The 72,089-nt window shown below is 46.5% G+C and overlaps 1 protein-coding gene across 1 annotated transcript; it reads left to right on the top strand.

Moving 5' to 3' along the window:
• The first annotated feature begins 29,301 nt into the window (after positions 1 to 29,301).
• On the top strand, positions 29,302 to 30,195 carry LOC137366519 (probable G-protein coupled receptor 139). The gene has a single exon (XM_068028315.1). The coding sequence runs from the start codon at positions 29,374 to 29,376 to the stop codon at positions 30,193 to 30,195; it is 822 nt and encodes a 273-aa protein (XP_067884416.1). The 5' UTR covers positions 29,302 to 29,373.
• The last annotated feature ends 41,894 nt before the right edge of the window (positions 30,196 to 72,089 follow it).

The following is a 72,089-nucleotide window of genomic DNA, read 5'->3' as shown; positions in this document are numbered from 1 at the left end:
TCGCACTCTCTGCTCCCGTATAAGCTGCTGCAATGAAAGGTAAGTTATTTTAAACGGCCCAAATATATACGCTTTTTAATTACCCAGAAGCCCTCTGTTCCATCGAAAACAAAATGAATTTAAGCTTCAGTTGAAACTGACCTTCCCAGCTGATCACTCGCTCGCATTCTCTGCTCCCGAATAAGCTGCTGCAATGAAAAACAAGTTATTTTAAACGGCCCAAATACATACGCTTTTTACTGACCCAGAAGCCCCTTGGTCCGACGAAAACAAAAGGAAATATAGTTTAAGTTGAAACAGACCTTCCCAGCTGATCGCTCACTCGCACTCTCTGCTCCCGAATAAGCTGCTGCAATGAAAGATACGTTATTGTAAACGGCCCAAATATATAGGCTTTTCACTTAGCCAGAAGCAACCTGGTCCCCCTAAAACAGAAGGAAATTAAGTTTAAGTTGAAACTGACCTTCCCAGCTGAACACTCGCTCGCACTATCTGCTCCCGAATAAGCTGCTGCAATGAAAGGTAAGTTATTTTAAACGGCCCAAATATATAGGCTTTTTACTTACCCAGAAGCCCCCGGTCTGCCGAAAGCAAAAGGAAATTAAGTTTAAGTTGAGGCTGACCTTCCCAGCCGATCACTCGCTCGCACTCTCTGCTCCCGAATAAGCTGCTGCAAGGAAAGGTAAGATATTTTAAACGGCCCAAATAAATAGGCTTTTTACAGACCCAGTAGCCCCCTGGGCCGCCGAACACAAAAGGAATTTATGTTTAAGTTGAAACTGACCTTCCGAGATGATCGCTCGCTCGCACTCTCAGCTCCCGAATAAGCTGCTGCAATGAAAGGTAAGTTATTTTAAACGGACCAAATAAATAGGCTTTTTACGGACCCAGAAGCCCCCTGGTCCGCCGAAAACAAAAGAAAATTAAGTTTCAGTTGAAACTGACATTCCCAGCTGATCGCTCGCTCGCACTCTCTGCACCCGAATAAGCTGCTGCAATGAAAGGTAAGTTATTTTACACGGACCAAATAAATAGGCTTTTTACGTACCCAGAAGCCCCCTGGTCCGCCGAAAACAAAAGGAATTTAATTTAAGTTGTAACTGACATTCCCAGCTGATCGCTCTCTCGCATTTTCTGCTCCTAAATAAGATGCTGCAAGGAAAGGTAAGTTACTTTAAACGGACCAAATATATAGGCATTTTACTTACCCAGAAGCACGCTGGTCCGCCTAAAACAAAAGGAATTTAAGTTTAAGTTGAATCTGTCCTTAAGAGCTGATCGCTCGCTCGCACTCTCTGCTCCCGAATAAGCTGCTGCAATGAAAGTAAAGGTATTTTAAACGGCCCAAATACATAGGCTTTTTACTTCCCCAGAAGCCCCCTGGTCGGCCGAAAACAAAAGGATATTAAGTTTAAGTTGAAACTGACCTTCCCAGCTGATCGCCCGCTCGCACTCTCTGCTCCCGAATAAGTTGCTGCGATGAAAGGTAGGTTATTTTAAACGGCTCAAATATATAGGCTTTTTACTTCCCCAGAAGCCACCTGGCCCGCCGAAAACAAAAGGATATTAAGTTTAAGTTGAAACTGACCTTCCCAGCTGATCGCCCGCTCGCACTCTCTGCTCCCGAATAAGCTGCTGCAATGAAAGGTAAGTTATTTTAAACGGGCCAAATCTATACCCTTTTTACTGACCCAGAAGCCCCCGGGTCCGCCGAATGCAAAAAGAAATTAAGTTTAAGTTGAAACTGACCTTCCCAGCTGATCACTCGCTCGCACTCTCTACTCCCGAATAAGCTGCTGCAATGAAAGGTAAGTTATTTTTAACGGACCACATATATAGGCTTTTCACTTACCCAAAAGTCCCCTGGTCCGCTGAAAGAAAAATAAATTTAACTTTAAGTTGAAACTGAACTTCCCAGCTGAACGCTTGCTCGCACTCTCGGCACCCAAATAAGCAGCTGCAAGGGAAGGTAAGTTACTTTAAACGTCCCAAATATATAGGCTTTTTACTTACCCAGAAGCCCACTGGTCCGTGAAAACAAAAGGAAATTATGTTTAAGTTGAAACTGACCTTCCCAGCTGATCGCTCGCTCGCACTCTCTGCTCCCGAATAAGCTGCTGCAATGAAAGGTAAGTTATTTTAAACGGACCAAATAAATAGGCTTTTTACGTAGCCAGAAGCCCCCTGGTCCGCCGAAAACAAAAGAAAATTACGTTTAAGTTGAAACTGACATTCCCAGCTGATCGCTCGCTCGCACTCTCTGCACCCGAATAAGCTGCTGCAATGAAAGGTAAGTTATTTTAAACGGATAAAATAAATAGGCTTTTTACGTACCCAGAAGCTCCCTGGTCCGCCAAAAACAAAAGGAATTTAATTTAAGTTGTAACTGACATTCCCAGCTGATCGCTCTCTCTCATTCTCTGCTCCGAAATAAGATGCTGCAAGGAAAGGTAAGTTACTTTAAACGGACCAAATATATAGGCATTTTACTTACCCAGAAGCACGCTGGTCCACCGAAAACAAAAGGAATTTAAGTTTAAGTTGAATCTGTCCTTAAGAGCTGATCGCTCGCTCGCACTCTCTGCTCCCGAATAAGCTGCTGCAATGAAAGTAAAGGTATTTTAAACGGCCCAAATACATAGGCTTTTTACTTCCCCAGAAGCCCCCTGGTCGGCCGAAAACAAAAGGAATTTAAATTTAAGTTGAAACTGACCTTCCAAGCTGATCACTCGCTCGCACTCTCGGCACCCGAATAAGCAGCTGCAAAGAAAGGTAAGTTACTTTAAACGTCCCAAATATATAGGCTTTTTACTTACCCAGAAGCCCACTGGTCCGCAAAAACAAAAGGAAATTAAGTTTAAGTTGAAACTGACCTTCCCAGCTGATCGCTCGCTCGCACTCTCTGCTCCCGAATAAGCTGCTGCAATGAAAGGTAAGTTATTTCTAATGGCGGAAATATATAGGCGTCTAACGTACCCAGAAGACCCCTGGTCCGCCAAAAGCAAAAGGAATTTAACTTTAAGTTGAAACTGACCTTCCCAGCTGATCGCTCGCTCGCACTCTCTGCTCCCGAATAAACTGCTGCAATGAAAGGTAAGTTATTTTAAACGGCCCAAATACATACGCTTTTTACTTACCAGGAAGCCTCCTGGTCCGCCGAAAGCAAAAGGAAATTAAGTTTAAGTTGAAACTGACCTTCCCAGCTGATTGCTCGCTCACAATCTCTGCTCCCGAATAAGCTGCTGCAATGAAAGGCAAGTTATTTTAAACGGCCCAAATGTATAGGCCTTTTACTTACCCAGAAACCCCCTGGTCCGCCGAAAACAAAAGGAAATTAAGTTAAGTTGAAACTGACCTTCCCAGCTGATCAGTCTCTCGTACTCTCTGCTCCCGAATCAGCTGCTGCAATGAAAGGTAAGTTATTTCAAACGGCCAAAATATGTAGGCTTTTTACTTACCCAGAAGCCCCTTGGTCAGCCGAAAACAAAAGGAAATTAAGTTTAAGTTGAAACTGACCTTCCCAGCTGATCACTCGCTCGCACTCTCTGCTCCCGAATAAGCTTCTGCAATGAAAGGTAAGATATTTTAAACGGCCCAAATACATACGCTTTTTACTTTCCCAGAAGCCCCCTGGTCCGACGAAAACAAAAGGAAATATAGTTTAAGTTGAAACTGACCTTCCCAGCTGATCACTCACTCGCACTCTCTGCTCCCGAATAAGCTGCTGCAATGAAAGATACGTTATTATAAACGGCCCAAATATTTAGGCTTTTCACTTACCCAGAAGCAACCTGGTCCGACTAAAACAGAAGGAAATTAAGTTTAAGTTGAAACTGACCTTCCCAGCTGAACACTCGCTCGCACTATCTGCTCCCGAATAAGCTGCTGCAATGAAAGGTAAGTTATTTTAAACGGCCCAAATATATAGGCTTTTTGCTTACCCAGAAGCCCCCTGGTCTGCCGAAAGCAAAAGGAAATTAAGTTTAAGTTGAGGCTGACCTTCCCAGCCGATCACTCGCTCGCACTCTCTGCTCCCGAATAAGCTGCTGCAAGGAAAGGTAAGTTATTTTAAACGGCCCAAATAAATAGGCTTTTTACAGACCCAGTAGCCCCCTGGGCCGCCGAAAACAAAAGGAATTAATGTTAAAGTTGAAACTGACCTTCCGAGCTGATCGCTCGCTCGCACTCTCTGCTCCCGAATAAGCGGCTGCAAGGAAAGGTAAGTTACTTTAAACGACCCAAATATATAGGCATTTACTTACCCAGAAGCCCCCTGGTCCGCCGAAAACAAATGGAATTTAATTTAAGTTGAAACTGACCTTCCCAGCTGATCGCTCGCTCGCACTCTCTGCTCCCGAATAAGCTGCTGCAAGGAAAGCTAAGTTATTTTAAACGGCCCAAATATATAGGCTTTTTACTTACCCGGAAGACCGCTGGTCCGCCGAAAACTAAAGGAATTTAAGTTTACGTTGAAATTGACCTTCTGAGCTGATCGCTCGCTCGCATTCTCTGCTCCCGAATAAGCTGCTGGAATGAAAGGTACGTTATTATAAGCAGCCCAAATATATAGGCTTTTTACTTCCCCAGAAGCCCCCTGGTCCGCCGAAAACAAAAGGTAATTAAGTTTAAGTTGAAACTGACCTTCCCAGCTGATCGCTCACTCACACTCTCTGCTCCCGAATATGCTGCTGCAAGGAGAGGTAAGATATTTTAAACGGTCCAAATAAATAGGCTTTTTACATACCCAGAAGCCCCCTGGGCCGCCGAAAACAAAAGGAATTTATGTTTAAGTAGAAACCGACCTTCCGAGCTGATCGCTCACTCGCACTCTCTGCTCCCGAATAAGCTGCTGCAAGGAAAGGTAAGTTACTTTAAACGGCCCAAATATATAGGGTTTTTACTTACCCGGAAGCCTGCTGGTCCGCCGAAAACAAAAGGAATTTAAGTTTAAGTTGAAACTGACCTTCCCAGCTGATCGCTCGCTCGCACTCTCTGCTCCCGAATAAGCTGCTGCAATGAAAGGTACGTTATATTAAAAGGCCCAAATTTATACGCTTTTTACATACCCAGAAGCCCCCTGGTCCGCTGAAAGCAAAAGGAAATTAAGTTTAAGTTGAAACAGACCTTCCCAGCTGATCACTCGCTTGCACACTCTGCTCCCGAATAAGCTGCTGCAATGAAAGTTAAGTTATTTTTAACGGCCCAAGTAAATAGGCATTTTATTTGCCCAGAAGCCCCCTGGTCCGCCGAAAACAAAAGGAATTTAAATTTAAGTTGAAACTGACCTTCCCAACTGATCGCTCGCTCGCACTCTCTGCTCCCGAATAAGCTGCTGCAATGGAAGGTACGTTATTCTAAACGGCCCAAATATATAGGCTTTTTACTTACCCAGAAGCCCCTTGGTGAGCCGAAAACAAATGGAAAGTAAGTTTAAGTTGAAACTGACCTTCCCAGCAGATCACTCGATCGCACTCTCTGCTCCCGAATAAGCTGCTGCATTGGAAGGTACGTTATTATAAACGGACCAAGAAAATAGGCATTTTACTTACACAGAAGCCCCCTGGTCCGCCGAAAACAAAAGGAAATTATGTTTAAGTTGAAACTGACCTTCCCAGCTGATCACTCGATCGCACTCCCTGCTCCCAAATAAGCTGCTGCAATGAAAGGTAAGTTATTTCAAGCGGCCCAAACATATAGGCTTTTTATTTACCCAGAAGCCCCCTGGCCCGCCGAAAACAAAAGGAAATTAAGTTTACGTTGAAGCTGACCTTCCCAGCAGATCACTCGCTCGCACTCTCTGCTCCCGAATAAGCTGCTGCAATGAAAGGTAAGTTACTATAAATGGCCCAAATATATAGGCTTTTTACTTACCCAGAAGCCCCCTGGCCCGCCGAAAACAAAAGGAAATTAAGTTTACGTTGAAGCTGACCTTCCCAGCTGATCACTCGCTCGCACTCTCTGCTCCTGAATAAGCTGCTGCAATGAAAGGTAAGTTACTTTAAACTGCACAAATATATAGGCTTTTTACTTACCCAGAAGCCCGCTGGTCCGCCGAAAACAAAAGGAAATTAAGTTTAAGTTGAAACTGACCTTCCCAAGTGATCACTCGATCGCACTCTCTGCTCCTGAATAAGCTGCTGCAATGAATGGTAAGTTATTTCAAGCGGACCAAATATATAGGCTTTTTACTTACCCAGAAGCACCCTGGTCCGCCGAAAACAAAAGGAAATTAAGTTTAAGTTGATGCTGACCTTCCCAGCTGATCATTCACTCGCCCTCTCTGCTCCCGAACAAGTTGCTGCACTGAAAGTTAAGTTATTTTAAACGGCCCAAATGTATAGGCTTTTTACTTAACCAGAAGCCCCCTGGTCCACCGAAAACAAAAGGAATTTAAATTTAAGTTGTAACTGACCTTCCCAGCAGATCACACGCTCGCACTCTCTGATCCCGAATAAGCTGCTGCACTGAAAGGTAAGTTATTTTAAACGGCCCAAGGAAATAGGCATTTTGCTTACCCAGAAGCCCCCTGGTCCGCCGAAAACAAAAGGAAATTAAGTTTAAGTTGAAGCTGACCTTCCCAGCTGATCACTCGCTCGCACACTCTGCTCTCGAATAAGCCTCTGCAATGAAAGTTACGTTATTTCAAATGGGCCAAATATACAGCCATTTCACTTACCCAGAAACTCCCTTGTCCGCACAAAACGAAAGGAAATTAAGTTTAAGTTGAAGCTGACCTCCCAGCTGATCACTCGCTCGGACTCTCTGCTCCCGAATAAGCTGCTGCAATGAAAGGTAAGTTATTTCAAGCGGCCCAGATATATAGGCTTCTTACTTACCCAGAAGCCCCCTGGTCCGCCGAAAACAAAAGGAAATTAAGTTTCAGTTGATTCTGACCTTCCCAGCTGATCACTCGCTCGCACTCTCTGCTCCCGAATAAGCTGCTGCAATGAAAGGTAAGTTACTTTAAACGGCCCAAATATATAGGCTTTTTACTTACCCGGAAGCCCGCTGGTCCACAGAAAACAAAAGGAAATTAGGTTTAGGTTGAAACTGACCTTCCCAGCTGATCGCTCAATCGCACTCTCTGCTCCCGAATAAGCTGCTGCAATGAAAGGTAAGTTATTTCAAGCGGCCCAGATATATAGGCTTCTTACTTACCCAGAAGCCCCCTGGTCCGCCGAAAACAAAAGGAAATTAAGTTTCAGTTGATTCTGACCTTCCCAGCTGATCACTCGCTTGCACTCTCTGCTCCCGAACAAGTTGCTGCACTGAAAGGTATTTATTTTAAACGGACCAAATCTATTGGCTTTTTACATAATCAGAAGTCCCCTGGTCCACCGAAAACAAAAGGAATTTAAATTTAAGTTGCAACTGACCTTCCCAGCTGATCATTTGCTCGCACTCTCTGCTCCCAAATAAGCTGCTGCAGTGAAAGCTAAGTTATTTTAAACGGCCCAAGTATACAGGCTTTTTACTTACCCAGAAGCCCCCTGGTCAGCCGAAAGCAAAAGGAAATTAAGTTTAAGTTGAAACTGACCTTCCCAGCTGATCGCTCGCTCGCACTCTCTGCTCCCGAATAAGCTGCTGCAATGGAAGGTACGTTATTATAAACGGCCCAAATATATAGGCTTTTTACTTACCCAGAAGCCCCTTGGTGACACGAAAACAAATGGAAAGTAAGTTTAAGTTGAAACTGACCTTCCCAGCTGATCACTCGCTCGCACTCTCTGCTCCCGAATAAGCTGCTGCAATGAAAGGTAAGTTACTTCAAACGGCCCAAATATACCACCTTTTTACTTACCCAGAAGCCCCCTGGTCCGTGGAAAACGAAAGGAAATTAAGTTTAAGTTGATGCTGACCTTCCCAGCTGATCACACCCTCGCACCCTCTGCTCCCGAATAAGCTGCTGCAATGAAAGGTAAGTTACATTAAACGGCCCAAATATATAGGCGTTTTACTTACCCGGAAGCGCGCTTGTCCGCCGAAAACAAAAGGAAATTAAGTTTAAGTTGAAGCTGACCTTCCCAGCTTATCACTCGCTCGCACTCTCTGCTCCCGAATAAGCTGCTGCAATGAAAGGAAAGTTATTTTAAAAGGCCCAAGGAATTAGGCACTTTACTTACACAGAAGCCCCCTGGTCCGCCGAAAACAAAAGGAAATTAAGTTTAAGTTGAAACTGACCTTCCCAGCTAATCACTCGATCGCACTCTCTGCTCCCGAATAAGCTGCTGCAATGAAAGGTAATTTATTTCAAGCGGCCCAAATATATAGGCTTTTTACTTACCCAGAAGCCCCCTGGCCCGCCGAAAACAAAAGGAAATTAAGTTTACGTTGAAGCTGACCTTCCCAGCTGATCACTCGCTCGCACTCTCTGCTCCCGAACAAGTTGCTGCACTGAAAGGTATTTATTTTAAACGGACCAAATCTATTGGCTTTTTACATAATCAGAACTCCCCTGGTCCACCGAAATCAAAAGGAATTTAAATTTAAGTTGTCACTGACCTTCCCAGCTGATCATTTGCTCGCACTCTCTGCTCCCAAATAAGCTGCTGCAGTGAAAGCTAAGTTATTTTAAACGGCCCAAGTATACAGGCTTTTTACTTACCCAGAAGCCCCCTAGTCAGCCGAAAGCAAAAGGAAATTAAGTTTAAGTTGAAACTGACTTTCCCAGCTGATCGCTCGCTCGCACTCTCTGCTCCCGAATAAGCTGCTGCAATGGAAGGTACGTTATTATAAACGGCCCAAATATATAGGCTTTTTACTTACCCAGAAGCCCCTTGGTGACACGAAAACAAATGGAAAGTAAGTTTAAGTTGAAACTAAACTTCCCAGCTGATCACTCGCTCGCACTCTCTGCTCCCGAATAAGCTGCTGCAATGAAAGGTAAGTTATTTCAAACGGCCCAAATATACCACCTTTTTACTTACCCAGAAGCCCCCTGGTCCGTGGAAAACGAAAGGAAATTAAGTTTAAGTTGATGCTGACCTTCCCAGCTGATCACACCCTCGCACCCTCTGCTCCCGAATAAGCTGCTGCAATGAAAGGTAAGTTACTTTAAACGGCCCAAATATATAGGCTTTTTACTTACCCGGAAGCGCGCTTGTCCGCCGAAAACAAAAGGAAATTAAGTTTAAGTTGAAGCTGACCTTCCCAGCTGATCACTCGCTCGCACTCTCTGCTCCCGAATAAGCTGCTGCAATTAAAGGTAAGTTATATTAAAAGGCCCAAATTTATACGCTTTTTACATACCCAGAAGCCCCCTGGTCCGCCGAAAACAAAAGGAAATTAAGTTTAAGTTGAAACTGACCTTCCCAGCTGATCACTCGCTTGCACACTCTGCTCCCGAATAAGCTGCTGCAATGAAAGTTAAGTTATTTTTAACGGCCCAAGTAAATAGGCATTTTATTTGCCCAGAAGCCCCCTGGTCCGCCGAAAACAAAAGGAATTTAAATTTAAGTTGAAACTGACCTTCCCAACTGATCGCTCGCTCGCACTCTCTGCTCCCGAATAAGCTGCTGCAATGGAAGGTACGTTATTCTAAACGGCCCAAATATATAGGCTTTTTACTTACCCAGAAGCCCCTTGGTGAGCCGAAAACAAATGGAAAGGAAGTTTAAGTTGAAACTGACCTTCCCAGCAGATCACTCGCTCGAACTCTCTGCTCCCGAATAAGCTGCTGCAATGAAAGGTAAGTTATTTCAAACGGCCCAAATATACAGTGTTTTTACTTACCCAGAAGCCCCCTGGTCCGCGGAAAACAAAAGGAAATTAAGTTTAAGTTGATGCTGACCTTCCCAGCTGATCACACCCTTGCACCCTCTGCTCCCGAATAAGCTGCTGCAATGAAAGGTAAGTTACTATAAACGGCCCAAATATATAGGCTTTTTACTTACCCAGAAGCCCCCTGGCCCGCCGGAAACAAAAGGAAATTAAGTTTAAGTTGAAACTGACCTTCCCAGCAGATCACTCGATCGCACTCTCTGCTCCCGAATAAGCTGCTGCAATGAAAGGTAAGTTATTTTAAAAGGCCCAAGGAATTAGGCACTTTACTTACACAGAAGCCCCCTGGTCTGCCGAAAACAAAAGGAAATTAGGTTTAGGTTGAAACTGACCTTCCCAGCTGATCGCTCAATCGCACTCTCTGCTCCCGAATAAGCTGCTGCAATGAAAGGTAAGTTATTTCAAGCGGCCCAGATATATAGGCTTCTTACTTACCCAGAAGCCCCCTGGTCCGCCGAAAACAAAAGGAAATTAAGTTTCAGTTGATTCTGACCTTCCCAGCTGATCACTCGCTCGCACTCTCTGCTCCCGAATAAGCTGCTGCAATGAAAGGTAAGTTACTTTAAACGGCCCAAATATATAGGCTTTTTACTTACCCTGAAGCCCGCTGGTCCGCGAGAACAAAAGGAAATTAGGTATAAGTTGAAACTGTCCTTCCCAGCTAATCACTCGATCGCAATCTCTGCTCCCGAATAAGGTGCTGCAATGAAAGGTAAGTTATTTAAAGCGGCCCAAATATATAAGCTATTTACTTACCCAGAAGCCCCCTGGTCCGCCGAAAACAAAAGGAAATTAAGTTTGAGTTGAAGCTGACCTTCCCAGCTGATCACTCGCTCAAACTTTCTGCTCCCGAACAAGTTGCTGCACTGAAAGGTATTTATTTTAAACGGACCAAATCTATTGGCTTTTTACATAATCAGAAGTCCCCTGGTCCACCGAAAACAAAAGGAATTTAAATTTAAGTTGCAACTGACCTTCCCAGCTGATCATTTGCTCGCACTCTCTGCTCCCGAATAAGCTGCTGCAGTGAAAGCTAAGTTATTTTAAACGGCCCAAGTATACAGGCTTTTTACTTACCCAGAAGCCCCCTGGTCAGCCGAAAGCAAAAGGAAATTAAGTTTAAGTTGAAACTGACCTTCCCAGCTGATCGCTCGCTCGCACTCTCTGCTCCCGAATAAGCTGCTGCAATGGAAGGTACGTTATTATAAATGGCCCAAATATATAGGCTTTTTACTTACCCAGAAGCCCCTTGGTGACACGAAAACAAATGGAAAGTAAGTTTAAGTTGAAACTGACCTTCCCAGCTGATCACTCGCTCGCACTCTCTGCTCCCGAATAAGCTGCTGCAATGAAAGGTAAGTTATTTCAAACGGCCCAAATATACCACCTTTTTACTTACCCAGCAGCCCCCTGGTCCGTGGAAAACGAAAGGAAATTAAGTTTAAGTTGATGCTGACCTTCCCAGCTGATCACACCCTCGCACCCTCTGCTCCCGAATAAGCTGCTGCAATGAAAGGTAAGTTACTTTAAACGGCCCAAATATATAGGCGTTTTACTTACCCGGAAGCGCGCTTGTCCGCCGAAAACAAAAGGAAATTAAGTTTAAGTTGAAGCTGACCTTCCCAGCTTATCACTCGCTCGCACTCTCTGCTCCCGAATAAGCTGCTGCAATGAAAGGTAAGTTATTTTAAAAGGCCCAAGGAATTAGGCACTTTACTTACACAGAAGCCCCCTGGTCCGCCGAAAACAAAAGGAAATTAAGTTTAAGTTGAAACTGACCTTCCCAGCTGATCACTCGATCGCACTCTCTGCTCCCGAATAAGCTGCTGCAATGAAAGGTAATTTATTTCAAGCGGCCCAAATATATAGGCTTTTTACTTACCCAGAAGCCCCCTGGCCCGCCGAAAACAAAAGGAAATTAAGTTTACGTTGAAGCTGACCTTCCCAGCTGATCACTCGCTCGCACTCTCTGCTCCCGAACAAGTTGCTGCACTGAAAGGTATTTATTTTAAACGGACCAAATCTATTGGCTTTTTACATAATCAGAACTCCCCTGGTCCACCGAAATCAAAAGGAATTTAAATTTAAGTTGTCACTGACCTTCCCAGCTGATCATTTGCTCGCACTCTCTGCTCCCAAATAAGCTGCTGCAGTGAAAGCTAAGTTATTTTAAACGGCCCAAGTATACAGGCTTTTTACTTACCCAGAAGCCCCCTAGTCAGCCGAAAGCAAAAGGAAATTAAGTTTAAGTTGAAACTGACTTTCCCAGCTGATCGCTCGCTCGCACTCTCTGCTCCCGAATAAGCTGCTGCAATGGAAGGTACGTTATTATAAACGGCCCAAATATATAGGCTTTTTAGTTACCCAGAAGCCCCTTGGTGACACGAAAACAAATGGAAAGTAAGTTTAAGTTGAAACTGACCTTCCCAGCTGATCACTCGCTCGCACTCTCTGCTCCCGAATAAGCTGCTGCAATGAAAGGTAAGTTATTTCAAACGGCCCAAATATACCACCTTTTTACTTACCCAGAAGCCCCCTGGTCCGTGGAAAACGAAAGGAAATTAAGTTTAAGTTGATGCTGACCTTCCCAGCTGATCACACCCTCGCACCCTCTGCTCACGAATAAGCTGCTGCAATGAAAGGTAAGTTACTTTAAACGGCCCAAATATATAGGCTTTTTACTTACCCGGAAGCGCGCTTGTCCGCCGAAAACAAAAGGAAATTAAGTTTAAGTTGAAGCTGACCTTCCCAGCTGATCACTCGCTCGCACTCTCTGCTCCCGAATAAGCTGCTGCAATGAAAGGTAAGTTATTATAAACGGCCCAAGGAATTAGGCACTTTACTTACACAGAAGCCCCCTGGTCCGCCGAAAACAAAAGGAAATTAAGTTTAAGTTGAAACTGACCTTCCCAGCTGATCACTCGATCGCACTCTCTGCTCCCGAATAAGCTGCTGCAATGAAAGGTAATTTATTTCAAGCGGCCCAAATATATAGGCTTTTTACTTACCCAGAAGCCCCCTGGCCCGCCGAAAACAAAAGGAAATTAAGTTTAAGTTGAAACTGACCTTCCCAGCTGATGACTCGCTCGCACTCTCTGCTCCCGAATAAGCTGCTGCAATGAAAGGTAAGTTACATTAAACGGCCCAAATGTATAGGCTTTCTACTTAACCAGAAGCCCCCGGTCCACCGAAAACAAAAGGTATTTAAATTTAAGTTGCAACTGACCTTCCCTTCTGATCGCTCGCTCGCACTCTCTGCTCCCGAATAAGCTGCTGCAATGAAAGGTAAGTTATTTCAAACGGCGCAAATATATAGGCTTTTTACTTTCCCAGAAAAACCCTGGCCCCCCGAAAGCAAAAGGAAATTAGGTATAAGTTGAAACTGTCCTTCCCAGCTAACCACTCGATCGCAATCTCTGCTCCTGAAAAAGGTGCTGCAATGAAAGGTAAGTTATTTCAAGCGGACCAAATATATAGGCTTTTCACTTACCCAGAAGCACCCTGGTTCGCCGAAAACAAAAGGAAATTAAGTTTAAGTTGAAACTGACCTTCCCAGCTGATCAGTCGCTCGCACTCTCTGATCCCGAATAAGCTGCTGCAATGAAAGCTAAGTTATTTTAAACGGCCCAAGTATACAGGCTTTTTACTTACCCAGAAGCCCCCTGGTCCGCCGAAAGCAAAAGGAAATTAAGTTGAAGTTGAAACTGACCTTCCCAGCTGATCGATCGCTCGCAATCTCTGCTCCCGAACATGTTGCTGCACGGAAAGTTATTTATTTTAAACGGACCAAATGTATTGGCTTTTTACATAATCAGAAATCCCCTGGTCCACCGAAAACAAAAGGAATTTAAATTTAAGTTGTAACTGACCTTCCCAGCTGATCACTCGCTCGCACTCTCTGCTCCCGAATAAGCTGCTGCAATGAAAGCTAAGTTATTATAAACGGCCCAAGGAATTAGGCACTTTACTGACACAGAAGCCCCCTGGTCCGCCGAAAACAAAAGGAAATTAAGTTTAAGTTGAAACTGACCTTCCCAGCTGATCACTCGATCGCACTCTCTGCTCCCGAATAAGCTGCTGCAATGGAAGGTACGTTATTATAAACGGCTCAAATATATAGGCTTTTTACTTACCCAGAAGCCCCTTGGTGACACGAAAACAAATGGAAAGTAAGTTTAAGTTGAAACTGACCTTCCCAGCTGATCACTCGCTCGCACCCTCTGCTCCCGAATAAGCTGCTGCAATGAAAGGTAAGTTATTTCAAACGGCCCAAATATACCGCCTTTTTACTTACTCAGAAGCCCCCTGGTCCGCGGAAAACGAAAGGAAATTAATTTTAAGTTGATGCTGACCTTCCCAGCTGATCACACCCTCGCACCCTCTGCTCCCGAATAAGCTGCTGCAATGAAAGGTAAGTTACTTTAAACGGCCCAATTATATAGGCTTTTTACTTACCCGGAAGCGCGCTTGTCCGCCGAAAACAAAAGGAAATTAAGTTTAAGTTGAAGCTGACCTTCCCAGCTGATCACTCGCTCGCACTCTCTGCTCCCGAATAAGCTGCTGCAATGAAAGGTAAGTTATTTTAAACGGCCCAAGGAAATAAGCATTTTACTTACACAGAAGCCCCCTGGTCCGCCGAAAACAAAAGGAAATTAAGTTTAAGTGAAAATGACCTTCCCAGCTGATCACTCGCTCGCAATCTCTGATCCCGAATAAGCTGCTGCAATGAAAGGTAAGTTCTTTTTAGCGGCCCAAGGAAATAGGCATTTTACTTACCCAGAAGCCCCCTGGTCCGCCGAAAACAAAAGGAAGTTAAGTTTAAGTTGAAGCTGACCTTCCCAGCTGATCACTCGCTCGCACTCTCTGCTCTCGAATAAGCCTCTGCAATGAAAGTTAAGTTATTTCAAATGGGCCAAATGTACAGCCATTTTACATACCCAGAAACCTCCTTGTCCACGCAAAACGAAAGGAAATTAAGTTTAAGTTGAAGCTGACCTCCCAGCTGATCACTCGCTCGTACTCTCTGCTCCCGAATAAGCTGCTGCAATGAAAGGTAAGTTACTTTAAACGGCCCAAGGAAATAGGCATTTTACTTACCCAGAAGCCCCCTGGTCCGCCGAAAACAAAAGGAAATTAAGATTACGATGAAGCTGACCTTCCCAGCTGATCACCCGCTCGCACTCTCTGCTCCCGAATAAGCTGCTGCAATGAAAGGTAAGTTATTTTAAACGGCCCAAGGAAATAGGCATTTTACTTACCCAGAAGCCCCCTGGTCCGCCGAAAACAAAAGGAAATTAAGTTTAAGTTGAAGCTGACCTTCCCAGCTGATCACTCGCTCGCACACTCTGCTCTCGAATAAGCCTCTGCAATGAAAGTTACGTTATTTCAAATGGGCCAAAGAGACAGCCATTTCACTTACCCAGAAACTCCCTTGTCCGCGCAAAACGAAAGGAAATTAAGTTTAAGTTGAAGCTGACCTCCCAGCTGATCACTCGCTCGGACTCTCTGCTCCCGAATAAGCTGCTGCAATGAAAGGTAAGTGACTTTCAACGGCGCAAATATATAGGCTTTTTACTTACCCGGAAGCCCGCTGGTCCGCCGAAAACAAAAGGAAATTAGGTTTAAGTTGAAACTGACCTTCCCAGCTGATCGCTCAATCGCACTCTCTGCTCCCGAATAAGCTGCTGCAATGAAAGGTAAGTTATTTCAAGCGGCCCAGATATATAGGCTTCTTACTTACCCAGAAGCCCCCTGGTCCGCCGAAAACAAAAGGAAATTAAGTTTCAGTTGATTCTGACCTTCCCAGCTGATCACTCGCTCGCACTCTCTGCTCCCGAATAAGCTGCTGCAATGAAAGGTAAGTTACTTTAAACGGCCCAAATATATAGGCTTTTTACTTACCCTGAAGCCCGCTGGTCCACGAGAACAAAAGGAAATTAGGTATAAGTTGAAACTGTCCTTCCCAGCTAATCACTCGATCGCAATCTCTGCTCCCGAATAAGGTGCTGCAATGAAAGGTAAGTTATTTAAAGCGGCCCAAATATATAAGATATTTACTTACCCAGAAGTCCCCTGGTCCACCGAAAACAAAAGGAATTTAAATTTAAGTTGCAACTGACCTTCCCAGCTGATCATTTGCTCGCACTCTCTGCTCCCAAATAAGCTGCTGCAGTGAAAGCTAAGTTATTTTAAACGGCCCAAGTATACAGGCTTTTTACTTACCCAGAAGCCCCCTGGTCAGCCGAAAGCAAAAGGAAATTAAGTTTAAGTTAAAACTGACCTTCACAGCTGATCGCTCGCTCACACTCTCTGCTCCCGAATAAGCTGCTGCAATGGAAGGTACGTTATTATAAACGGCCCAAATATATAGGCTTTTTACTTACCCAGAAGCCCCTTGGTGACACGAAAACAAATGGAAAGTAAGTTTAAGTTGAAACTGACCTTCCCAGCTGATCACTCGCTCGCACTCTCTGCTCCCGAATAAGCTGCTGCAATGAAAGGTAAGTTATTTCAAACGGCCCAAATATACCACCTTTTTACTTACCCAGAAGCCCCCTGGTCCGTGGAAAACGAAAGGAAATTAAGTTTAAGTTGATGCTGACCTTTCCAGCTGATCACACCCTCGCACCCTCTGCTCCCGAATAAGCTGCTGCAATGAAAGGTAAGTTACTTTAAACGGCCCAAATATATAGGCGTTTTACTTACCCGGAAGCGCGCTTGTCCGCCGAAAACAAAAGGAAATTAAGTTTAAGTTGAAACTGACCTTCCCAGCTGATCACTCGATCGCACTCTCTGCTCCCGAATAAGCTGCTGCAATGAAAGGTAATTTATTTCAAGCGGCCCAAATATATAGGCTTTTCACTTACCCAGAAGCACCCTGGTTCGCCAAAAACAAAAGGAAATTAAGTTGAAGTTGAAACTGACCTTCCCAGCTGATCGATCGCTCGCACTCTCTGCTCCCGAACAAGTTGCTGCACGGAAAGTTATTTATTTTAAACGGACCATATGTATTGGCTTTTTACATAATCAGAAATCCCCTGGTCCACCGAAAACAAAAGGAATTTAAATTTAAGTTGTAACTGACCTTCCCAGCTGATCACTCGCTCGCACTCTCTGCTCCCGAATAAGCTGCTGCAGTGAAAGCTAAGTTATTATAAACGGCCCAAGGAATTAGGCACTTTACTTACACAGAAGCCCCCTGGTCCTCCGAAAACAAAAGGAAATTAAGTTTAAGTTGAAACTGACCTTCCCAGCTGATCACTCGATCGCACTCTCTGCTCCCGAATAAGCTGCTGCAATGGAAGGTACGTTATTATAAACGGCTCAAATATATAGGCTTTTTACTTACCCAGAAACCCCTTGGTGACACGAAAACAAATGGAAAGTAAGTTTAAGTTGAAACTGACCTTCCCAGCTGATCACTCGCTCGCACTCTCTGCTCCCGAATAAGCTGCTGCAATGAAAGGTAAGTTATTTCAAACGGCCCAAATATACCGCCTTTTTACTTACCCAGAAGCCCCCTGGTCCGCGGAAAACGAAAGGAAATTAAGTTTAAGTTGATGCTGACCTTCCCAGCTGATCACTCGCTCGCAATCTCTGATCCCGAATAAGCTGCTGCAATGAAAGGTAAGTTGTTTTTAGCGGCCCTAGGAAATAGGCATTTTACTTACCCAGAAGCCCCCTGGTCCGCCGAAAACAAAAGGAAGTTAAGTTTAAGTTGAAACTGACCATCCCAGCTGATCACTCCATCGCACTCTCTGCTCTCGAATAAGCCTCTGCAATGAAAGTTAAGTTATTTCAAATGGGCCAAATGTACAGCCATTTTACATACCCAGAAACCTCCTTGTCCACGCAAAACGAAAGGAAATTAAGTTTAAGTTGAAGCTGACCTCCCAGCTGATCACTCGCTCGTACTCTCTGCTCCCGAATAAGCTGCTGCAATGAAAGGTAAGTTACTTTAAACGGCGCAAATATATAGGCTTTTTACTTACCCAGAAGCCCCCGGCCCGCCGAAAACAAAAGGAAATTAAGATTACGATGAAGCCTCCCTTCCCAGCTGATCACCCGCTCGCACTCTCTGCTCCGGAATAAGCTGCTGAAATGAAACGTAATTTATTTCAAGCGTCCCAAATATATAGGCTTCTTACTTACCCAGAAGCCCCCGGCCCGCCGAAAACAAAAGGAAATTAAGATTACGATGAAGCTGACCTTCCCAACTGATCACCCGCTCGCACTCTCTGCTCCCGAATAAGCTGCTGCAATGAAAGGTAAGTTACATTAAACGGCCCAAATGTATAGGCTTTTTACTTAACCAGAAGCCCCCGGTCCACCGAAAACAAAAGGAATTTAAATTTAAGTTGTAACTGACCTTCCCTGCTGATCGCTCGCTCGCGCTCTCTGCTCCCGAATAAGCTGCTGCAATGAATGGTAAGTTATTTTAAACGGCGCAAATATATAGGCTTTTTACTTACCCAGAAAAACCATGGCCCCCAGAAAGCAAAAAGAAATTAAGTTTAAGTTGAAATTGAACTTCCCAGCTGATCAATCGCTCGCACTCTCGGCTCCCGAATAAGCTGCTGCAATGAAAGGTAAGTTATTTTAAATGGCGCAAATATATAGGCTTTTTAGTTACCCAGAAGCCCCCTGGTCCGTCAAACACAAAAGGAAATTAAGTTTAAGTTGAAAATGACATTCCCAGCCGATCACTCGCGCGCACTCTCTGCTCCCGATTTATCTGCTGCAATGCAAGGTAAGATATTTCAAGCGGCCCAAATATATAGGCTTTTTACTTACCCAGAAGCCCCCTGGTCCGCCGAAAACAAAAGGAAATTAAGTTTAAGTTGAAGCTGACCTTCCCAGCTGATCACTCGCTCGCACTCTCTGCTCCCGAATAAGCTGCTGCAATGAAAGGTAAGTTATTTTAAACGGACCAAATATACAGGCTTTCCACTTAACCAGAAGCACCCTGGTCCGCTGAAAACAAAAGGAAATTAAGTTTAAGATGAAACTGACCTTCCCAGCTGATGGCTCGCTCGCACTCTCTGCTCCCGAACAGGTTGCTGCACTGGAAGGTAATTTATTTTAAACGGCCCAAATGTGTAGGCTTTTTACTTACCCAGAATTCCCCTGGTCCGCCGAAAGCAAAAGGAAATTAAATTTAAGTTGAAACTGACCTTCCCAGCTGATCACTCGATCGCACTCTCTGCTCCCGAATAAGCTGCTGCAATGAATGGTAAGTTATTTCAAGCGGCCCAAATATATAGGCATTTTACTTACCCAGAAGCCCCCTGGTCCGCCGAAAACAAAAGGAAATTAAGTTTAAGTTGAAGCTGACCTTCCCAGCTGATCACTCGCTCGCACTCTCTGCTCCCGAATAAGCTGCTGCAATGAAAGGTAAGTTATTTTAAACGGCGCAAATATATAGGCTTTTTACTTACCCAGAAAAACCATGGCCCCCAGAAAGCAAAAAGAAATTAAGTTTAAGTTGAAATTGAACTTCCCAGCTGATCAATCGCTCGCACTCTCGGCTCCCGAATAAGCTGCTGCAATGAAAGGTAAGTTATTTTAAATGGCGCAAATATATAGGCTTTTTAGTTACCCAGAAGCCCCCTGGTCCGTCAAACACAAAAGGAAATTAAGTTTAAGTTGAAAATGACATTCCCAGCCGATCACTCGCGCGCACTCTCTGCTCCCGATTAATCTGCTGCAATGCAAGGTAAGATATTTCAAGCGGCCCAAATATATAGGCTTTTTACTTACCCAGAAGCCCCCTGGTCCGCCGAAAACAAAAGGAAATTAAGTTTAAGTTGAAGCTGACCTTCCCAGCTGATCACTCGCTCGCACTCTCTGCTCCCGAATAAGCTGCTGCAATGAAAGGTAAGTTATTTTAAACGGCCCAAATATACAGGCTTTTCACTTAACCAGAAGCACCCTGGTCCGCTGAAAACAAAAGGAAATTAAGTTTAAGATGAAACTGACCTTCTCAGCTGATGGCTCGCTCGCACTCTCTGCTCCCGAACAGGTTGCTGCACTGGAAGGTAATTTATTTTAAACGGCCCAAATGTGTAGGCTTTTTACTTAACCAGAATTCCCCTGGTCCGCCGAAAGCAAAAGGAAATTAAATTTAAGTTGAAACTGACCTTCCCAGCTGATCACTCGAGCGCACTCTCTGCTCCCGAATAAGCTGCTGCAATGAATGGTAAGTTATTTCAAGCGGCCCAAATATATAGGCTTTTTACTTACCCAGAAGCCCCCTTGTCCGCCGAAAACAAAAGGAAATTAAGTTTAAGTTGAAACTGACCCTCACAGCTGATCACTCGATCGCACTCTCTGCTCCCGAATAAGCTGCTGCAATGTAAGTTAAGTTATTTCAAACGGCCCAAATATATAGGCTTCTAACTTACCCAGAAGCCCCCTGGTCCGCGAAAACAAAAGGAAATTAAGTTTAAGTTGAAGCTGACCTTCCCAGCTGATTAGTCGCTTGCACTCTCTGCTCCCAAATAAGCTGCTGCAATGAAAGGTAAGTTATTTTAAACGGCCCAAGGAAATAGGCATTCTACTTACACAGAAGCCCCCTGGTCCGCCGAAAACATAAAGAAATTAAGTTTAAGTTGAAACTGACCTTCCCAGCTGATCACTCGATCGCACTCTCTGCTCCCGAATAAGCTGCTGCAATGAAAGGTAAGTTACTTTAAACGGCCCAAATATATAGGCTTTTTACTTACCCAGAAGCCGGCTGGTCCGCCGAAAACAAAAGGAAATTAAGCTTAAGTTGAAACTGACCTTCCCAACTGATCACTCGATCGCACTCTCTGCTCCCGAATAAGCTGCTGCAATGAATGGTAAGTTATTTCAAGCGGCCCAAATATTTAGGCTTTTTACTTACTCAGAAGCCCCCTGGTCCGCCGAAAACAAAAGGAAATTCAGTTTAAGTTGAAACTGACCCTCACAGCTGATCACTCGATCGCACTCTCTGCTCCCGAATAAGCTGATGCAATGAAAGTTAAGTTATTTTAAGCGGCCCAAATATATAGGCTTTTTACTTACCCAGAAGCCCCCTGGTCCGCTGAAAACAAAAGGAAATTAAGTTTAAGTTGAAGCTGACCTTCCCAGCTGATCACTCGCTTGCACTCTCTGATCCCGAATAAGCTGCTGCAATGAAAGGTAAGTTATTTTAAACGGCCCAAATATATAGGCTTTTCACTTAACCAGAAGCACCCTGGTCCGCTGAAAACAAAAGGAAATTAAGTTTAAGTTGAAACTGACCTTCCGAGCTGATCACTCGCTCGCACTCTCTGCTCCCGAACAAGTTGCTGCACTGAAAGGTAAGTTATTTTAAACGGCCCAAATGTATAGGCTTTTTACTTAACCAGAAGTCCCCGGTCCACCGAAAACAAAAGGAATTTAAATTTAAGTTGTAACTGACCTTCCCAGCTGATCGCTCAATCGCACTCTCTGCTCCCGAATAAGCTGCTGCAATGAAAGGTAAGTTATTTTAAACGGCCCAAGTATATAGGCTTTTTACTTAACCAGAAGCCCCCTGGTCCGCCGAAAGCAAAAGGAAATTAAATTTAAGTTGAAACTGACATTCCCAGCTGATCGCTCGCTCGCACTCTCTGCTCCCGAATAAGCTGCTGCAATGAAAGGTAAGTTATTTTAAACGGCCCAAGGAAATAGGCATTTTGCTTACCCAGAAGCCCCCTGGTCCGCGAAAACTAAAGGAAATTAATTTTAAGTTGAAACTGACATTCCCAGCTGATCGCTCGCTTGCACTCTCTGCTCCCGAATAAGCTGCTGCAATGGAAGGTACGTTATTATAAACGGCCCAAATATATAGGCTTTTTAGTTACACAGAAGCCCCTTGTTAAGCCGAAAACAAAAGGAAATTAAGTCTAAGTTGAAACTGACCTTCCCAGCTGATCACTCGCTTGCATTCTCTGCTCCCGAATGAGCTGCTGCAATGAAAGGTAAGTTATTTCAAACGGCCCAAATATACCGCCTTTTTACTTACCCAGAAGCCCCCTGGTCTGCGGAAAACGAAAGGAAATTAAGATTAAGTTGAAGCTGACCTTCCCTGCTGATCACTCGCTCGTACTCTCCGCTCCTGAATAAGCAGCTGCAATGAAAGGTAAGTTACTTTAAACGGCCCAAATATATAGGCTTTTTACTACCCAGAAGCCCGCTGGTCCGCGAAAACAAAAGGAAATTAGGTTTAAGTTGAAACTGAACTTCCCAGCTGATCACTCGCTCGCACTCTCTGCTCCCGAATAAGCTGCTGCAATGAAAGGTAAGTTATTTTAAACGGCGCCAATATAAAGGCTTTTTACTTACCCAGAAGACCCCTGGCCCCCCGAAAGCAAAAGGAAATTAAGTTTAAGTTGAAACTGACCTTCCCAGCTGATCAATCGCTCGCACTCTCGGCTCCCGAATAAGCTGCTGCAATGAAAGGTAAGTTATTTTAAATGGCGCAAATATATAGGTTTTTTACTTACCCAGAAGCCCCCCGGTCCGTTAAACACAAAAGGAAATTAAGTTTAAGTTGAAGCTGACCTTCCCAGCCGATCTCTCCCTTGCTCTCTCTGCTCCCGAATAAGATGCTGCAAGGAAAGGTAAGTTATTTTAAAGGGCCCACATAAATAGGCTTCTTACTTACCCAGAAGCCCCCTGGTCCGCCAAAAGCAAAAGGAAATAAAGTTTAAGTTGAAACTGACCTTCGCAGCTGATCACTCGCTCGCACTCTTTGCTCCCAAATAAGCTGCTGCAATGAAAGGTAACTTATTTTAAAAGGCCCAAATATATACGCTTTTTACTTACCCAGAAGCCCCCTGGTCCGCCGAACACAAAATGAAATTAAGTTTAAGTTGAAACTGACCTTCCCAGCCGATCTCTCCCTTGCTCTCTCTGCTCCCGAATAAGATGCTGCAAGGAAAGATAAGTTATTTTAAAAGGCCCAAATAAATAGGCTTTTTACTTACCCAGAAGCCCCCTGGTCCGCCGAAAAAAAGGAAATTAAGTTTAAGTTGAAACTGACCTTCCCAGCTGATCGATCGCTCGCACGTTCTGCTCCTTAATAAGCTGCTGCAATGAAAGGTAAATTATTTTAAACGGCCCAAATAAATACGCTTTTTACTTACCCAGAAGTCCCCTGGTCCGCCCAAAGCAAAAGGAAATTAAGTTTAAGTTGAAACTGACATTCGCAGCTGATCACTCGCTCGCACTCTCTGCTCCCAAATAAGCTGCTGCAATGAAAGGTAACTTATTTTAAAAGGCCCAAATATATAGGCTTTTTACTTACCCAGAAGCCCCCTGGTCCGCCGAACACAGAATGCAATTAAGTTTAAGTTGAAACTGACCTTCCCAGCCGATCTCTCCCTTGCTCTCTCTGCTCCCGAATAAGATGCTGCAAGGAAAGATAAGTTATTTTAAAAGGCCCAAATAAATAGGCTTTTTACCTCCCCAGAAGCCCCCTGGTCCGCCGAAAAGAAAAGGAATTTAAGTTTAAGTTGAAACTTACCTTCCCAGCTGATCGATCGCTCGCAATCTCTGCTCCCAAATAATCTGCCGCAATGAAAGGCAAGTTATTTTAAACGGCCCAAGTGTATAGGCGTTTTACTTACCCAGAGGCCCCCTGGTCCACTGAAAACAAAAGGAAATTAAGTTTAAGTTGAAACTGACCTTCCCAGCTGATATCTCGCTCGCACTTTCTGCTCCTTAATAAGCTGCTGCAAGGAAAGGTAAGTTATTTTAAACGGCCCAAATATATAGGCTTTTTACTTACCCAGAAGCCCTCTGTTCCATCGAAAACAAAATGAATTTAAGCTTCAGTTGAAACTGACCTTCCCAGCTGATCTCTCGCTCGCACTCTCTGCTCCTGAATAAGCTGCTGCAATGAGTTTAAGTTATTTTAAATGGCCCAAGTATATAGGCTTTTTACTTACCCAGAAGCCCACTGGTCCGCCGAACACAAAATGAAATTAATTTTAAGTTCAAACTGACCTTCCCAGCCGATCTCTCCCTTGCTCTCTCTGCTCCCGAATAAGATGCTGCAAGGAAAGATAAGTTATTTTAAAAGGCCCAAATAAATAGGCTTTTTACTTACCCAGAAGTCCCCTGGTCCGCCGAAAACAAAAGGAAATTAAGTTTAAGTTGAAACTGACCTTCCCAGCTGATAGCACGCTCGCAATCTCTGCTCCCGAATAAGCTGCCACATTTAAAGGCAAGTTATTTAAAACGGCCCAAATATTTAGTCGTTGTACTTAACCAGAAGCCCCCTGGTCCACCGAAAACAAAAGGAATTTAAAATTAAGTTGAAACTGACCTTCCCAGCTGATCACTCGCTCGCACTCTCTGCTCCCGAAAAAGCTGCCACAATTAAAGGCAAGTTATTTTAAACGGCCCAAGTGTATAGGCGTTTTACTTACCCAGAAGCCCCCTGTTCCACCGAAAACAGAAGGAAATTAAGTTTAAGTTGAAACTGACCTTCCCAGCTGATCGCTCGCTCGCACGTTCTGCTCCTTAATAAGCTGCTGCAACGAAAGGTAAGTTATTTTAAACGGCTCAAATATATAGGCTTTTTACTTACCCAGAAGCCCCCTGTTCCGCCGAAAGCAAAAGGAAATTTAGTTTAAGTTGAAACTGACCTTCGCAGCTGATCACTCGCTCGCACTCTCTGCTCCCAAATAGGCTGCTGCAATGAAAGGTAACTTATTTTAAAAGGCCCAAATATATACGCTTTTTACTTACCCAGAAGCCCCCTGGTCCGCCGAACACAAAATGAAATTAAGTTTAAGTTGAAACTGACCTTCCCAGCCGATCTCTCCCTTGCTCTCTCTGCTCCCGAATAAGATGCTGCAAGGAAAAATAAGTTATTTTAAAAGGCCCAAATAAATAGGCTTTTTACTTACCCAGAAGCCTCCTGATCCGCAGAAAACAAAAGGAATGTAATTTTAAGTTGAAACTTACCTTCCCAGCTGATCAATCGCTGGCAATCTCTGCTCCCAAATAAGCTGCCGCAATGAAAGGCAAGTTATTTTAAACGGCCCAAGTGTATAGGCGTTTTACTTACCCAGAAGCCCCCTGGTCCGCCGAAAACAAAAGGAAATTAAGTTTAAGTTGAAACTGACCTTCCCAGCTGATCACTCGCTCGCACTCTCTGCTCCCGAATAAGCTGCCACAATTAAAGGCAAGTTATTTTAAACGGCCCAAGTGTATAGGCGTTTTACTTACCCAGAAGCCCCCTGTTCCACCGAAAACAGAAGGAAATTAAGTTTAAGTTGAAACTGACCTTCCCAGCTGATCGCTCGCTCGCACGTTCTGCTCCTTAATAAGCTGCTGCAATGAAAGGTAAGTTATTTTAAACGGCTCAAATATATTGGCTTTTCACTTACTCAGAAGCCCCCTATTCCACCGAAAACAAAAGGAAATTAAGTTGAAGTTGAAACTGACGTTCCAAGCTGATCGCTCGCTCACACACTCTGCTCCCAAATAAGCTGCTGCAATGAAAGGTAACTTATTTTAAATGGCCCAAGTATATAGGCTTTTTACTTACCCAGAAGCCCACTGGTCCGCCGAACACAAAATGAAATTTAGTTTAAGTTGAAACTGACCTTCCCAGCCGATCTCTCCCTTGCTCTCTCTGCTCCCGAATAAGATGCTGCAAGGAAAGATAAGTTATTTTAAAAGTCCCAAATAAATAGGCTTTTTACTTACCCAGAAGCCCCCTGGTCCACCGAAAACAAAAGGAATTTAAGTTTAAGTTGAAACTTACCTTCCCAGCTGATCCATCGCTCGCAATCACTGCTCCCAAATAAGCTGCCGCAATGAAAGGCAAGTTATTTTAAACGGCCCAAGTGTATAGGCGTTTTACTTACACAGAAGCCCCCTGGTCCACCGAAAACAAAAGGAAATTAAGTTTAAGTTGAAACTGACCTTCCCAGCTGATATCTCGCTCGCACTTTCTGCTCCTTAATAAGCTGCTGCAAGGAAAGGTAAATTATTTTAAACGGCCCAAATATATAGGCTTTTTACTTACCCAGAAGGCCCCTGTTCCACCGAAAACAAAATGAATTTAAGCTTCAGTTGAAACTGACCTTCCCAGCTGATCACTCGCTCGCACTCTCTGCTCCTGAATAAGCTGCTGCAATGAGAGATAAGTTATTTTAAATGGCCCAAGTATATAGGCTTTTTACTTACCCAGAAGCCCCCTGGTCCGCCGAAAAACTAAAGGAAATTAAGTTTAAGTTGAAACTGACCTTCCCAGCTATTCGCTCGCTTGCACTCTCTGCTCCCAAATAAGCTGCTGCAATGAAATGTAAGTTAATTTAAACGGCTCAAATATATAGACTTTTTACTTACCTAGAAGCCCCTTCGTCCACCGAAAACAACAGGAAGTTAAGTTTCAGTTGAAACTGACCTTCCCAGCTGTTCACTCGCTCACACTCTCTGCTCCCGAATAAGCTGCTGTTCTTCTGGAAATCATTGATCGTCTCCACTTCCACCACCATTGTGGGCAGTCAGTTCCATTTCAGTACCACTGTCTGGGTAAATCAAAAAAAAAGTCTTCCTGCTATTCCCCTTACATTTCTTGCCAAATTCTTCAATCTGTTTCTCTTGTCCTTGTACTATTCGGTGATTGGGGCAGTTTGCCTTGTCTAACGTATCTAAGCCTGTCATCATCTAGTACTCTTCCATTAAATTTCCCCTCAATCTCCTTTTTCGAAGGGAACAGAGGCACATTTTCAAAAGTAACCTTGTAATTAACCTCCCCTCCCCCATCCCATAACCATTCTTGTAAACCTCCTCTGTACCCTCTCAAGGACAGTCACACCCTTCCCAATGTATGGTGACCAGAACTGGATGCTATATTCCACTTGAAGCCGAAGCACAGTTCTATAAATGTTCAGCATAACTTCCCTGCTTTTGTACTCAATGCCTCTGATTTAAACCCAAATCTCATATGCCTTGCAGACCATTCTCAATATGTCCTGTTGCCTTCACTGATCAATCCAGCCGCAGGTTTCTCTGCTCCTGCACACTCTTGAGAACTCTCCCTCTATTCTTACTGCCAAAATTCATCACCTCACACTCCCCTCTATTAAATTCCATCTGCCAGTTGGCTGCCCATTCTGATTGCCTGTCTGTGTCCTGTTGCAGATGGTTCATATCATCCTGATTCTTTGCCCTCCTCCAAATTTTGTGTCATCGGAATATTTAGGGACTCCATTCATGGGACCATGGCCGCCCTGCTTTACATCCCACCCCAATCCCTCACCCCAAACCTTCTGATTTCTTTTTTGTTCTTTCATGAGTTTGTGTGTCACTGTCAAGGTCAGCATTTGCTGCCCAACCTGATTTGCCCTTGAACTAAGGGGCTTGCCAGGCCATTTCAGAGGGCAGTTAAACGTCATCCACAGTGCTGTGGATATTCCACGCTCTCTCTGTCACAAACATGCACACCCTTTCAGACACACACATACAGATGCTCATTATTTGAGTCAAATACACACATGCACAAACACTCTCTATCTCTCTCGCAAACACGCGCTCTCCCTCAGACGCACACACACACGCGCACACGCTCTCTCAGACACACGCACACGCGCATTCTCTTTGAAAACACACACACAGACACTGGCTCACACATGCACACACTCTATCTCACACACACAATCACACGCATGCACATTCTCTCTCTCTCTCACACACACACACACATGCGCACACATGGGCTCTCTTTCACATTGACGCACACACGCACACACATACACACACTCACACGCACATACACACGCGCACACCCGCTTTCTCTCACCCACACACAGACGCTGTCTCTCTCTCTGTTTCTCACACACACACACACACACACACACACACACACACTCTATCTCTCAGACACACACACATATGCTCTCTCTCTCTCACTCACACACACCCACACGCTGTTACTCTCCCACACACACACTCTTGGTCTCTCGCGCACCACACATACACTCTGTCTTTATTAAACCAACATGCGAGCACACACCCGTCTGTCAGGCACACACACACACGCTCTTTAACTCTCTCTCGCACACACACACTTTCTCACATACACACGCACACATTCTATCTCAAACACACACTCTCTCTCTCTCTCTCTCTCTCAAACACACACACTCACTCACACACGCACACGATCTCTGTCACACACACTGTCTCTCTCTCTCACTCACCCACACGCGCTCAATCTCTCAAACACACACACACACACGCACGCACACTCTCTGTCACAGACACACACACATTCACAGACATACACACAAACGCGCTGTCTCTCTCTCACACACACACAGTCTCTCTCACACGGACACACACACTCTCTCAGCCACGCACACACTGTCTCTCTCACACAAACTCACACACTCTCTGTCACACACACACTCCCTTTCAGACACGCACACGCTCTCTGCCTCTCTCTCTCACACACACACATGCACACACACTCTCTCTCCGAGATGCACTCACGCACACACACACATATTCTCTCACTCTCTCTCTCTCAGACGCACACGCACACACACTCTCGCACACATGTGCATGCTCTCTGTCGAACGCACACACACGCATAAGCACACACTCTCTCTCACACACGCTCACACACACGTGCGCTCTCTCTCTCACACACACAGACAATCTTTATCTGACACACCCGCGCACACAGGTCACTCCTCAGCCAGACATAAAAACTCACACGCACACACATTCTCTCGCTCTCTCGCTCTAACACACACACAGACACTCTCTCTCAGACACTCACACACACTCAACCACACACACGCGAATGCTCTCTATCGCACACACACACACACATGCAAACACACTCACACACTCTCTCTCACACACACACACACACACACACATACAACCGCGTGCGCGCTCTCTCTCACACTCACACACACACACTCTCTCTCTGTATCTTTCTGACAAACACACGCACACAGGTCTCAACTTCGCAAGCAGCCAGACATATACACACACACAGACACGCGCAGACACACATCATGCCACAGGCATTGACACAGAGTCTCTCAGTCAGTTTAACATTTATCTTTCCATACAAATCCACAATGCTGCAGATGCTGGAAATCTGAAATAATAACTGAAAATACTGGAAATACTCAGCAGGGCTGACAGCATTTGTTGACAGAGAAAAGAGTTTAATATTTCAAGTCGGTGACCCTTCATCAGCACTTCGCGCAATTAGAGATGGAACAGTTTTTAAACCAGACGGGGAAACTAAAGAAGGCGAGGATTATGATCAACATGCAGTATGACAATTTCAATATCATCCTTTCATTATTTAATCTCTCCTGTCTTCCACCGTATCACAGACCTTCCCATTTGTTCATTCACGTTCAATCATTTCAAAACATCACTGGATACAGAAACACATTTATACATCTCATTAAGTTCTTAATCAAACTGGTAACTTTGCTCCAGCCTGATGTATAACTCCTCTGTTTATTTCCCTTCCTCACAGTTAACTTGCTGACGATTGGGATCCTGTCTCGGGGAAAGTGCGGTCTCTCCAAATGTGTCACACGCTACCTGGTGGCCATGTCAGTGGCGGATCTGCTGGTCATTATCCTGGACCTGATATTGAGACACATTCCCATTGTTTATTGGGAACAGTTTCGGTTCCTGTGGTCCATCCCCGTGTGTAATATCCACGCCGTCCTGCTTTACACAGTCACAGACTGTTCTGTCTGGTTCACAGTCACTTTCACCATTGATCGTTTTGTGGCCATTTGTTGCCAGAAGCTGAAAAGTAAATATTGCAGTGAGAAAACGGCAGGTGTTGTTGTGGGAACAGTGAGTGTGCTGAGCTGTTTAAAGAACATCTTCTGGTATTTTATGTTCACGGGTCGGTATTGGCTGGGGAACAATCCCTGGTTTTGTGATGTAACAATGGATGTTTATTATTCTCGTGTCTGGGGAACAATCGAGTTCCTCCACAGCATTCTAACCCCGGCCGTCCCATTTGTGCTGATTCTGCTGCTCAACGCTCTCACCGTCAGACACATTTTAGTGAGCAGCAGAGGACGCAGGAGACTCCGAGCTCACAGCAGTGGGAAGTGTAGCAGAGACCCCGAGATGGAGAGTCGAAGGAAATCTATCATTTTACTTTTAGTTATCTCGGGGAATTTCATCCTGTTGTGGGTAATGTTAATGGCGTATTCGATATGGTGGCGGATGTGGAGGTTGGGGTATCGGTCAGTTTATCTCGCTCGGTTTCTGCAGGAATTGGGCTTCATACTGCAGCTCCTGAGTTGCTGCACAAACACTGCAATTTACGCCGTGACCCAGACTCAGTTCAGAGAGCAGTTGAAGAATGTACTTAAATATCCCTTTACTCCAATTGTTAAATTCATTCAATGATCAGAGGAGGTGGAGGGGCCTGTCACCATGGGCACAAAATGGGGCGGGGCCTGCCACCATGGAGACAGAGCGGGGGCGGGGACTGTCAACGTGGAGACTGAGCGTGGGTGGGTCCTGTTTCCCCGGTGGAGAATTGGGGGCGGAGTCTCTTTCCCCGGTGACGGGGAGTAGGGGCGGTGCTTGCTACACCGGTGAAGGGAAATGCGGGCGGGGACAGTTTCCAGGGTGACGGGGTGTTGGGGCGGCGTCTGTTTTCAGAGTGATGGGGAGTGGGGGCGGGGTTTGTTTCCCCGGTGACGGGGTGTGCAGGCGGAGCCAGTTTCCTGGGTAACAGAGTGTGGGGGCGGTGTCTGGCTCCAGGGAGATGGGGGCGAGGGAGAGTGGGGGCAGGGTCTGTCCCCAGGGTGACAGAGGAGTGGAGGCGTGATCTTCTCCAGGGTAATGGAGGAGTGGGAGCGGTGCCTGTTTCCGGGGTGCCGAGGAATGTGGGCGGGGCCTGTTTCCGTGACGTGGAGTGTGCGTAGGGTTTGTTTAGGGAGACGGGGATTACTGGCGGGGCCTGTTTCCAGGGTAACGGGGACGAGGGAAGGGGTCTGTTTTCAGGGTGGCAGGGATTGGGGGCGTTGTCTGTTTCCAGAGTAACGGGGAGGGGGGCCGGTCTGCTTCCCCACTGATGGGGAGTGGGGGCGGAGTCAGTATACAGGAAGAAGGAGAGTGGGGGTTTAGTCAGTTTCCAGGGTGTCAGGGCCTGGGGGCGGGGTCTGTCTCCAGGGTGAGGGAGGGCTGAGGGCAGTGTCTGGCTGCAGAGTATGGAGGGGTGGAGGGCGGTGCCTGTTTCCCAGTGAGTGGGAGAGGGGGCGGGCTTTGTTTCTAAGGTGACGAGGGAGTGGGGGCGGGTTCCGTCCACAGGGTGATGGGGAAAGGTGCTGGGCCTGTTGCTCCGGTGAGGGAGAGTGGGTGTGGGAGCTGCTTCCAGGGTGATGGAGAGTTGGGGCGGGGCCTGTTTCTAGGGTGATGGAGATGTGGGCGGGTCTGTTTCCGTGACGGGCAGTGTAGGCGGGGTCTGTTTACAGGCGAATGAATTATGGGGGGTGGGGTCTGACTCCAGGGTGATGGGGCAGTGCGACGTGGTCTCTTTCCAGGGTGACAGGAGTGGGGGCTGGCCCTGTTTCCAGGATGACTTTGAGTGCGGGCGGGGCCTGTTTCTCGGGTGACGAGGAGTGGTGGCGGAGTCTGTTTCCAGAGTGATGGGGAGCGGGAGTGGGTTCAGATCCTTTCCGAATCCTGTATAATCTTTATAATTCCTTTCAAATAAAAAAAGTCTTGTTAATTACTTATCACCCTTTATAATGATTTATAAATATTTGCAGACCTTCATAGCCTTAATAAACTATTTACAATTCTTCATAACACTTTGTAAATCTTTACAATCCTTTATGATTCTGTATGATTCATTATCATTTATTAGTCTTTATTCTCAAAAATAACCAGTTACATTCACTGCCCTGGACAGAAAACATTGAAAATGGTCACGGTCGATTGCTCTCATTTCAAACAGACCACAGTGCATTTCATTTAGAATGGCCGCATAACATGTTGTTTGAAACGGCTGCAGTGCAGGTGACACCAAACAGGCACACGGAATGTCATTTAAAATGCACGCTGCACATGTCGCTTAAAATGGCCACAGTGCAGGTGACATCAAACAGCCACTTAGAATGCCATTTAAAATGGCCACAGCAAATGTCGCTTAAAATGGCCGCAGTGCAGAAGTCATCAAATAGACTCACAGAATGTCACTAAAATTGGCCGCAGCAAATGTCGATTAAAATGGCCGCAGTGCAAGAGAAATCGAACAGCCACAACGGAATGACATTTAAAATGGCCACAGCAAAAGTCGCTTAAAATGGTCACGGTGTAAGAACACCAAACAGCCACACGGATTGTTATTTAAAATGGACGCAGCACATGTCGCTTAAAATGGCCGCAGTGCAGGTGACATCAAACAGCAACACAGAATTTCATTTAAAATGGTCGCTGTGCAAGGGACAGTCGGAACCCACCTTTTGTTAAAATCAGCTGAAGTGGTACTGAGTCCCACTCACACGACAGGAAAGGGCCCACACAATCCAGGCTTGTATTAATACCAGCTGGAGTGGTACTGAGCCACATTCACTCACCAGGAAATACCCAATTCAATCCAGTCCTATATTACTAGCAGCTGGAGTGTTTCTGAGCTCCACTCACACCCCTACAAAGTGCAAATTTATTCCAGGCCTCTATTAATACCAGCTGGAGTGGTAGTGGGTCCGTTCCACACAGCAACAAAGAGTTAATTCAATCCAGGACTATATTTATACCAGCTGGAGTGGTACTGAACTCCACTCACTCACCACGAAAGAGCCAATTCAATCCAGGCCTCTATTAATACCAGCTGGAGTGATACTGAGTCGCACTCACTCACCAGCAAAAGCAAATTCCATCCAGGTTTCTATTCATGGGTGGCACAATGGCGCAGTGACCAGCACTGCAGCCTCACAGCTCCAGCAACCCGGGTTCAGTTCTGGGTGCTGCCGATGCGGAGTTTGCAAGTTCTCCTTGTGACCAAGTGGGTTTTCGCCGGATGCTCCGGTCTTCTCCCACAGCCAAAGACTTGCAGATTGACAGGTAACTTGTCCATGATAAACTGCCCGTAGTATAGGTCGGTGAGAGGGGAATTGTGGGGTTGTGGGAGGAATATGGGAGTAATATAGGATTGGTAGAAATGGGTGGTTGATGGTCGGCTGTTGGTCGGTTTCAGTGATGTATATCGAAACAAAAATAAATATAATAATACAAGCAGGAGTGGACCCGAGTCCCAATCACACAGCAGTAAAGAGCCAATATGATCCTGGAGTCTATGAATACCAGCTGGAGTATTTGTGTGTCCCACGCACACAAGAGGAAAGAGCCAATTTAATCCAGGCATCGACTAATAAGAGCTGGAGAGATACTGATTTTCACTCAAACACTTGCAAAGAACTAATCCCATCCTGGCCTCCAGTAACACCTGCTCGAGTGGTGCTGAACGCCGCTCACACGGCAGAAAAGAGTCAATTAAATCCAGGGGTCCAACAATAACAGCTGGAGTGGTACTGAACCCCACTCACACCAGGAAACAGCACATTCAATCCAGGCATCTATTACTACCAGCTGGAGTGGTACTGAGTCCCACTCACTCACCAGGAAAGAGCCAATAAAATCCAGGCCTTTATTAATACCAGATGCAGTGCTACTGAAACTCACTCACACACCAGGAAACTGCCAGTTCTATCCAGGCCTCTATTAATACCAGCTGGAGTGTTAGTGAGTCCCACTCACGAACCAAGAGAGAGCCAAAGCAATCCACGCCTCCATAGATAACAACTGGTTTGTTAGTGTGTCCCACTCACATACCAGGAAAGAACTAATTCAATCCAAACTTCTATTAATACCAGCTGGAGAGGGACTGAGTCTCACTCATACACCAGGAAAGAGCCAATTCAATCCAGGCCTCTATTAATACCAGCTGGAGTGATACCAGACCTATATTAATAACAGCTGGAGTGGCACTGAGTACAACTCATTCACCAGGAAAGAGCCAATTCAATCCAGACCTCTATTAATATCAGCTGGAGTGGCACTGAATCCCATTCGTACACCAGGAAAGAGACAATTCAACCCAGACCTATATCAATACCAGCTGGAGTGGCACGGAGTCCCACTCAGACAACCGGAAAGAGCCAATTCAATCCAGGCCTCTATTAGTACAAGCTGGAGTGTTACTGAGCCCCACTCATATGCCAGGAAACAGCCAATTCAATCCAGACCTCCATCAATAACAGCTGGAGTGGCACTGAGCCCCACTCATACAGCAGGAAAAAGCCACTTCAATCCAGTCATCTATTAATACCAGCTGCAGTGGTGCTGATCCCCACTCACAAACCAGCAAAGAGCCAATCAATCCAGACCTCCCTTAATACCAGCTGGACTGGTACTGAGTCCCACTCACACACCAGGAAACAGCCAATTAAATCCAGACCTCTATTCGTAACAGCTGAGGTGGTACTGAGTCCCACTCACACACCAGGAAAGACACAATTCAATCCAGACCAATATTCATAACAGCTGAAGTGGTACTTAGCACCACTCATACGCCAGTAAAGAGCCAATTCAAACCAGACCGATATCAATACCAGGTGGAGTGGGACTGAGTCCCACTCATACACCAGGAAAGAGCCAATTCTATCCAGACCACTATTAATACCAGCTGGAGAGGTATTGAGCACCACTCATACGCCAGGAAACAGCCAATTCAATCCAGAACTCTATGAATAACAGCTGGGGTGGCACTGAGCCCCACTCATACAGCAGGAATAAGCCAATTCAATCCAGGCATCTATTAATACCAGCTGGAGCGGTTCTGAGCCCCACTCACAAACCAGGAAAGAAGAAATTCAATCCAGATGTCTATTAATAACTGCTGGAGTGGCACTGAGTGCCGCTCACAGACCAGGAAAGTGCCAATTCAATCCAGTACTCTATTAATACCAGCTAGAGTGGTACTGAATCCCACTCACACACCAGGGAAGAGACAGTTCATTCCTGACCTCTATTAGTACCAGCTGGAGTGGTACTGAATCCCACTCACACACCAGAAAAGAGCCAATTCTATCCAGACCCCTATTAATACAAGCTGGAGAGGTACTGAGTCCAATTCACACACCAGGAAAGAGCCAATTCAATCCAGGCTTGTATTAATAACAGCTGGAGTGGCATTGAGTCCTACTCACACACCAGGAAAGAGCCAAGTCAATCCAGACCTCTATCAATACCAACTGGAGAGGTACTGAGTCCCACACAAACACCAGGAAAGAGCCAATTCAATCCAGACTTCGATTAATACCAGCTGGAGTGGCACTGAGCCCCACTCACAGAACAAGAACGAGCCAATTCAATCCAGACTTCTATCTATACAAGCTGGAATGGTACTGAGACCCATTCACACACCAGGAGAGAGCCAATTCAATCCAGGTCTCTATTAATACCAGTTGGACTGGTACTGAGACCCACTCACACACCAGGAAAGAGTCCATTCAATTCAGACCTCTATTAATACCTGCTGCAGTGGGACTGTGTCTCACTCACACACCAGGAAAGAGCCAATTCCATCCAGGCATCCATTTATACCAGCTGGAGTGGGACTGAGTCACACTCACACATCAGGAAAGAGCCAATTCAATCCAGACCTCAATTAATACCAGCTGGAGAGGCACTGAGTCCCACTCACAAACGAGGAAAGAGCCAATTCAATCCAGGCCTCTATTAATACCAGCTGGAGTGGCACTGAGCCGCACCGACAAACCAGGAAGGCGCCAATTCAATCCAGAGCACTATTAATACCAGCTGGAGTGGCACTGAGTCCCACTGACACACCAACAAAGAGCCAATCAATCCAGACATCTATTAATACCAGCTGGAGTGGCACTGAGTCACACGCATATAGCGTGAAAGAGCCAATTCAATCCAGACTTCTATCCATACAAGCTGGAATGATACTTGGACCCATTCACACACCAGGAGAGAGCCAATTCAATCAAGGTCTCTATTAATACCAGTTGGAGTGGTACTGAGACCCACTCACACACCAGGAAAGAGCCAATTCAATCCAGATCTCTATTAATACCTGCTGCAGTGGGACTGTGTCTCACTCACACACCAGGAAAGAGCCAATTCCATCCAGGCATTCATTTATACCAGCTGGAGTGGGACTGAGTCTCACTCACACATCAGGAAAGAGCCAATTCAATCCAGACCTCAATTAATACCAGCTGCAGTGGCACTGAGTCCCACTCACAAACGAGGAAAGAGCCAATTCAATCCAGGCCTCTATTAATACCAGCTGGAGTGGCACTGAGCCCCACCGACAAACCAGGAAGGCGCCAATTCAATCCAGACCACTATTAATACCAGCTGGAGTGGCACGGAGCCCCACTGACACACCAACAAAGAGCCACTCAATCCAGACCTCTATTAATACCAGCTGGAGTGGCACTGAGTCCCAGACACACACCAAGAAAGAGCCGTTCAATCCGGACCTCTATTAATACCAGCGAGAGAGGTATTGAGACCAAGTACCACAGCAGGAAATAGCAAATCACACCATACCTCTATTAATTCCAGCTGGAATGGTACTGAGCCCCACTCAAACACCAGGAAAGAGCCAATCAATCCAGACCTCTTTTAATACAAGCTGGAGTGGTAGTGAGCCCCACGAACACAACAGGAAATAGCCAATCAAACCACACCTCTATTAATACCAACTGGAGTGGTACTTAGCCCCACTCAAAAACCAGGAAAAAGCCAATTCATTCCGGACGTCTATTAATACCAGCTAGAGTGGCAGTGAATCCCACTCACACACCAGGAAAGAGCCAATTCAATCCAGGCTTCTATTAATACCAGCTGAAGTGGTACTGAGACCCACTCACAAACCAGGAAAGAGCCAATTCAATCCACACCTCGATTAATACCAGCTGGATTGGCAGTGAGCCACACTCACACACCAGGTTACAGCCAATTCAAATCTTCTTTGGCCTCCTTATCTCGAGAGACCATGGATAAGCGCCTGGAGGTGGTCAGTGGTTTGTGAAGCAGCGCCTGGAGTGGCTATGATGGCCAATTCTAGAGTGACGGGCTCTTCCACAGGTGCTGCACAGAAATTTGTTTGTCGGGGCTGTTGCACAGTTGGCTCTCCCCTTCCACCTCTGTCTTTTTTCCTGCCAACAAATCTGTCTCTTCGACTCGCCACACTTCAGCCCCGTCTTTATGGCTGCCCGCCAGCTTTGGCGAACGCTGGCAACTGAATGCCACGACTTGCGATCAATGTCACTGGATTTCATGTTGCGTTTGCAGACGTCTTGAAAGCAGAGACATGGACGGCCGGTGGGTCTGATACCAGTGGCGAGCTCGCTGGACAATGTGTCTTTGGGGATCCTGCCATCTTCCATGCGGCTCACATGGCCAAGCCATCTCAAGCGCCGCTGACTCAGTAGTGTGTATAAGCTGGTGATGTTGGTCGCCTCGAGGACTTCTGTGTTGGAGATGCGGTCCTTCCACCTGATGCCAAGTATTCTCCGGAGGCAGCGAAGATGGAATGAATTGAGACGTCGCTCTTGCCTGACATACGTTGTCCAGGCCTCGCTGCCATAGAGCAAGGTACTGAGGACACAGGCTTGATACACTCGGACTTTTGTGTTCCGTGTCGGTGCACCATTTTCCCACACTCACTTGGCCAGTCTGGACATAGCAGTGGAAGCCTTTCCCATGCACTTGTTGATTTCTGCATCGAGAGACAGGTTACTGGTGATAGTTGAGCCTAGGTAGATGAACTCTTGAACCACTTCCAGAGTGTCGTCGCCATTATTGATAGATCGAGCATTTCTGACGTCCTGACGATTGATGTTTTTTTTCTTGAGGCTGATGGTTAGGCCAAAATCATTGCAGGCAGCCGCAAACGTGTCGATGAGACTCTGCAGGCACTCTTCAGTGTGAGATGTTAAAGCAGCATCGTCAGCAAAGAGAAGTTCCCTGATGAGGACTTACCATACTCTGGACTTCGCTCTTAGACGGGCAAGGTTGAACAACCTGCCCCCTGATCTTGTGTGGAGGAAAATTCCTTCTTCAGAGGACTTGAACGCATGTGAAAGCAGCAGGGAGAAGAAAATCCCAAAAAGTGTGGGTGCGAGAACACAGCACTGTTTCACGCCACTCAGGATTGGAAATGGGTCTGATGAGGAGCCACCATGTTGAATTGTGCCTTTCATATTGTCATGGAATGAGATGATGATACTTAGTAGCTTTGGTGGGCATCCAATCTTTTCTAGTAGTCTGAAGAGACCACGTCTGCTGACGAGGTCAAAGGCTTTGGTGAGATCAATGAAAGCAATGTAGAGGGGCATCAGTTGTTCACGGCATTTCCCCTGTATCTGACGAAGGGAGAACAGCATGTCAACAGACGATCTCTCTGCACGAAAGCCACAATGTGCCTCAGGGTAGATGCGCTCGGCCAGCTTCTGGAGCCTGTTCAGAGCAACACGAGCAAAGACTTTCCCCATTATTCTGAGCAGGGAGATTCCACGGTAGTTGTTGCAGTCACCGCGGTCACCTTTGTTATTATAGAGGGTGATGATATTGGCATTGTGCATGTCTTGGGTTACTGCGCCCTCATCCCAGCACAGGCAAAGCAGTTCATGTAGTAATGAAAGTATAGCAGGCTTGGCACTCGTGATTATTTCAGGGGTAACGCTGTTCTTCCCAGGGGCTTTTCCACTGGCTAGAGAATCAATGGCGTCACTGAGTTCCGATTTGGTTGGCTGTATGTCCAGCTCATCCATGGCTGGTAGAGGCTGGGCTGCATTGAGGGCAGTCTCAGTGACAGCATTCTCCCTGGAGTACAGTTCTAGGTAGTGCTCCACCCAGCGGTCCATTTGTTTGCGTTGGTCAGTGATTATGTCCCCTGATTTAGATTTGAGGGGGGCGATCTTGTTGATGGTTGGCCCAAGAGCTGTCTTAATATTGAGGCTTCTATTACGACCAGGTGGAGTGGTACTGAGCGCCACTCACACACCAGGAAAGAGCCAAATCAATCGAGACCAATATTAATGCCTGCTGGAGTCGTACTGAGCATCACTCACACTCCAGGAAAGAGCCAATTTAAACCAGACCTCTATTAATAGCAGCTGGAGTGGCACTGAGTCCCACCCAAATACTAGGAAAGAGTCAATTCAATACAGGCCCGTATTAATACCTGCTGGAGTGGTACTGAGTCTCACTCGCAAACCAGGAAAGAGCCAATTCAATCCAGACTTCTATTAATACCAGCTGGTGTGGTACTGAGTCCCACTCACACACCAGGAAAGAGCCAATTCAATCCAGGCCACAAGAAATATCAGCTGCAGCGGTACTGAGCCCCACTCACACACCAGGAAAGAGATAATTCAATCCAGGCGTCTATTAATAACAGCTGGAGTGGGACTGAGCCCCACTCACACACCAGGAAAGAGACAGTTCAATTCAGGCCTCTATTAATACAAGCTGTAGTGGAATCAACACCCACTCACACACTAGGAAAGAGCCAATTCAATCCAGGCCTCTATCACTACCAGCTAGAGTGGCACTGAGCAGCACCCAAACACCAGGAATGAGTCAATTCAATGAAGGCATATATTAATACCAGCTGGAGTGGAATTAACTCCCACTCACACACCAAGAAAGAGACAATTCAATCCAGGCCTCTCTTAAAACCAGCCGGAGTAGGAGTGAGTCCCACTCATACACCACAAAGAGCCAATTGAATCCAGGCTTCTATTAATACCAACTGGAGTGGGACTGAGTACCACTCACACTCCAGGAAAGAGCCAATTCATTCCAGGCTTCTATTAATACCAGCTGGAGTGGGACTGATTCTCACTCACAAACCAGGAAAGCGCCAAATCAATCTAGACCTGTATTAATACCAGCTGGAGTGGTACTGAGTCCCACTCACAAACCAGGAAAGTGCCAAATAAATCCAGGCTTCTTTTAATATCAGCTGAAGTGCTACTGAGCACCAGTCACACACTAGATAAAGCCAATGAAATCCAGAACTCTGCTAATACCATCGAGAGTGTCACGGATTCCCAATCACACACCAGGGAAGAGCCAAATTCAATCCAGGACACTTAATACCAGCTGGAGTGGTATTGAACATCACCCAAACATCAGGAAAGAGCCAATTCACTCCAGGCCTCTTTTAATACCAGCTGAAGTGGCACTGAGTCCCACGTGCACACCAGGAAAGAGGAATTCAATACAGACCTCTATTAATACCAGCTGGAGCGGTACTAAGTCACACTCACAAACCAGGAAAGAGCCAATTCAATCCACACCTCGATAAATACCAGCTGGATTGGTAGTGGGTCCCACTCAGACATCAGGGAAGAGACAATTCAATTCAGGCCTCCATCAATACCAGCTGGAGTGGTACGGAGACCCACTCACACACCAGGGAAGAGACAATTTAATCCAGGCCTCCATCAATACCAGCTGGAGCTGTATTGTGTCCTAGTCACACATCAGGGCAGAGGCAATTCAATCCAGGCCTCTATTAATACCAGCTGCAGTGGGACTGAATTCCACTCACACTCCCGGAAAGAGCCAATTCAATTCTGGCCTCTATTAATACCAGCTGGAGTGGTACTGAGCCACACAAACGCACCAGGAAAGAGCCAATTCAATGCAGACTTCTATTAATAAACGCTGGAGTGGTACTGAGCCCCACTCACACACCAGGAAAGCGCCAATTCCATGCAGACCCACATTACTAACAGCTGGAGTGGTACTGAGCCCCACTCAAAGACCAGGAAAGAGCCAATTCAATGCAGGCCTCTATTAATACCAGCTGGAGTGGTACTGAGCCCTACTCACACACCAGGAAAGAGCCAATTCAATGCAGACCTCTATGAATACCTGCTGGAGTGGCACTGAGTCCCACCCATACATCAGGAAGGAGCCCAATCTATCCAGACCTCAATTAACTCCAGCTGCAGTGGACTTAACGCCCACTCACACACCAGGAAAGAGCCAGTTCAATACAGGCCTCCATCAATACCAGCTGGAGTGGTACTGAGTCCCACTCACACAACAGGGAAGATACAATTCAATCCAGGCGTCTATGAATACCAACTGGAGCTGTATTGAGACCGACTCACACATCAGGGAAGAGGCAATTTACTCCAGGCCTCCATTAACAAAAGCTGGGTTGGCACTGAGTCCTATTCACACACCAGGGAAGACACAATTCAATCCAAGCCTTTATTAACACCAGCTGGAGAGGGACTGTGTCCTACTCACACGCAAGGAGTGAGCCATTTCTATCCCGACATCTATTAATACCAGCTGGAGTGGCACTGATTCCCACTCACACACCAGGAAAGAGACAATTCAATCCAGTTCTCTATGAACACCAGCTGGAGTGGCACTGAATCTCACTCACACACCAGGAAAAAGCTAATTCAATACAGGCATCTATTAATACCAGCTGGAGTGGTACTGAGCGCCACTCACGCACCAGGAAAGAGCTAATTCAATGCAGACCTCGATTAATAAACGCTGGAGTGGTACTGAGCCCCACTCACACACCAGGAAAGCGCCAATTCAATGCAGACCTCCATTAATACCAGCTGGAGTGGTACTGAGCCCCACCCATACATCAGGAAGGAGCCCAATCTATCCAGACCTCTATTAACTCCAGCTGCAGTGGACGTAACGGCCACTCACGCACCAGGAAAGAGCCAATTCAATCCAGTTCTCAATTAATACCAGCTGGAGTGGTACTGAGTCTCACGCACACACCAGGAAACAGTTAATTCAATCCAGGCTCCATTAATACCAGCTGGAGTGAAATTAAGTCCCACTCACACAACAGGAAAGAGCCCATTCAATCCATGCTTATATTAATACCAGCTTGAGTGGGACTGAGTCCCTCTCACACACCAGGAAAGAGCCAATTCTATTCAGGTCTCTATTAATACCAGCTGGAGTGGTAGTGAGTCTCATTCAAACAACAGCGAAGATGCAATTCAATCCAGGCCTCTATTAATACCAGCTGGAGTGGTACTGAGACCCACTCAAACACCAGGAAGGAGCCAATTCAATCCTGGCTTCTATTCATGCCAGCTGGAGTGAAATCAACTCCCACTCACACACAAGGAAAGAGCCAATTCAATCTCGGCATCTATTAAAACCAGCAGGAGTAGGACCGAGTCCCACTCACACACCAGAAAGAGCCAATTCAACCCAGACCTCTATTAATGCCAGCTGGAGTGGGAATGAGTCTCACTCACACACCAGTATAGAGCCAATTCAATCTAGGCCTCTATTAATACCAGCAGTAGTTGAACTGAGTCCCACTCACACACCAGGAAAGAACCAATTCAATCCAGGACTCTATTAATACCAGCTGGAGTGGTACTGAGCCCCACTCACGCAACAGGAAAGAGCCAATTCTATCCAGCTCTCTATTAATACCAGCTGTCATGGTACTGAGTACCACTCACACAACAAGAAATCCCCAGTTCAATCCAGGCCTGTATAAATACCAGCTGGAGTGGTACTGAGTGATACTCACGCACCAGGAAAGAGCCAAATCAATCCAGACCTTTATTAATACCAACTGGAGATGTACTGTGTCCTACTCACACACCAAGAGAGAGCCAATTCAATGCAGACATATATTAATACCAGCAGGTGAACCACTGAGCCCCACTGACACATCAGGAAAGAGCCAATTCACTCCAGGCCTCTCGTAACATCAGCTGGAGTGGTACTGAGTCCCACACACACACCAGGAAAGAGCCAATTCAATCCAGTTCTCTGTTAATACCAGCTGGAGTGGGACTGAGTCCCACTCACACTGCAGGAAAGAGACAATTCAATACAGGCCTCTATTAATACCAGCTGGAGAGGCACTGAGGCCCACTCACACAACAGGAAAGAGCCAATTCAATCCAGCCCTCTAGTGACATTCGCTGGAGAGGTACTGAGTCCCACTATCACACCGGAAAGAGCCAAATCAATCGAGACGACTATTAATAGCAGCTGGAGTGGCACTGAGCCCCAATCAAACATCAGGAAAGAGCCATTTGAATCCAGTCCAATATAAAAATCAGCTGGAGTGTTACTGAGTCTCACTCACAAACCAGGAAAGAGACAAATCAATCCAGTCCTGTATTAATACCAACAGGAGAGGTACTGTGTCCGACTCACACACCAGGAGAGAGCCAATTCAATCCAGACCTCTATTAATACCAGCTGGAGAGGCACTGAGCCCCACTCACACATCAGGAAAGTGCCAATTAACTCCAGGCCTCCAGTAACATCAGCTGGAGTGGTAATGAGTCCCACTCACATACCAGGAAGGAGCCAAATCAATCCAGTCCTTTATTCATACCAACTGGAGAGGTACTGTGCCCGACTCACACACCAGGAAAGAGCCAATTCTATCCAGTTCTCTATAAATACCAGCTGGAGTGGCACTGATTCTCACTCACACACCAGGAAAAAGCTAATTCAATCCAGGCATCTATTAATACCAGCCTGAGTGGTACTGAGCACCAACACACACACCAGGAAAGAGCCAATTCAATCCAGACCTCTATTAATACAAGCTGGAAATGGACTGAGTCCAACTCACACAACAGGAAAGAGGCAATTCAACCGAGGCTTCTATTACGACCAGGTGGAGTGGTACTGAGCGCCACTCACACACCAGGAAAGAGCCAAATCAATCGAGACCAATATTAATGCCTGCTGGAGTCGTACTGAGCATCACTCACACTCCAGGAAAGAGCCAATTTAAACCAGACCTCTATTAATACCAGCTGGAGTGGCACCGACTCCCACCCAAATACTAGGAAAGAGTCAATTCAATACAGGCCCGTATTAATACCTGCTGGAGTGGTACTGAGTCTCACTCGCAAACCAGGAAAGAGCCAATTCAATCCAGACTTCTATTAATACCAGCTGGTGTGGTACTGAGTCCCACTCACACACCAGGAAAGAGCCAATTCAATCCAGGCCACAAGAAATATCAGCTGCAGCGGTACTGAGCCCCACTCACACACCAGGAAAGAGATAATTCAATCCAGGCGTCTATTAATACCAGCTGGAGTGGGACTGAGCCCCACTCACACACCAGGAAAGAGACAGTTCAATTCAGGCCTCTATTAATACAAGCGGTAGTGGAATCAACACCCACTCACACACCAGGAAAGAGCCAATTCAATCCAGGCCTCTATCACTACCAGCTAGAGTGGCACTGAGCAGCACCCAAACACCAGGAATGAGTCAATTCAATGAAGGCATATATTAATACCAGCTGGAGTGGAATTAACTCCCACTCACACACCAAGAAAGAGACAATTCAATCCAGGCCTCTCTTAAAACCAGCCGGAGTAGGAGTGAGTCCCACTCATACACCACAAAGAGCCAATTGAATCCAGGCTTCTATTAATACCAACTGGAGTGGGACTGAGTACCACTCACACTCCAGGGAAGAGCCAATTCATTCCAGGCTTCTATTAATACCAGCTGGAGTGGGACTGATTCTCACTCACAAACCAGGAAAGCGCCAAATCAATCTAGACCTGTATTAATACCAGCTGGAGTGGTACTGAGTCCCACTCACAAACCAGGAAAGTGCCAAATAAATCCAGGCTTCTTTTAATACCAGCTGAAGTGCTACTGAGCACCAGTCACACACTAGATAAAGCCAATGAAATCCAGAACTCTGCTAATACCATCGAGAGTGTCACGGATTCCCACTCACACACCAGGGAAGAGCCAAATTCAATCCAGGACACTTAATACCAGCTGGAGTGGTACTGAACATCACCCAAACATCAGGAAAGAGCCAATTCACTCCAGGCCTCTTTTAATACCAGCTGAAGTGGCACTGAGTCCCACGTGCACACCAGGAAAGAGGAATTCAATACAGACCTCTATTAATACCAGCTGGAGTGGTACTAAGTCCCACTCACAAACCGGGCAAGAGCCAATTTAATACAGACCTGTCAATGCTTCAGGCGGGATAGAGAGGGAGGTAAAAGGGGTGGAGGAGTTGAAGTACTGGTCAAAGAAGATATCACAGCTGTGCTGAAGGAGGGCACGATGGAGGACTCGAGCTGTGAGGCAATATGGGCAGAACTCAGAAATAGGAAGGGTGCGGTAACAATGTTGGGGCTGTACTACAGGCCACCCAACAGCGAGCGTGAGATAGAGGTACAAATATGTAAACAGATTATGGAAAGCTGTCGGAGCAACAGGGTGGTGGTGATAGGTGATTTTAATTTTCCCAACATTGACTGGGATTCAATTAATGTTAGAGGTCTCGATGGAGCAGAATTTGTAAGGAGCATCCAGGAGGGTTTTCTAGAGCAATATGTCAATAGTCCAACTGGGGAAGGGGCCATACTGGACCTGGTGTTGGGAAATGAGCCGGGCCAGGTGGCTGACGTTTCAGTAGGGGACTACTTTGGGAATAGTGATCACAATGCTGTAAGTTTTAGAATACTCATGGACAAAGACGAGAGTGATCCGAAAGGAAGAGTGCTAAATTGGGGAAGGCCAACTGTACTAAAATTCGGCAGGAGCTGGGGAATGTAGATTGGGAGCAGCTGTTTGAAGGTAAATCCACTTTTGATATGTGGGACGCTTTTAAAGAGAGGTTGATCAGCGTGCAGGAGAGACATGTTCCTGTGAAAATGAGGGATAGAAATGGCAAGATTAGGGAACCATGGATAACAGGTGAAATTGTGAGACTAGCTAAAAGGAAAAAGGAAGCACACATCAGGTCTAGGCGGGTGAAGAAAGACGAAGCTTTGAAAGAATATCGGGATTGTAGGTGCAATCTGAAGCGAGGAATTAAGAGGGCTAAAAGGGGTCATGAAATATCTTTAGCAAACAGGGTTAAGGAAAATCCCAAAGCCTTTTATTCATATATAAGGAGCAAGAGGGTAACAAGAGAAAGGATTGTCCCACTCAAGGACAAAGGAGGAACGTTCTGCGTGGAGTCAGAGAAAATGGGTGAGATTCTAAACGAGTCCATAGCATTGGTATTCACCGAGGAGAGGGACATGACGGATGTTGAGGTTAGGGACAGATGTTTGATTACTCTAGGTCAAGTCGGCAGAAGGAGGGAGGAAGTGTTGGGTATTCTAAATGGCATTAAGGTGGACAGCTCCCCAGGTCCGGATGAGATCTATCCCAGGTTACTGTGGGAAGCGAGAGAGGAAATAGTTGGGGCCTTAACAGATATCTTTGCAACATCCTTAAGCACGGGTGAGGTCCCGGAGGACTGGAGAATTGCGAATGTTGTCCCCTTGCTTAAGAAGGCTAGCAGGGAAAATCCAGGTAATTATAGACCGGTGAGCCTGACGTCAGTGGTAGGGAAGCTGCTGGAGAAGATACTGAGGGATAGGATCTATTCCCATCTGGAAGAAAATGGGCTTATCAGTGATAGGCAACATGGTTTTGTGCAGGGAAGGTCATGTCTTACCAACTTAATAGAATTCTTTGAGGAAGTGACAAAGTTGATTGATGAGGGAAGGGCTGTAGATGTCATATACATGGACTTCAGTCAGGCGTTTGATAAGGTTCCCCATGGTAGGCTGATGGAGAAAGTGAAGGCGCATGGGGTCCAAGGTGTACTAGCTAGAAGGATAAAGAACTGGCAGGGCAACAGGAGACAGAGAGTAGCAGTGGAAGGGAGTTTCTCAAAATGGAGATGTGTGACCAGTGGTGTTCCACAGGGATCCGTGCTGGGACCACTGTTGTTTGTGATATACATAAATGATTTGGAGGAAAGTATCGGTGGTCTGATTAGCAAGTTTGCAGACGACACTAAGATTGGTGGAGTAGCAGATAGTGAAGGGGACTGTCAGAGAATACAGCAGAATATAGATAGACTGGAGAGTTGGGCAGAGAAATGGCAGATGGAGTTCAATCAGGGCAAATGCGAGGTGGTGCATTTTGGAAGACCTAATTCAAGAGTGAACTATACAGTAAATGGAAAAGTGCTGGGGAAAATTGATGTACAGAGAGATTTGGGTGTTCAGGTCCATTGTTCCCTGACGGTGGCAACGCAGGTCAATAGAGTGGTCAAGAAGGCATACGGCATGCTTTCCTTCATCGGACGGGGTATTGAGTACAAGAGTTGGCAGGTCATGTTACTGTTGTATTGGACTTTGGTTCGGCCACATTTGGAATACTGCATGCAGTTCTGCTCGCCACATTACCAAAAGGATGTGGATGCTTTGGAGAGGGTGCAGAGGAGGTTCACCAGGATGTTGCCTGGTATGGAGGGCGCTAGCTATGAAGAGAGGTTGAGTAGATTAGGATTATTTTCATTAGAAAGACGGAGGTTGAGGGGGGACCTGATTGAGGTGAACAAAATCATGAGAGGTATAGACAGGGTGGATAGTAAGAAGCTTTTTCCCAGAGTGGGGGATTCAATTACAAGGGGACACGAGTTCAAAGTGAAATGGGAAAGGTTTAGGGGGGATATGCATGGAAAGTTCTTTACGCAGAGGGTGTTGTGTGCATGGAATGCATTACCAGCGGAGGTGGTAAACGCGGGCACGATAGCGTCTTTTAAGATGTATCTAGACAGATACATGAATGGGCATGAATAAAAGAGATACAGACCCTCAGAAAATAGGCGACAGGTTTAGATAGAGGATTTGGATCGGCGTAGGCTTGGAGGGCCGAAGGGCCTGTTACTGTGCTGTAATTTTGTTTGTTCTTTGTTCTTTGTTCTTTAATACCAGCTGCAGTGGAATCAACTCCCAGTCACACACCAGGAAGGAGGTATTTCAATTCAGGCCTCCATTACTACCAGCTGGAGTGGTACTGTGTCGAATTTACAAACCAGGAAAGAACCAATTCAATCCAGGCCTCTATTAATACCAGCTGCAGTGGAATTCACTCCCACTCCATCACCAGGAAGGAGACTATTCAATTCAGGCCTCCATTACTACCAGCTGGAGGGGCACCAAGTCCCACCAAACACCCGGAAAGAGCCAATTCAATCCACGCTTCTATTAATACCACCTGGAGTGGAATTAACTCCCACTCACAAACCAGGAAATAGACAATTCAATCCAGGCCTCTATTAATACCAGCTGGAGTGGTACTGAGCCCCACTCTCACACAGGAAAGAGCCAATTCAATCCACGCATCTATTAATACCACCTGGAGCGGAATTAACTCCCACTCACAAACCAGGAAATAGACAATTCAATCCAGGCCTCTATTAATACCAGCTGGAGTGGTACTGAGTCCCACTCAGAAACCGGGCAAGAGCCAATTTAATACAGACCTGTATTAATACCAGCTGCATTGGAATCAACTCCCGCACACACACCAGGAAGGAGCTATTTCAATTCAGGCCTCTATTACTACCAGCTGGAGTGGTACTGTGTCCCATTCACAAACCAGGAAAGAACCAATTCAATCCAGGCTTCTATTAATACCAGCTGCAGTGGAATTAACTCCCACTCAATCACCAGGAAGGAGACAATTCAATTCAGGCCTCTGTTACGACCAGCTGGCGGGGCACTGAATCCCACCAAACACCAGGAAAGAGCCAATTCAAACCAGGCTTCTATTAATACCACCTGGAGTGGAATTAACTCCGACTCACAAACCACGAAATAGACAAATGTATCCAGGCCTCTTTTAATACCAGCTGGAGTGGGACTGAGCCCCTCTCACACACCAGTAAAGAGCCAATTCAATCCAGACTTCTATTAATACCAGCTGGAGAGGGGCTGCGTCTCACTCAGGCAACAGAAAGAGCCAATTCTATCCAGGCTTCGAGTAATACGAGCTGGCGTGGGACTGAGTCTCACGCAGTCACCAGGAAAGATCCAATTCAATCCAGGCCTCTATTGATACCAGCTGGAGTGCTATCGAGTCTCACTCACGCACCAGGTAAGAGCCAATTCATCCAGTTCTCTATGAATACCAGCTGGTGTGGTACTGAGCCCCACTCACACCAGAAATGTGCCAATTCAATCCGGGCTTCTATTAATTCCAGCTGGAGTGCTACTGAGTCTCACTCACATACCGGGAAACAGCCAATTCAGTCCAGGCATCTATTAATACCAGCTGGAGTGGGACTGAGTCCCACGCACACCAACAGGAAAGAGCCAATTCAACCCAGGCGTCTATTGATACCAGCTGGAGTGCTATCGAGTCTCACTCACGCACCAGGTAAGAGCCAATTCATCCAGTTCTCTATTAATACCAGCTGGTGGGGTACTGAGTCCCACTCACACCAGAAATGTGCCAATTCAATCCGGGCTTCTATTAATACCAGCTGGAGTGCGACTGAGTCTCACTCACATAACGGGAAACAGCCAATTCAGTCCAGGCTTCTATTAATACCAGCTGGAGTGGGACTGAGTCCCACGCACACCAACAGGAAAGAGCCAATTCAACCCAGGCGTCTATTAATAACCGCTGGAGTGGTACTGAGCCCCACTCACACACCAGGAAAGAGCCAAATCAATCGAGACCAATATTACTACCAGCTAGAGTGTTCCTGAGCACCATGCACACACCAAGAAAGAGCCAATTCAATCCAGACTTCTATTAATACCAGCTGGAGTGGTACTGAGCCCCACTCACAAACCAGGAAAGAGCCAATTTTATCCAGACCTCTGTTAATACCAGCTGGATTAGAATTAACTCCCACTCACAAACCAGGAAATAGACAATTCAATACAGGCCTCTATTAAATACAGCTGGAGTGGTACTGAGTCCCACTCACAAACCGGGCAAGAGCCAAATTAATACAGACCTGTATTAATACCAGCTGCATTGGAATCAACTCCCACTCACACACCAGGAAGGAGCTATTTCAATTCAGGCCTCTATTACGACCAGCTGAAGGGGCACTGAATCCCACCAAACACCAGGAAAGAGCCAATTCAAACCAGGCTTCTATTAATACCACCTGGAGTGGAATTAACTCCCACTCACAAACCAGGAAATAGACAAATCTATCCAGGCCTCTTTTAATACCAGCTGGAGTGGGACTGAGCCCCAATCGCTCACCAGGAAAGAGCCAATTCAATCCAGGCCTCTATTAATACCAGCTGGAGTGGGACTGAGTCTCACTCAGACACCAGGAAAGAGCCAATTCAATCCAGGCCGCTATTGATACCAGCTGGAGTGCTATCGATTCTCACTCACGCACCAGGTAAGAGCCAATTCATCCAGTTCTCTATTAATACTAGCTGGTGTGGTACTGAGTCCCACTCACACCAGAAATGTGCCAATTCAATCCGGGCTTCTATTAATACCAGCTGGAGTGCTGCTGAGTCTCACTCACATAACGGGAAACAGCCAATTCAGTCCAGGCATCTATTAATACCAGCTGGAGTGGGACTGAGTCCCACGCACACCAACAGGAAAGAGCCAATTCAACCCAGGCGTCTATTAATAACCGCTGGAGTGGTACTGAGCCCCACTCACACACCAGGAAAGAGCCAAATCAATCGAGACCAATATTACTACCAGCTAGAGTGTTCCTGAGCACCATGCACACACCAGGAAAGAGCCAATTCAATCCAGACTTCTATTAATACCAGCTGGAGTGGTACTGAGTCCCACTCACAAACCAGGAAAGAGCCAATTTTATCCAGACCTCTGTTAATACCAGCTGGAGTAGGATGAACTCCCACTCACAAACCACTAAAGAGCCAGTTCAATTCAGGCCTCTGTTAATAACGGCTGGAGTGGGACTGAGTCTCACTCAGAGACCAGGAACGAGCCAAATCTATCCAGGCCTCTTTTAATACCAGCTGGAGTGGTACTGAGTCACACTCACTCAGCAGGAAAGAGCCAAATCAATCGAGACCACTATTATTACCAGCTGGAGTGCACTGATCGCCACTCAAACACCAGGAAAGAGCCAATTCAATCCAGGCCTCTATAAAATCAGCTGGAATGGTCCTGAGTCTCACTCACATACCAGAAAAGAGCCAAATAAATGCAGACCTGTACTAAGGGTCACGAGTACAAAGTGAAAGGGGAAAAGTTGAAGGGGGATATGCGTGGAAAGTTCTTGACACAGAGGGTGGTGGGTGCCTGGAAGGCGTTGACAGCGGAGGTGGTAGAAGCGGGCACGATAGAGTCTTTTCAGATGTTCCGAGACAGATACATGAATGGGCAGGAAGCAAAGAGATACAGACCCTTAGAAAATAGGCGACAGGTATAGATAGAGGAACTGGATCTGCGCAGGCTTGGAGGGGCGAATGGCCTGTTCCTGTGCTGTAATTTTCTTTGTTCGTTGTTCGATGTTCTAATACCAGCTGGAGTGGTACTGAGTCCCACTCGCACACCGGGAAAGAGCCAATTCAATACAGCCCTCTATTAATACCAGCTGGAGTGGTACTGAGTCTCACTCAGACACCAGCAAAGAGCCAATTCAATCCAGGCCTCTAATAATACTATCTGGAGTGGAAATAACTCCCACTCACATTCCAGGAAAGAGCCAATTCAATCCAGGCCTCTATTAATACCAACTGGAGTGGGACTGAGTCTCACTTACACTACAGGAAAGAGCCAATTCTATCCAGGCCTCTATTAATACCAGCTGGAGTCTCACGGAGTCCCACTCACACACCAGGAAACAACCAAATCAATCCATTTGTCTATTAATACCAGCTGGAGTGGTACTGAGCCGGACTCACACACCAGGAAGGATCCAATTCAATCCAGGCCTCTATTAATACCAGCTGGAGTGGTACTGAGCCGGACTCACACACCAGGAATGAGCCAATTCAATCCAGTTCTCTATTAATACCATCTGGAGTGGTACTGAGCCCCACTCACACACCAGGAAGGAGCCAATTCAATGCAGTCCTCTATTAATACCAGCTGTAGTGGAATCAACACTCACTCACACACCCGGAAAGAGACAATTCAATCCAGGCCTCTTTTAATACCAGCTGGAGTAGGAGTGAGTCCCACTCACACACCAGAAAGAGCCAACTGAATCCAGACATCTATGAATACCAACTGGAGTGGGACTGAGTACCACTCACACTCCAGGAAAGAGCCAGTTCAATCCAGACCTCTATTAATACCAGCTGGAGTGGTACTGAGTCCCACTCAAACACCAGGAAAGAGCCAATTCATTCCGGGCTTCTATTAATACCAGCTGGAGTGGTACTGAGTCCCACTCACAAACCAGGAAAGTGCCAAATAAATCCAGGCTTCTTTTAATACCAGCTGAAGTGGTACGGAGCACCACTTACACACTAGATAAAGCCAATGAAATCGAGAACTCTGCTAATACCATCTAGAGTGTCACGGATTCCCACTCACACACCAGGAAACAGCCAATTCAATCCAGTTCTCTATTAATGCTTTCGGAAATGGGACTGAGTCCCACTCACAAACCAGGAAAGAGCCAATTGAAATCAGGCTTCAATTATTACTAGCTGGAGTGGGACTGAGTACCACTCACACACCAGGGAAGAGCCAAATTCAATCCAGGACACTCAATACCAGCTGGAGTAGTACTGTGTCCCATTCTCAAACCAGGAAAGAACCAATTCAATCCAGGCCTCTATTGATACCAACTGGAGTGGAATTGACTCCCACTCACAAACCAGGAAATAGCCAATTCTATCCAGACCGCAATTAATACCAGCTGGAGTGGAATCAACACTCACTCACACACCCGGAAAGAGACAATTCAATCCAGGCCTCTTTTAATACCAGCTGGAGTAGGAGTGAGTCCCACTCACACACCAGAAAGAGCCAACTGAATCCAGACATCTATGAATACCAACTGGAGTGGGACTGAGTACCACTCACACTCCAGGAAAGAGCCAGTTCAATCCAGACCTCTATTAATACCAGCTGGAGTGGTACTGAGTCCCACTCAAACACCAGGAAAGAGCCAATTCATTCCGGGCTTCTATTAATACCAGCTGGAGTGGTACTGAGTCCCACTCACAAACCAGGAAAGTGCCAAATAAATCCAGGCTTCTTTTAATACCAGCTGAAGTGGTACGGAGCACCACTTACACACTAGATAAAGCCAATGAAATCGAGAACTCTGCTAATACCATCTAGAGTGTCACGGATTCCCACTCACACACCAGGAAACAGCCAATTCAATCCAGTTCTCTATTAATGCTTTCGGAAATGGGACTGAGTCCCACTCACAAACCAGGAAAGAGCCAATTGAAATCAGGCTTCAATTATTACTAGCTGGAGTGGGACTGAGTACCACTCACACACCAGGGAAGAGCCAAATTCAATCCAGGACACTCAATACCAGCTGGAGTAGTACTGTGTCCCATTCTCAAACCAGGAAAGAACCAATTCAATCCAGGCCTCTATTGATACCAACTGGAGTGGAATTGACTCCCACTCACAAACCAGGAAATAGCCAATTCTATCCAGACCGCAATTAATACCAGCTGGAGTGGTACTGAGTCTCATTCGCACAACAGGAATGAGCCAATTCAATCAAGGCCTGTATTAATACCACCTGGAGTGGAAATAACTCCCACTCACACACCTGGAAAGAGCCACTTCAATCCAGGCCTGTGTTAACGCCAGCTGGAGTGGTACTGAGCCCCACACACGCACCAGGACCGAGCCAATTCAATCCTGACCAATATTAGTACCAGCTGGAGAGGCACGGAGTCCCGATCACACACCACAAAAGGGATATTTCAATCCAGTCCTTTATTAATACCAGCTGGAGTGGTACTCAACACCACTCGCACATCAGGAAAGAGCCAATTCAAACCAGACCTATATTAATACCAGCTGGAGTGGCACTGAGTCCCACACACACACCAGGAAAGAGCCAATTCAATCCATACCTCTGCTAATACCAGCTGGAGTGGTACTGAGTCCTACTCGCACACCAGGTAGGAGCCAGTTCAATCCAGGTCTCTATTAATAACAACTGGAGTGTTACTGTGTCTCACTCACAAATCAGGAAAGAGCCAATTCAATCCAGGCCTCTATTAATACCAGCTGGAGTGATACTGAGCCACACTCACACACCAGGAAAGAGCCAATTGAATCCAGGCCTCTTATAATTCCATCTGGAGTTGAATTAAATCCCACTCACACACCTGAAAGGAGCCAATTCAATCCAAGCTTCCATTAATACCTGTTGGAGTGACACTGAGTCCCACTCACACAACAGGAAAGAGCCAATGCAATCCAAGGCTCCTGAAATGACAGCTGGATTGATACTGAGTCCCAATCACACCAGGAAAGAGCCAAATCCATCCAGGCCTCTCTTAATACCAGCTGGATTGGAATTGACTCCCACTCACACACCAGGAAGGAGCCAATTCAATCCTGGCCTCTATTGATACCAGCTGGAGTATTACTGAGCTCCAGCACATACCAGGAAAGAGCTAATTCAATCCATACCTCTGTTAATATCTGCTGGAGTTGTACTGAATCCCATTCACAAACCAGGAAAGAGCCAATTCAATGCAGGGCTCTATTAATAACAGCTGGAAAGGTACTGAGCCCTACTCACACACCAGGAAAGAGCCAGTTCAATCCAGGTCTCTATTAATGCCAGCTGGAGCGACACTGAGTCACACTCATGCACCCAGAAAGAGCCAATTCAATCCAGGTCTCTATTAAGACCAGCTGGAGCAATACTGAGTCACACTCACGCACCAGGAAGCAGACAATTCAATCCAGGTCTCTATTAGTACCAGGTGGTGTGGTACTGAGTCCCACTCACATAACCAGGAAGGAGCCAATTCAGCCCAGGGCTCTATTAAGACCAGCTGGAGAAGTACTGAGCACTACTCACACGCCAGGAATGAGCCAATTGTATCCAAACCTCTATTAATACCAGCTGGAGTGGAATTAACTCCCACTCACACACCAGGAAAGAGCCAATTCAATCCAGGCCTCTATTAATACCAGTTGGATTGGTAGTAACACCCACTCACGCACCAGGAAGGAGCCAATTCAATCCTGGCCTCTATTGATACCAACTGGAGTGTTAATGAGCCCCACGCACCCACCAGGAAAGTGCCAATTCAATCCAGGCCTCTATTAATAACAGTTGGAGTGGTACAGAGTCCCACTCAGGCACCAGGAAGGAGCCTATTCAATCCATGCTTCTATTAATACCAGCTGGAGAGGCACTGAGCCCCAGTCACACGCCAGGAATGAGCCAAATGTATCCAAACCTCTATTAATACCAGCTGGAGTGGAATTAACTCCCACTGACACACCAGGAAAGAGCGAATTCAATCCAGGCCTCTATTAATACCAGTTGGATTGGTATTAACACCCACTCACGCACCAGGAAGGAGCCAATTCAATCCTGGCCTCTATTGATACCAACTGGAGTGTTAATGAGCCCCACGCACCCACCAGGAAAGTGCCAATTCAATCCAGGCCTCTATTAATAACAGTTGGAGTGGTACAGAGTCCCACTCAGGCACCAGGAAGGAGCCTATTCAATCCATGCTTCTATTAATACCAGCTGGAGAGGCACTGAGCCCCAGTCACACGCCAGGAATGAGCCAAATGTATCCAAACCTCTATTAATACCAGCTGGAGTGGAATTAACTCCCACTGACACACCAGGAAAGAGCGAATTCAATCCAGGCCTCTATTAATGCCAGCTGGATTGGAATTAACTCCTACCCACATACCAGGAAAGAGCCAATTCAAGCAGGGCCTCTACTAATTCCAGCTGGAGTGTTGCTGATTCCCACTCACACAACAGGAAATAGCCAATTCAATACAGGACTCTATTAATCCCAGCTGGAGAGGCACCGAGACCCACTTGCACACCTGGAAAGAGACATTTCAATGCAGTCCTTTATTAACACCAGCTGGAGTATTACTGAGCCCCACTCATACACCAGAAAAGAGTGAATTCAAATCAAACATCTATTTATACCAGATGGAGTGGCACTGAATCCCAGTCACACACCAGGTAAGAGCCAATTCAATCCAAGTCTCCATTAATAACAGCTGGAGTGTTACTGAGTCCCACTCACACAACACGAAACAGACAATTCAATCCAGGCCTCTAGAAATACCAGCTGGAGATGTACCGAGCCCTACTCACACACCAGGAAAGAGCCAATTCAATCCAGGCCTCTATTAATACCAGCTGGAGTTATACAGCATCACACGCACATACCAGGAAAGAGCCAATTCAATCCAGGTCTCCACCAATACAAGCTGGAGTGGTACTGAGTCCCTCTCACACAACACGAAACAGACAATTCAATCCAGGCTGCTAGAAATACCAGCTGGAGTGGTACTGAGTCCCACTCACACACCACGAAAGTGCGAATTCAATCCAGGCCTGTATTAATACCAGCTGGAGTGTTACTGATTGCCACTCACGCAACAGGAAATAGCCAATTCAATACAGGACTCTATTATTACCAGCTGGAGAGACACTGAGAAAAACTCACACACCATGAAAGAGACATTTCAATGCAGTCCTTTATTAATGCCAGCTGGAGTGGTACTGAGCCCCACTCATGCACCAGGAAAGAGCCAGTTCAATCCAAGCCTCTATTACTACTTTTAGAGTGGTGCTGGGTCCCACTCAGACACGAGGAAAGAACTAACTGAATCCAGGCATCTATTAATTCCAGCTGCAGTGGAACGTAATCCCACTCACACACCAAGAACGAGGCAATTCCATCCGGGCCTGCACTAATACCAGCAGGAGTGATACTGAGTCCCACTCACACACCAGGAAACAGCCAATTCAATCGAGGCCTCTTCATACCACCTGGCGTGGTTCTGATCCTCACTCACACACCAGGAAAGAGACAATGCAATTCAAGTCTCTCTTAATACCAGCTGGTGTGGTACTGAGTCGCGCTCACACACCAGGAATGAGCCAATTGAATCCAGGCCTCCAGAAAGACCAGCTGGAGTGATACTGTGTCCCACTCACACTCCAAATAGAGCCAATTCAATCCAAGCCTCTATTACTAATTTGGCAGTGGTCCTGGGTCCCACTCAGACACGATGAAAGAACTAACTGAATCAAGGCATCTATTAATTCCAGCTGGACTGGAACTTAATCCCACTCACACACCAGGAACCAGGCAATTCCATCTGGGCCTGCACTCATACCAGCAGGAGTGATACTGAGTCCCACTCACACACCAGGAAAGAGCCAATTCAATCCAAGCCTCCATGAATACCGGCTGGAGTGATAGTGAGCCCCACTCACACACCAGGAAAGAGCCAATTCAATCCAGGCCTTTATTAATACCAGCTGGAGTGGTACTGAGTCCCACTCAAACACCTGGAAAGAGCTAATTCAATGCAGGCTACATAAATACCAGCTGAGTGATACTGAGTCCCACTCACACACCAGGAAAGAGCCAATTCAATCCAAGCCTCCATAACTTCCAGCTGGAGTGATACTGAGTCCCACTCACACACCAAAAAGAGCCAATTCAATCCAAGCCTCTATTACTAATTTGGCAGTGGTCCTGGGTCCCACTCAGACACGATGAAAGAACTAACTGAATCAATGCATCTATTAATTCCAGCTGGAGTGGAACTTAATCCCACTCACGCACCAGGAACCAGGCAATTCCATCCGAGCCTGCACTCATACCAGCAGGAGTGATACTGAGTCCCACTCACACACCATGAAACAGCCAATTCAATCCAGGCCTCTTGACACTACCTGGCGTGGTTCTGATCCTCACTCACACACCAGGAAAGAACAGTTCAATCCAGGCCTCTATCAATACCAGCTGGAGTTATACAGCATCACACGCACATACCAGGAAAGAGCCAATTCAATCCAGGTCTCTATTAATACCAGCTGGAGTGGTACAGAGTCACACGCACATACCAGGAAAGAGCCAATTCAATCCAGGTCTCCACCAATAACAGCTGGAGTGGTACTGAGTCCCTCTCACACAACACGAAACAGACAATTCATTCCAGGCCTCTAGAAATACCAGCTGGAGTGGTACTGAGTCCCACTCACACACCACGAAAGTGCGAATTCAATCCAGGCCTGTATTAATACCAGCTGGATTGGAATGAACTCCCACCCACAACCACGAAGGAGCCAAATCAATCCTGGCCTCTATTAATAACAGCAGGAGTGTTACTGAGCCCCACCCACATACCAGGAAAGAGCCAATTGAATCCAGGCCTCTGCTGATACCAGCTGGAGTGTTACTGATTCCCACTCACACAGCAGGAAATAGCCAATTCAATACAGGACTCTATTAATCCCAGCTGGAGAGGCACTGAGACCCACTTGCACACCATGAAAGAGACATTTCAATGCAGTCCTTTATTAACACCAGCTGGAGTATTACTGAGCCACACTCACACACCAGAAAAGAGCGAATTCAAATCAAACATCTATTTATACCAGATGGAGTGGCACTGAATCCCAGTCACACACCAGGTAAGAGCCAATTCAATCCAAGTCTCCATTAATAACAGCTGGAGTGTTACTGAGTCCCACTCACCACCAGCAAAGAGCCAATTCAATCCAGGGCTCTATTAAGACCATCTGGAGATGTCCTGAGCCCTACTCACACACCACGAAAGAGCCAATTCAATCCAGTCCTCTATTAATAGCAGCTGGAGTGGAACAGAGTCACACGCACACACCAGGAAAGAGCCAATTCAATCCAGGTCTCCACCAATACCAGCTGGAGTGGTACTGAGTCCCTCTCACACAACACGAAACAGACAATTCAATCCAGGCCTCTAGAAATACCAGCTGGAGTGGTACTGAGTCCCACTCACACACCACGAAAGTGCGAATTCAATCCAGGCCTGTATTAATACCAGCTGGATTGGAATTAACTCCCACTCACAACCACGAAGGAGCCAATTCAATCCTGGCCTCTATTCAGAACAGCAGGAGTGTTACTGAGCCCCACCCACATACCAGGAAAGAGCCAATTCAATCCAGACTTCTATCCATGCAAGCCTGAATGGTACGTGGACCCATTCACACACCAGGAGAGAGCCAATTCAATCCAGGCCTCTGCTGATACCAGCTGGAGTGTTACTGATTCCCACTCACACAACAGGAAATAGCCAATTCAATACAGGACTCTATTAATCCCAGCTGGAGAGGCACTGAGACCCACTTGCACACCATGAAAGAGACATTTCAATGCAGTCCTTTATTAACACCAGCTGGAGTATTACTGAGCCACACTCACACACCAGAAAAGAGCGAATTCAAATCAAACATCTATTTATACCAGATGGAGTGGCACTGAATCCCAGTCACACACCAGGTAAGAGCCAATTCAATCCAAGTCTCCATTAATAACAGCTGGAGTGTTACTGAGTCCCACTCACCACCAGCAAAGAGCCAATTCAATCCAGGGCTCTATTAAGACCATCTGGAGATGTCCTGAGCCCTACTCACACACCAGGCAAGAGCCAATTCAATCCAGGCCTCTATTAATAGCAGCTGGAGTGGAACAGAGTCACACGCACACACCAGGAAAGAGCCAATTCAATCCAGGTCTCCACCAATACCAGCTGGAGTGGTACGGAGTCCCTCTCACACAACACGAAACAGACAATTCAAACCAGGCTTCTAGAAATACCAGCTGGAGTGGTACTGAGTCCCACTCACACACCATGAAAGTGCGAATTCAATCCAGGCCTGTATTAATACCAGCTGGAGTGTTACTGATTGCCACTCACGCAACAGGAAATAGCCAATTCAATACAGGACTCTATTATTACCAGCTGGAGAGACACTGAGAAAAACTCACACACCATGAAAGAGACATTTCAATGCAGTCCTTTATTCATGCCAGCTGGAGTGGTACTGAGCCCCACTCATGCACCAGGAAAGAGCCAGTTCAATCCAAGCCTCTATTACTACTTTTAGAGTGGTGCTGGGTCCCACTCAGACACGAGGAAAGAACTAACTGAATCCAGGCATCTATTAATTCCAGCTGCAGTGGAACGTAATCCCACTCACACACCAAGAACGAGGCAATTCCATCCGGGTCTGCACTAATACCAGCAGGAGTGATACTGAGTCCCACTCACACACCAGGAAACAGCCAATTCAATCGAGGCCTCTTCATACCACCTGGCGTGGTTCTGATCCACACTCAAACACCAGGAAAGAGACAATGCAATTCAAGTCTCTCTTAATACCAGCTGGTGTGGTACTGAGTCGCGCTCACACACCAGGAATGAGCCAATTGAATCCAGGCCTCCAGAAAGACCAGCTGGAGTGATACTGTGTCCCACTCACACTCCAAATAGAGCCAATTCAATCCAAGCCTCTATTACTAATTTGGCAGTGGTCCTGGGTCCCACTCAGACACGATGAAAGAACTAACTGAATCAAGGCATCTATTAATTCCAGCTGGAGTGGAACTTAATCCCACTCACACACCAGGAACCAGGCAATTCCATCCGGGCCTGCACTCATACCAGCAGGAGTGATACTGAGTCCCACTCACACACCATGAAACAGCCAATTCAATCCAGGCCTCTTAACACTACCTGGCGTGGTTCTGATCCTCACTCACACACCAGGAAAGAGCCAATTCAATCCAGGCCTCTATTAGTACCAGCTGGAGTTATACAGCATCACACGCACATACCAGGAAAGAGCCAATTCAATCCAGGTTTCCACTAATACCAGCTGGAGTGGTACTGAGTCCCTCTCACACAACACGAAACAGACAATTCAATCCAGGCCTCTAGAAATACCAGCTGGAGTGGTACTGAGTCCCACTCACACACCACGAAAGTGCGAATTCAATCCAGGCCTGTATTAATACCAGCTGGATTGGAATTAACTCCCACTCACAACCACGAAGGAGCCAATTCAATCCTGGCCTCTATTAATAACAGCAGGAGTGTTACGGAGCCCCACCCACATACCAGGAAAGAGCCAATTCAATCCAGGCCTTTATTAATGCCAGCTGGAGTGGTACTGAGTCCCACTCAAACACCTGGAAAGAGCTAATTCAATCCAGGCTCCATAAATACCAGCTGAGTGATACTGAGTCACACTCACATACCAGGAAAGAGCCAATTCAATCCAGGCCTTTATTAATACCAGCTGGAGTGATACTGAGTCCCACTCACACACCATGAAACAGCCAATTCAATCCAGGCCTATTAACACTACCTGGCGTGGTTCTGATCCGCACTCACACACCAGGAAAGAGACAATGCAATCCGGCTCTCTCTTAATACGAGCTGGTGTGGTACTGAGTCACATTCACACACCAGGAATGAGCCAATTGAATCCAGGCCTCCATAAATAACAGCTGTTGTGATACTGAGTCCCACTCAATCACCAGGAAAGAGCCAATTCAAACCAAGCCTCCAGAAACACCAGCTGGAGTGATACTGAGTCACACTCACATACAAGGATAGAGCCAATTCAATCCAGGCCTCTATTAATACCAGGTGGATTGGAATTAACTCCCACTCACACACCACGAAGGAGACAATTCAATCCAGGTCTCTATGAGGACCAACTGGAGTGGTACTGGATCCCACGTACTCAGCTGGAAAGAGCCAATTGAATCCAGGACTCCATAAATACCAGCTGAGTGATACTGACCCCAACTCACACAGCAGGAGAGAGCCAATTCAATCCAAGTCTCTATTAAAAACTGCTGGAGTGGCACTGAGTCACACTCACACACCAGGAATGAGCCAATTCAATCCAAGCCTCCATAAATACCAGCTGGAGTGATACTGAGTCCCACTCACAGACCGGGAAAGAGCGAATTCAATTCAGGCCTGTCTTAATACCAGCTGCAGTGGTACTGAGCCCCACTCGTGCACCAGGACAGAGCCAATTCAATCCTGGCCACTATTAATACCAACTGGAGAGGAACTGAGTCCCACTCACACACCACGAAAGGGACATTTCAATCCAGTCCTTTGTTAATACGAGCTGGAGTGGGACGGAACGCCACTCGCACATCAGGAAAGAGCCATATCAATCCATACCTCTGCTAATACCAGCTGGAGTTGCACTGAGTCGCACTGACACACCAGCTGGGAGCCAATTCAATCCAGTTCTGTATTAATACCAGCTGGAGTGTTACTGTGTCCCACTCACACATCAGGAAAGAGCCATTCAATCCATGGCTCTATTAATACCAGCTGGAGTTGTACTGAGCCCAACTCACACACCAGGAAAGAGCCAATTCAATCCAGGCCTCTATTAACACCATCTGGAGTGATACTGAGCCACACTCACACACCAGGAGAGAGCCAATACAATCCAGGTTCTCTATTAATAACAGCAGGAGTGGCAATGAGTCACACTCGCAAACCAGGAAGGAACCAATTCAATCCAGGTCTCTATTAATACCAGCTGTTGTGCTGCTGAGTCCCACTCACTCACCTGGAAAGAGCCAATTGAATCCAGGTCTCTTATAATTCCAGCTGGAGTTGAATTAACTCCCACTCACACACCAGGAAAGAGCCAATTCAATCCAAGCTTCCAGTAATACCAATTGGAGTGATACTGAGTGCCACTCACACACCAGTAAAGAGCCAATGTAATCCAAGCCTCCAGAAATACCAGCTGAAGTGATACTTAGTCCCACTCACACACCAGGAAAGAGCCAATTGAATCCAGGCCTCTATTAATACCTGCTGGGTTGGAATTAACTCCCACTCACACAGCACGAAGGAGCCAATTCAATCCTCGCCTCAATTGATCCCGGCTGGAGTGTTACTGAGCCCCACTCACACTCCAGCAAAGAGTTAATTCAATCCAGTCCTTTATTAATACCAGCTGGAGTGATACTGAGCCCCACGCACACACAGGAAAGAGCCAATTCAATCCAGGTCTCCATTAACACCAGCTGGTGTGGTACTGAGTCAGTCACACACCAGGAAAGAGCCAATTCAACCAAGGTCTCTATTAATACCAGCTGGAGTGGTACTGAGCCCCACTCACACATCAGGAAAGAGGCAATTCAAATCAGACCTCTATTGACACCAAATGGAGTGGCACTGAGTACCACAAACAAACAAGGAAAGAGCCAATTGTATACAGACCTCTATTAATACCAGCTGGAGTGCAATTAACTCGCACTCACACACCGGGAAATAGGCAATTCAATCCAGGCCTCTATTAATACCAGCTGGAGTGGTACTGAATCCAACTCACACACCACGAACGAGCCAATTCAATCCAGGCCTGTATTTATAGCATCTGGAGTGGTATTGATCCCCACTCACCCACCAGGAAAGAGCTAATTCAATCCAGGCCTCTACTAATACAAGCTGGAATCGTACTGAGTCCCACCCCTACTCCAGGAAGGAGCCGATTCTATCCAGGCCTCTATTAATTCCACCTGGAGCAGTTCTTAAACCCGAACGCACCAGGAATGAGCTAATTCATTCCAGGCTTTTCTTAATCCGCCGGAGTGGTACTGAGACCCACGCACACCAGGAATGAGCTAATGCAATCCAGGCCTCTATTAATACCAGCTGGAGTAGTACTGAGTATCATTCACACACCAGGATAGAGCCAATTCAATCCAGGCCTCTATTAATTCCAGCTGGAGTGGTACTGAGACCGACTCAATCTGCAGGAAAAAGCCAATTCATTCCAGGCTTCTCTTAATACAGGCTGGAGAAGTACTGAGCCCCACTCACACGAGGATAGAGCCAATTCAATCCAGGCCTCGGTTAATGCCAGCTGGAGTGTTCCTCATCCCCACACACACAACAGGAAAGAGCCAATTCAATGCAGGCCTCTGTTAATACCAGCTGCAGTGGTACTGACTCCCACGCACACACCAGGAAAGTGCCAATTCAATCCAGGCCTCCATTAATATCAGCTGGAGTGGTAGCGAGTCCGAGTCAAACAACAGGAGCGAGCCAATTCAATCCAGGCCTGCATTAATACCAGCTGTAGTGGTACTGAGTCCACTCACAGATCAGGAAGGAACCAAATCAATCGACGCCTCTGTTAAAACCAGCTGGAGTGGTACTGAGTCCCACTCACACACCAGGAACGATCCAATGCAATCCAGGCCTCTATTAATAACAGCTGCATTGGTACTGAATTCCATTCACACACCGGGAAAGAGCCAAATCAATCCAGGCCTGCATTAATACCAGCTGGAGTGGTACTCAGTCCAATTACAGACCAGGAAACTGCCAATTCAATCCAGGCCTCTATTAAGTCCAGCTGGAGTGCAATTAACTCCCACTCACACACCAGTAAAGAGCCATTTCAATCCAGGCCTCTATTAAGTCCAGCAGGAGTGGGATTAACTCCCACTGACACACCAGGAAAGAGCCAGTTCAATCCATGCCTCTGCTAATTCCAGCTGCAGTAGTAGTGAGTCCAGTCACACACCAGGAAAGAGCTAATTTAATCCAGGCCTCTACTAATACCAGCTGGAGTGGTACTGAGTCCCACTCACACACCAGTAAGGGGTCAATTCTATCCAGGCCTCTATTAGTTCTTGCTACAGTGGTACTTAAACCCGAAAGCACCAGGAAAGAGACAATTCATTCCAGGCTTTTCTTAATACCCGCCGGACTGGTCCTCAACCCCACTCACACCAGGAATGAGCTAATGGAATCCAGGCCTCAATTAAAACCAGCTGGAGTGAAACTGAGCCCCACTCAGGCACGTGAAATGAGCCAATTCAATCCAGGTCTCTATTAATACCAGCTGGATTGGTACTGAATCCCACTCAAACACCAGGAAGGAGCCAATTCAATCCAGGCCTCCATTAATGCCAGCTGGAGTGGTATTGAACGCCACTCACACACCAGGAAAGTGCCAATTCAGTCCAGGCCTCTATTGGGTCCCTTTGGAGTGCAATTAACTACCATTCACTCAGCAGGAATGAGCCAATTCAATCCGGGCCTCTATTAATACCAGCTGGAGTGGTACTGAGTCCCACTCCAACACCAGGGAAGAGCCAATTGAATCCAGGCCTCAATTAAGTCCAGCTGGAGTGGAAGTGAGTCCCTCTCGCTCACCAGTCAAGAGCCAATTCAATCCAGGCCTCTATTGATACCAGCTGGAATTTACCGAATCCCTGTCACACACCAGGAAGTAGTCAATTGAATCCATGCCTCTATTAATACAGCTGAGTGGTAACAACACCCACTCACACACCAGGAAAGATCCAATTTATCCAGGTCTCCAGTAATGCCAGCTGGAGTGGTACTGAGTCTCACTCACACACCAGGAAAGAGCCAATTCAATCCAGGCCTCTATTAAGTCCAGCTGGAGTGGAATTAACTCCCACTCAAATGCCACGAAAAAGCCAATTCAATGCAGGTCTCTATTCATACCAGCTGGAGTGGTACAGAGTCCCACTCATACACCAGGGAAGACCAAATTGAATCCAGGCCTCTATTAATACCAGCTGGAGTGGAATTATCTCCCACGTACACACCAGGAAAGAGCCAATTCAATTCAGGTCTCTATTGATACCAGCTGGAGTTGTACTGAGTCCCATTCACACACCAGAAAGGAGCCAATTCAATCTAGATCTCTGTTAATACCTGCTGGAGTGGTACTGAGTTCCATTCACACACCAGGAGAAAGCCAATTCAATCCAGGTCTCTATTACTAACAGCTGGAGTGGTACTGAGTCGCACTCACGCACCAGGAAAGAGACAATTCAATCCAGGCTCCATAAGTACCAGCTGAGTGATACTGAGTCCCACTCACACATCAGGAAAGAGCCAATTCAATCCAAGCCTCCATAAGTTCCAGCTGGAGTGATACTGAGTCCCACTCACACTCCAAATAGAGCCAATTCAATCCAAGCCTCTATTACTAATTTGGCAGTGGTCCTGGGTCCCAGTCAGACAACATGAAAGAACTAACTGAATCAAGGCATCTATTAATTCCAGCTGGAGTGGAACTTAATCCCACTCACACAACAGGAACCAGGCAATTCCATCCGGGCCTGCACTCATACCAGCAGGAGTGATACTGAGTCCCACTCACACACCATGAAACAGCCAATTCAATCCAGGCCTCTTAACACTACCTGGCGTGGTTCTGATCCTCACTCACACACCAGGAAAGAGCCAATTCAATCCAGGCCTCTATTAATACCAGCTGGAGTTATACAGCATCACACGCACATACCAGGAAAGAGCCAATTCAATCCAGGTTTCCACTAATACCAGCTGGAGTGGTACTGAGTCCCTCTCACACAACACGAAACAGACAATTCAATCCAGGCCTCTAGAAATACCAGCTGGAGTGGTACTGAGTCCCACTCACACACCACGAAAGTGCGAATTCAATCCAGGCCTGTATTAATACCAGCTGGATTGGAATTAACTCCCACTCACAACCACGAAGGAGCCAATTCAATCCTGGCCTCTATTAATAACAGCAGGAGTGTTACTGAGCCCCACCCACATACCAGGAAAGAGCCAATTCAATCCAGGCCTTTATTAATACCAGCTGGAGTGGTACTGAGTCCCACTCAAACACCTGGAAAGAGCTAATTCAATCCAGGCTCCATAAATACCAGCTGAGTGATACTGAGTCACACTCACACACCAGGAAAGAGCCAATTCAATCCAAGCCTCTATTACTAATTTGGCAGTGGTCCTGGGTCCCACTCAGACACGATGAAAGAACTAACTGAATCAAGGCATCTATTAATTCCAGCTGGAGAGGAACTTAATCCCACTCACACACCAGGAACCAGGCAATTCCATCCGGGCCTGCACTAATACCAGCAGGAGTGATACTGAGTCCCACTCACACACCATGAAACAGCCAATTCAATCCAGGCCTCTTAACACTACCTGGCGTGGTTCTGATCCTCACTCACACACCAGGAAAGAGACAATGCAATCCGGCTCTCTCTTAATACCGGCTGGTGTGGTACTGAGTCACATTCACACACCAGGAATGAGCCAATTGAATCCAGGCCTCCATAAATAACAGCTGTTGTGATACTGAGTCCCACTCAATCACCAGGAAAGAGCCAATTCAAACCAAGCCTCCAGAAACACCAGCTGGAGAGATACTGAGTCACACTCACATACAAGGATAGAGCCAATTCAATCCAGGCCTCTATTAATACCAGGTGGATTGGAATTAACTCCCACTCACACACCACGAAGGAGACAATTCAATCCAGGTCTCTATGAGGACCAACTGGAGTGGTACTGGATCCCACGTACTCAGCTGGAAAGAGCCAATTGAATCCAGGACTCCATAAATACCAGCTGAGTGATACTGACCCCAACTCACACAGCAGGAGAGAGCCAATTCAATCCAAGTCTCTATTAAAAACTGCTGGAGTGGCACTGAGTCACACTCACACACCAGGAATGAGCCAATTCAATCCAAGCCTCCATAAATACCAGCTGGAGTGATACTGAGTCCCACTCACAGACCGGGAAAGAGCGAATTCAATTCAGGCCTGTATTAATACCAGCTGCAGTGGTACTGAGCCCCACTCGTGCACCAGGACAGAGCCAATTCAATCCTGGCCACTATTAATACCAACTGGAGAGGTGCTGAGTCCCACTCACACACCACGAAAGGGACATTTCAATCCAGTCCTTTGTTAATACGAGCTGGAGTGGGACGGAACTCCACTCGCACATCAGGAAAGAGCCATATCAATCCATACCTCTGCTAATACCAGCTGGAGTTGCACTGAGTCCCACTGACACACCGGCTGGGAGCCAATTCAATCCAGTTCTGTATTAATACCAGCTGGAGTGTTACTGTGTCCCTCTCACACATCAGGAAAGAGCCATTCAATCCATGGCTCTATTAATACCAGCTGGAGTTGTACTGAGCCCAACTCACACACCAGGAAAGAGCCAATTCAATCCAGGCCTCTATTAACACCATCTGGAGTGATACTGAGCCACACTCACACACCAGGAGAGAGCCAATACAATCCAGGTTCTCTATTAATAACAGCAGGAGTGGCAATGAGTCACACTCGCAAACCAGGAAGGAACCAATTCAATCCAGGTCTCTATTAATACCAGCTGTTGTGCTGCTGAGTCCCACTCACTCACCTGGAAAGAGCCAATTGAATCCAGGTCTCTTATAATTCCAGCTGGAGTTGAATTAACTCCCACTCACACACCAGGAAAGAGCCAATTCAATCCAAGCTTCCATTAATACCAATTGGAGTGATACTGAGTGCCACTCACACACCAGTAAAGAGCCAATGTAATCCAAGCCTCCAGAAATACCAGCTGAAGTGATACTTAGTCCCACTCACACACCAGGAAAGAGCCAATTGAATCCAGGCCTCTATTAATACCTGCTGGGTTGGAATTAACTCCCACTCACACAGCACGAAGGAGCCAATTCAATCCTCGCCTCAATTGATCCCGGCTGGAGTGTTACTGAGCCCCACTCACACTCCAGCAAAGAGTTAATTCAATCCAGTCCTTTATTAATACCAGCTGGAGTGAGACTGAGCCCCACGCACACACAGGAAAGAGCCAATTCAATCCAGGTCTCCATTAACACCAGCTGGTGTGGTACTGAGTCAGTCACAGACCAGGAAAGAGCCAATTCAACCAAGGTCTCTATTAATACCAGCTGGAGTGGTACTGAGCCCCACTCACACATCAGGAAAGAGGCAATTCAAATCAGACCTCTATTGACACCAAATGGAGTGGCACTGCGTGCCACAAACAAACAAGGAAAGAGCCAATTGTATACAGACCTCTATTAATACCAGCTGGAGTGCAATTAACTCGCACTCACACACCGGGAAATAGGCAATTCAATCCAGGCCTCTATTAATACCAGCTGGAGTGGTACTGAATCCAACCCACACACCACGAACGAGCCAATTCAATCCAGGCCTGTATTTATAGCATCTGGAGTAATATTGATCCCCACTCTCCCACCAGGAAAGAGCTAATTCAATCCAGGCCTCTACTAATACAAGCTGGAATCGTACTGAGTCCCACCCCTACTCCAGTAAGGAGCCGATTCTATCCAGGCCTCTATTAATTCCACCTGGAGCAGTTCTTAAACCCGAACGCACCAGGATAGAGCCAATTCAATCCAGGCCTCGGTTAATGCCAGCTGGAGTGGTACTGATCCCCACACACACAACAGGAAAGAGCCAATTCAATGCAGGCCTCTGTTAATACCAGCTGCAGTGGTACTGACTCCCACGCACACACGAGGAAAGTGCCAATTCAATCCAGGCCTCCATTAATACCAGCTGGAGTGGTAGCGAGTCCGAGTCAAACAACAGGAGCGAGCCAATTCAATCCAGGCCTGCATTAATACCAGCTGTAGTGGTACTGAGTCCACTTACAGATCAGGAAGGAGCCAAATCAATCGACACCTCTGTTAAAACCAGCTTGAGTGTTACTGAGTCCCACTCACACACCAGGAAAGAGCCAATTCAATCCCGGCCTGCATTAATACCAGCTGGAATGGTACTTGGTCCAATCACAGACCAGGAAGGAGCCAATTTAATCCACGCCTCTATTAACACCAGCTGGAGTGGTACTGAGTCCCACTCACACACCAGGAACGATCCAATGCAATCCAGGCCTCTATTAATAACAGCTGCATTGGTACTGAATTCCATTCACACACTGGGAAAGAGCCAAATCAATCCAGGCCTGCATTAATACCAGCTGGAGTGGTACTCAGTCCAATTACAGACCAGGAAACTGCCAATTCAATCCAGGCCTCTATTAAGTCCAGCTGGAGTGCAATTAACTCCCACTCACACACCAGTAAAGAGCCATTTCAATCCGGGCCTCTATTAAGTCCAGCAGGAGTGGGATTAACTCCCACTGACACACCAGGAAAGAGCCAGTTCAATCCATGCCTCTGCTAATTCCAGCTGCAGTAGTAGTGAGTCCAGTCACACACCAGGAAAGAGCTAATTTAATCCAGGCCTCTACTAATACCAGCTGGAGTGGTACTGAGTCCCACTCACACACCAGTAAGGGGTCAATTCTATCCAGGCCTCTATTAGCTCTTGCTACAGTGGTACTTAAACCCGAAAGCACCAGGAAAGAGACAATTCATTCCAGGCTTTTCTTAATACCCGCCGGACTGGTCCTCAACCCCACTCACACCAGGAATGAGCTAATGGAATCCAGGCCTCCATTAAAACCAGCTGGAGTGAAACTGAGCCCCACTCAGGCACGTGAAATGAGCCAATTCAATCCAGGTCTCTATTAATACCAGCTGGATTGGTACTGAATCCCACTCAAACACCAGGAAGGAGCCAATTCAATCCAGGCCTCCATTAATGCCAGCTGGAGTGGTATTGAACGCCACTCACACACCAGGAAAGTGCCAATTCAGTCCAGGCCTCTATTGGGTCCCTTTGGAGTGCAATTAACTACCACTCACACAGCAGGTAAGAGCCAATTCAATCTGGGCCTCTATTAATACCAGCTGGAGTGGTACTGAGTCCCACTCCAACACCAGGGAAGAGCCAATTGAATCCAGGCCTCAATTAAGTCCAGCTGGAGTGGAGGTGAGTCCCTCTCGCACACCAGTCAAGAGCCAATTGAATCCAGGCCTCTATTGATACCCGCTGGAATTTACCGAATCCCTGTCACACACCAGGAAGTAGTCAATTGAATCCATGCCTCTATTAATACAGCTGAGTGGTAACAACACCCACTCACACACCAGGAAAGATCCAATTTATCCAGGTCTCCAGTAATGCCAGCTGGAGTGGTACTGAGTCTCACTCACACACCAGGGAAGAGCCAATTCAATCCAGGCCTCTATTAAGTCCAGCTGGAGTGGAATTAACTCCCACTCAAATGCCACGAAAAAGCCAATTCAATGCAGGTCTCTATTCATACCAGCTGGAGTGGTACAGAGTCCCACTCATACACCAGGGAAGACCAAATTGAATCCAGGCCTCTATTAATACCAGCTGGAGTGGAATTATCTTCCACATGCACACCAGGAAAGAGCCAATTCAATTCAGGTCTCTATTGATACCAGCTGGAGTTGTACTGAGTCCCATTCACACACCAGAAAGGAGCCAATTCAATCTAGATCTCTATTAATACCTGCTGGAGTGGTACTGAGTTCCATTCACACACTGGGAAAGAGCCATTTCAATCCAGGCCTCCATTAATACCAGCTGCAGTGGTAGCGAGTCCGAGTCAAACAACAGGAGCGAGCCAATTCAATCCAGGCCTGCATTTATACCTGCTGGAGTGGTACTGAGTCCACTCACAGATCTGGAAGGAGCCAAATCAATCGACGCCTCTGCTAAAACCAGCCGGAGTGTTACTGAGTCCCCCTCACACACAGGAAAGAGCCAATTCAATCCAGGCCTCTATTAATAACAGCTGCATTGGTACTGAATTCCATTCACACACCAGGAAAGAGCCAATTCAATCCGGGCCTCTATTAATACCAGCTGGAGTGGTACTGAGTCCCACTCCAGCACCAGGAAAGAGCCAATTGAATCCAGGCCTCAATTAAGTCCAGCTGGAGTGGAAGTGAGTCCCTCTCGCTCACCAGTCAAGAGCCAATTCAATCCAGGCCTCTATTGATACCAGCTGGAATTTACCGAATCCCTGTCACACACCAGGAAGTAGTCAATTGAATCCATGCCTCTATTAATACAGCTGAGTGGTAACTACACCCACTCACACACCAGGAAAGATCCAATTTTATCCAGGTCTCCAATACTGCCACCTGGAGTGGTACTGAGTCTCACTCACACACCAGGAAAGAGCCAATTCAATCCAGGCCTTATTAATAGCAGCTGGAGTCGTATTGAGTCCCACTCACACACCAGGAATGAGTCAATTGATTCCAGGGCTCTATTATTAGCAGCTGGAGTGATACTGAGTCCCATTCACACACCAGGAAGTAGCTAATTGATCCAGGCCTCTATTAAGTCCAGCTGGAGTGGAATTAACTCCCACTCAAATGCCACGAAAAAGCCAATTCAATGCAGGTCTCTATTCATACCAGCTGGAGTGGTAAAGAGTCCCAGTCATACACCTGGGAAGACCAAATTGAATCCCGGCCTCTATTAATACCAGCTGGAGTGGAATTATCTCCCACGTACACACCAGGAAAGAGCCAATTCAATTCAGGTCTCTATTGATACCAGCTGGAGTTGTACTGAGTCCCATTTACACATCAGAAAGGAGCCAATTCAATCCTGGACTCTAATAATGTCAGCTGGAGTGTTACTGATTCCCTCTCGCACAGCAGTCCAGAGGCAATTCAATCCAGGCCTCTATTGATGCCAGCTGGAATTTACTGAATCCCTGTCACAAACCAGGAAATA

The sequence above is a fragment of the Heterodontus francisci genome, unplaced genomic scaffold (assembly GCF_036365525.1).
Source record: "Heterodontus francisci isolate sHetFra1 unplaced genomic scaffold, sHetFra1.hap1 HAP1_SCAFFOLD_391, whole genome shotgun sequence".
In the NCBI taxonomy this organism is placed as follows: domain Eukaryota; kingdom Metazoa; phylum Chordata; class Chondrichthyes; order Heterodontiformes; family Heterodontidae; genus Heterodontus; species Heterodontus francisci.
The sequence above is the reverse complement of the archived record's forward strand: the minus strand, read 5'-3'. Positions and strand labels throughout refer to the sequence as shown.

Bases quoted from the DNA above. Each gene is read 5' to 3' on its own strand.
- LOC137366519 (XM_068028315.1), top strand. From the start codon at position 29,374: ATGTCAGTGGCGGATCTGCTGGTCATTATCCTGGACCTGATATTGAGA.